General features: G+C 44.2%; 1 protein-coding gene and 1 long non-coding RNA gene across 2 annotated transcripts; both read right to left on the reverse strand.

The window, feature by feature from the left end:
* Positions 1-44,506: 44,506 nt before the first annotated feature.
* LOC147962123 (uncharacterized) lies at positions 44,507-45,479 on the reverse strand. Its single transcript, XM_087535468.1, has one exon. It carries the CDS (start codon positions 45,477-45,479, stop codon positions 44,532-44,534), a length of 948 nt encoding a protein of 315 aa, XP_087391594.1. The 3' UTR covers positions 44,507-44,531.
* A 3,028-nt stretch (positions 45,480-48,507) lies between these two features.
* LOC147962124 (uncharacterized) lies at positions 48,508-49,143 on the reverse strand. The gene is made up of 2 exons (XR_015612140.1): positions 49,023-49,143; positions 48,508-48,954 (listed from the first exon to the last, which is right to left on the reverse strand). It is a non-coding gene; the product is annotated as an uncharacterized LOC147962124 (long non-coding RNA).
* Positions 49,144-72,089: the final 22,946 nt, after the last annotated feature.

A 72,089-nucleotide genomic window follows, 5' to 3' on the forward strand; every position in this document is an offset into this window, starting at 1 on the left:
AGCAAACTTCAAGCTTGTCGGTTATTCGGACTCGGATTGGGCGGGAGACAAAGTGGATAGGAAGTCCACTTCCGGAGGGTGCCAGTTTCTTGGTTGCTCTTTGGTAAGTTGGTATTCCAAGAAGCAAAGTTGTGTATCTCTTTCGTCCACGGAAGCGGAGTATGTGGCTGTCGGTAGTTTTTGTGCACAACTTTTATGGATGAGGCAAACTTTAAAGGATTACGGTGTCACTTGTGACAAAGTGCCTCTTTGGTGTGACAATGGAAGTGCCATCAAGATTTCTCTCAACCCGGTGCAACACTTCAAGACAAAGCATATTGAGATTAGGTATCACTTCATCCGGGATCACATTAGGCGAGGGGATATCGAGCTTAACTATGTCAACACTCATGATAACCTTGCAGATATTTTCACGAAGCCTTTGGATGAAGCAAAAATTCGCGAGTTCAGGAATGAGGTAAATATCATTGATTCGAGCAATGTGACTTGAACCCTTGCACACCCCACCTCACTCAACTTGTTGTCTAGTTTAGGTGTAGGCATGGACATAGGGGGAGTGTTGTTCTCTCAATGAACTTTCCCTCCCCCCATAATGCATAAACTAACCAAACTCTTTCACATTAACCATTTTTTATGGTACTTGTGCTGCAAAGATGAGTGTTGGTCATGGGCCCAAGGTTAAAATCTTCGCGGCGCCATACCTCTGAACTCAAACAGAGGTGGCCTCGGCCACCGCCCTCTCTTGGAGAGGTGTGTGTCTTCTTTCTTTTTGTCGGTTTTGTGTGTGTGTTCTCGTTTTTTTCCTCGGTTTCTTCTCTTGTGCTTAGCCCAGTTTGGTCGGCCCATTTTGCGACAGAGCGGTACTACTGTTGTGTGAGCGGTACTACCGCTGACAAGCGTCAAGCGATACTATCGCCCACCCTAGCGGTACTACCGCTGCGGGGCGGGCGACTAGGGAGGGGGGGGGGTTATGTCGGGACAGGGGGAGTTGTTTCTCCCCCATACCCATTCGCCTCCACTCGCTTGTCTTCCTCGTCGCTCCAGCGACCTCTCGCCGCAGGAGGGGCCCGGCCGGCCACTGCTTTCGGGCCGTCTCTCTCCATTTCCTCCGATGGAGTCGATCCCCATCACGTCCTCTTGCCATGGATGCTGGTATTGCCCCCGTTCCTGTTCTCTCTTTACCATCTAGTTTTTAGGGGCAATAGGCATTGTGCTTCTCATCTTTTGGCTAAGGCGAGGCTTGGGTAGGATGGAGATGGCTTCTAGGCCCTGTGGATTGAAGTTTGGTAGGTTTATTTTTGAATTTGGCATCTCCGGTAGTGCCGGATCCGTCCACGGCAGTGGGGAACCGCCGTTCCCCATCTGGCACAGTACTACCGCCCTCCTCGAGCGGTACTACCGTGCAAGCGGTACTGCCGCTTATGGGTCGCGGTACTACCGTTCCCCATCTGGCGCGGTACTACCGCCCTCTTCGAGCGGTACAACCGCGCAAGCTAGATGCCTCATTCCATCTTTTCTTACCAAGCTTTGATCTGTGTTGTGTTCTTTGGTGGCTTATGCTCTTTCTTTCGTGTGTTTCTTCTGGTCGTGTGTTTTCACTGGTAGAAAAAGGGCTTTTAGTCCCGGTTCGTAAGGGCCTTTAGTCCCGGTTCTGGAACCGGGACTAAAGTGTCGGTACTAATACCTCCCCCCTTTAGTCCCGGTTCAATCCAGAACCGGGACTAAAGGCCCTCCACGTGGCCGGTCCACCTTTAGTCCCGGTTGGTAACACCAACCGGTACTAAAGGAAATTTCCTGATTTTTTTTGAAATTTTTTTTTGAAATTTTTTTATTTTCAAATTTCTGAATTATTTTAACCTCTAATCTCTAATCACCCCTCATCACTGCTCAATTTAATCTCTAATCACCCCTCATCATTCCAAATCATCTCACTTCTCGAACGGTCACCCATCCTCTCACTACTCCAGCCTGAGCACGCTTAACTTCCGGGTTCTATTCTCCCTCGTTTCCAAGTCTGCATTTGTTGTTTTCCTGACAATAGTAAGATGTCAATCCTATTAACCCTCAGGAATTTAGCTTGAGCATGAAGTCACATATTTCACTGTTTGAGTTTAAAACTATTGTTCTAAAAAACAATAATTTTTTAGTAACACTAATATTTTTGAATAAGTAGTTTGACCATAGTTTGACCACAGTTTGACCATAGTTTGACCAGATTTGACCAAAATTCAAAAAAGGTGAAATAATTATTTAATAACACTAATATTCTTGAATAATTATTTAGTAACACTAATACTTCTTGAATAAGTATTTAAAAAAACTGAAATTTAAAAAAACTGAAATTTGAGCATAACTTTTTTTCCTTTTGGAATTTGAGGATTCTAGAAATTTGCAAACAGGCCGTAGGCGGTCTCCATCGGATGTAACTTTTCGAGTAGATGATTTTTCATATAAAAAACTTTTTCATCCGAGTTCGTATGCAAAAGTTATGCCCATTTTACAAATTCCAGAGAGATTTTGTAAATAAAGTCGAAATTCATATTTGTAAATTTTCCCAACAACTAGACCACATATCACATGTGAAACTTATTTTCTTTTATTTTTTTGACATTTCCATCATTTTCTTTTATTTTTTTTTAAACTGAAAAGGCGGTCCACAGGGGGGGGGTAGAGTTTGAAAATGGGACCTTTAGTACCGGTTCGTGGTACGAACCGGGACTAAAGGTCTCATCCCCATTAGTCCCGGTTCCTGCCTCAAACCGGGACTAAAGGTCTAATCTTTAGTCCCGGTTTGTGGCACGAACTGGGACCAATGGTTGTGGGCCAGGAGCGAGGCCCATTGGTCCCGGTTCATCCCACCAACCGGGACCAAAAGGTCCAGATGAACCGGGACTAATGCCTTAGCCGCACGAACCGGGACCAATGCTCACATTAGTCCCGGTTCTAGACTGAACCGGGACTAATGGGCTAAGCCGGCCTGGACCATAGCCCTGTTTTCTACTAGTGTTTGGTTCCAGGTGATGATCATCCTGAGCAGCAGGTCCGCCGTGTCAACCCCGGTCGTGCAACTTCAAAGCGCTACCGCACTTCTGAGTCTGCAGGTGGTTCCTCTAGTGCTCACCCGCCGCCAGCAGGCACAACCTCAAGTGCTCCACCGCCACCTCAGCACTCGAAGAGATCTGCAAACAAGCCAAAGGGAAAGACTGTGACTGAGATGACTGCCAAGGAATTTTGGGCCAAGCGTCGCCGCAACCCCTATGAGGAATACCAAGATCCCACTTTGGTTAACCGCCCGTTCTGGAACCGCTTTCAGTTCTCCATCTTCTTTGATGTGATCAAGGCTAAGAAGAATCACTTTGTTGATGTCCGTTCCATCGACACCGATCCAATGGAAAAGGACCCTGAGTACTTTGGTGAAGCCCTTCAGATGTGCACTCAGTTGAACATTCTCAGAATCATGCAGTTCAACAAGGACTTTGATGCCGACATCATATGCCAATTCTATGCCACTGTCCATCTTGGAACTGATGCAGAAAGGACCTTGACTTGGATGACGAATGGCAAGTTGCTCGCTGTCAAGTGGAAGGCCTTCATGGAGTTACTTGGGGTGGAAGATCACGGGCTTGAGCATCCAGTCGGCTTCCGTCCTCATTGCAATGTCACCTCCACTCATAAGCAAGCTCTCTGGCCCTACTGCTCTCAGAAGGTTAACCCCAAGACAAAGAAGGTAACCTATGAGATGTCTACCTATCTGGACATCCTTCACCGTGTCTTCCCCGAGACTCTTTTCCCGCGCATTGGGAATCTAGATATGGTCCACTCCTATCTTGTGGACATGCTTCTCTTCTGCCAGCATGAGAAGGAAGAAACTACTGGAGAGACCCTGGACATTTCTCATGTTATGTGGTCTGAGCTTCTGTCTGCCATCTCTGAGCGCAAGTGCCCGATCTATGGTCCTTTCATCATGCTGCTCATTGAGAAGGTTTGGGCACATCACTATCCCAGGGCTGTGCTGGAAACTGGAGAGTTGATTTCTCATGATATCAAACGTCTGCGGAAGAAGGACAACTGGGGAACCCAGGCCCCTCGTTCTGATGCTCCACCTTCTGAGGCTGACATGGAGTCCGAGGACGATGCTGAGGCCGACAAGGATGAGGACTATGATCCCTCCGGTGTGGAGCCCTCATGGGCTAAGAGGATTAAGCGCAAGATGAAGAAGGTTTTCTGCATGGAGTCTCATGGCCAGTACATGTCTCATGTCTCTGAGAAGAAGGCCCGCAGACGTCACAAGGAGCTCATGCGCCAGTTGGGTGCCACTGTTAACAGCGGATCTGAGGAGAGGATCACTGACGAGGAGGAGTGGGTTCAGCAGCATTGCCCGTGGACCGACTCAGACGCCGAGCAGTTTCCGATCGACAACGGAGGTGCACACGATCACGCTGAGATGTGATGTTCGAGATCCTCAGCTTGCCATCACCTGGAGCCGTAGTAACGCTCTTCGCCCTTTTGGTGTCTCACTGCCAAAGGGGGAGAGAGTTTAGGGATTTGTGTTGTTGTCGTGTTGCGAGTGTGTCTTTGTGGTTTGTGGTGTCTTGTGTTTTCTCGTCGTTTCGCTTGGTTTGGTTTGGTGCCAGTGAGAACTAAGTTCTAAACATATGGTGTGAGACATATGCTACCCTATCTTTACCTTTATTATCTATGTCTATTCAGTACTGTAGTATCTTATGAGTTGCATGCTTATCATGTTTTATACCCTGCTCTCATGTATCCTGTGCTTAGAACTTTTAGACTATAAAATATAGGTGGAGTGTTGATCCGAATGTGTGTGTCTTGCATTCCAAAGGCACTACTAACTAGGTGCACACATTCAGGGGGAGCCCGTCTATATTTTGTAGTTCTAAGTATCCTTACTTTTATGTCTTTTCCCTGTGCAAATCCCTGGTTGTCATCAATCCACCAAAAAGGGGGAGATTGTTAAGGCATATCTCTCTCGATGTAGTTTTGGTGATTGATGACAACATATTTGCGGACTAACCTTGTGCTTTGAGCATTTCAGAGATTCATCCTTTGGCTCGAGACGATTTCCTTCCCCTCGGAGTGTTTTTCAAGACGGTGTAGAACTTTCGTTTCTTATTGGTGGACTAGTTTCATAGGAGTCACCGTACTATCAAGAGGGGGTCCGCTTTGGTAAGGCTAGAGTGGAATCATCACGTACACTTTCGTTTCACACCCTATGGGCCTTCCCGCGTTGTTGGTGTTTTGATTCCCTAATGTTTGGGCAGTCTTTGGCCCCAGCGGTAGTACCGCGGTGCCCAGCGGTAGTGCCACTTGAGGGTCCTCAGCGACAGTATTGTTGCGGTACCGGGCCACTACCGCCTCGACTCGGGGGGGGGGGGCACTTCTCGTGTCGGGTTGAGCGGCACTTGCAGCGGTAGTACCGCCCTGCCACCGCGGCAGTACCGCGCTGGACCTGTCCGGCAATACCGCGCTGGGCCAGTCCCTCCTCTATCTTCATGCCCTCTCTGGCTGGGCGGTAGTACCGTAAGGGGGAGCGGTAGTACCGCTGGGTCCAGCGGTAGTACCGCTGCCCTCTGCGAGGCTGTTTAGTGGGGTAATGGTTGGATTGTTACCCCCACTATAAAAGGGGGTCCCCTTCTTCTTCATTGACCTACCTCTTCCCCCAAAAGCTCCATTAATGCTCCAAGCTCCATTTTTGCCCGATCTCTGTCCCTAGCCAATCATACTTGTTGATTTGCTCGGGAGTGGTTGAGAAGGCCCCAATCTACACTTCCACCAAGAGAAATTTGATTCCACCACCAATCCCTAGCGGATCTTGTTACTCTTGGGTGTTTGAGCACCCTAGACGGTTGAGGTCACCACGGAGCCATAGTCCAATGTGGTGAAGCTTCATGGTGTTGTTGGGAGCCTCTGATTGAGTTGTGGAGTTTGCCCCAACCTTGTTTCTAAAGGTCCGGTCGCCGCCTCCAAGGGCATCAATAGTGGAATCACGGCATCTCGCATTGTATGAGGGCATGAGGAGAATAGTGTGGCCCTAGTGGCTTCTTGGGGAGCATTGTGCCTCCACACCGCTCTAACGGAGACGTACTTCCCCCCAAAAGGAAGGAACTTCGGTAACACATCCTCGTCTTCACCGGGTCCACTCTTGGTTATCTCTTACCTTTACTTGTGCAAGCTTATTAGTATTACTTCTCTTGCTTGCTTGCTTGTTCGTTGTTGTTGCATCGTATAGGTTGCTCACCTAGTTGCACATCTAGACAACCTACTTTGATACAAAGTTTAATTTGGTAAAGAAAAGGAAAAAATTGTTAGTTGCCTATTCACCCCCCCCCCCTCCTCTAGTCAACCATATCGATCCTTTCACCGCTGACCCGCAAAACGCGTTTGCAGTTCGCGGAAAAATGGTTTTGCGGGTCGATTTTAGCTGCGGCCGAACAGAACCCGTATAATCAACCCGTAAAAAGGAATATTCTCTGAATATACTAAACAGGCCCACATCAAGCCCATTTTTTTCTTGGTCGTCTTCTTCCTCACACCAAATTGAAATCAACCATAGGCCAGGGCGGCCGCCGGCGGACAGGAGGCCGAGGAAGACGGGGGGGCGGAGGCCAGGGCGGCCGAGGCAGTGCGGGACGGCCGGACTCCTCCGTTCACCGTCGATGTAGATCAAACCAAACAGGCAAATGCGAAGCCGCCGTCGCCGTAGCTAGGTGAAGCTAGCTAGCTCAATGGTTGGGTTTTACCTTAATACTATGGTTGGGTTAAAGGGGACTTGATACTTTAATGCTATGGTTGGGTTTTACCTTAATGAATCTTTAGTAGTTGCAGATGCTTGCTAGAGTTCCAACCATAAGTGCATATGATCCAAGTAGAGAAAGTATGTTAGCTTATGCCTCTCCCTTAAATAAAATTGCAATAATGATTACCGGTCTAGTTATCGATTGCCTAGGGACAAATAACTTTCTTGTTGACAAAAGCTCTCTACTAAAACTAATTTAGTTGTGTCTTTATCTAAACAGCTCCTAGCTTTTATTTTCGTGTTCTTTACTTTCTTGCAAGCTTACCCAAAAACACCTACAAAGTACTTCTAGTTTCATACTTGTTCTAGGTAAAGCGAACGTCAAGCGTGCGTAGAGTTGTATCGGTGGTCGATAGAACTTGAGGGAATATTTGTTCTACCTTTAGCTCCTCGTTGGGTTCGACACTCTTACTTATCGAAAGAGGCTACAATTGATCCCCTATACTTGTGGGTTATCAAGACCTTTTTCTGGCGCCGTTGCCAGGGAGCAATAGCGTGGGGTGAATATTCTCGTGTGTGCTTGTTTACTTTATCACTAAGTAATTTTTATTTGATGTTCTTAGTTGTTTCCTATCTTTAGTTATGGGTAGGAAACGCAAAATACCAAAAAAATTAGTTGTACCTACTGAACCAATGGTTGAAGAACCAATCAAAATCTATCACACTGCTGAAGCTTATTACTTGGATCATCTTCGATCCCTATGTGCTCGTGTTGAAACCCCAACTAGCTTAGTTGAGGGCAAATCTTTAGATGAGCATGCTTATTATGTGCGACACCGTATATCTCAAAAAGAGAAACTTTTACAGCATCAAATTAATACTATGCAATGCTATGCTTGGAATTTATGCTATTATTATGATTTTACTTGTTGTTCTGAAAACCCTAAGAAACACCTTCCCTACCAATGTGAGTTTAGTGATAATGGAATCGTATCTTCGTATGCTAAAGGTGCTTATAGTTACTATGATGTTCAAAAAATTGAAGAATTTGTTGCTTTTAAGGGTGCTTTTGAAATTGCACCCGTTTTTCCAAAAAAGAGAATTTTTTAAAAAAGGTAAAAATCCATGAAATTTGTTGGCAACAATGCAAGCTTGTTAAAGCGTTACACTCTTCTAAAAATTTTGGGGACAAAATAACTCCCTTGGTATTGTTGGTGAATAGAACAAAAACACAACTACATTAGAATTACTATTCACTCTATATTGTCATGGAATTTTTTTTATGCTCAGATTTTTTGGGTTGTTTTCATGTCAAAAAATTTATACGAGTATGCTAGTATGTCAATTTTGTTGCCCAAAAAGTTTTGAAGAGTTTTGACTTTTTCATGAATGTCTAGAAAAATCAGGGATTTTATTATTAGGTGCATCAAAAACCAGGTGTGTCATGTTATTTCTACTCCCACTCCATTCCTTCATCTGTATTTTGATGTTTTTCATGCCGACATGTAGCAACAACCTTTAAGTACAAGCTAATTTTTTTTCACGTGCTTCATGTGGATATGCAACCATGTGTAGCATGGTCTTTTCGCTCCACACACTCCATTCCTTCGTGTGTAATTTAATGTTTTCATATCGATATGTATCAACTGCTTATATGTATAAAATTATTTTTTTCACATGCTTCATGTATGCACATATCTTGATCGGGAAGTAGTCCAGCTACGGAGTAGAACATGCATTAGTATTAGGGAATACAAAAAACAAATAATATGACTGGTTTCAAAAAGGGTCCTTGGCAAGCCTTCCCAAGGTCATGCCATGGCAGATGTTGTCCTCGAGTAGACTAGTGGCCCAAGCTTTGCTGAGTCTGCTAAGTTGAACTCCATCGGGAATCATAGATTGGAAGGCCCCATAGGAGGGGAACGAATAGAACATGAGGTAGGTGCATTTTTTTAAGGTGATTTCCAAAACGACAAAAAATCATGAAACTTTTGGCAACAAATTTGTTAAACGGTTACATTCCTATAAAAATTCCGGGGACGAAATGACTTTTGTGGTATTGTTGATGAAGAAAATCAGCACTATATTGGAGATACTATTCACTCTGTATTGTCCTGGACAATTATTGTATGCTCAGGCTTGTCAGTGTAGTTTTTCTTTGTCGAAATTTGTATACGATTATGACAACATGTCAAGTTTGTTCCCAAATATTTGAAGATTTTGACCCTTTCCTGAATTGTAAAAAAACAAAGAATTTTTTCATCAGGTGCATCTACAAGCAGGTGTATCAGGGTATATCCCAGCGCGCACTCCATTCCTTCGTGTGTATTTTGATGTTTTTCATACCGACATATATCAACAACTTCTATGAACAAGCTCAATTTTTCACGTGCTTCATATCTACACATATCTTGATAAGACACGGAGTCAAGCACCAAAGTAGATCAAGCATTAGTATTAGTGAATACAAAAACTAAAAACATGACATGTTTAAAAGAAGTCCTTCTCAAGCCTTTTAACGGGCTTGCCCATGGCAGATGCTTCCCTTGGGCAGACTAGTGAGACAAGTTTGCTCAGTCTGCTACGGGGAACTCCAAATACAGATCATAAAATGGATGGCCCCAAAGAAGGGGAACGGATGGGGCAGGTGCAACCATTTTTCAAAAAAAAAAAAAGTAATAGTTCCAAAAATGGTCAAAAAATCATGAAATTTGTTGGTGAGGAAATGACTTTTGTGGTGTTGTTTATGAAAAAGGTGAGCACTATATTATACTTCCTCCGTAAACTAATATAAGAGCGTTTAGATCACTACTTTGGTGATCTAAATGCTCTTATATTAGTTTACAGAGGGAGTAGGTACTATTCACTCTATATTGTCCTATACAATTTCTTTGTATTCTCAAAAAAATTATGGTGTTTTTTATTTGTCAAAATTGTTATATGAGTACGCCAGTGGGTTGAGTTTGTTGCCAAAAAGTATAGAAGATCTTTTACTTTTTTCTGAATCTGTCAAAAAAAATCATAGATTTTTCTGATCAGGTGCAGATACAGCTAGTTGTATTAATTCGGGTATTTTCCCTTCTTCCACTCCATTCTTAGACTCGTGACAAAAGCCTGCGCATAATTAGCAGTCAATCCGTTCTTTTCTGTTGCGGCTGTACTGTTACACGAGACGAGTCTATTCGTTCTTTTTTGTTTTGATGATGGCCAGTCGTAGTTGCATCATGCTTGAATCATTCCTGAGGAAACTGCACCACACACGACAATGCACATAGGAATGCCGGACACGGACACTGGTTAGTTTAATTTAACGAGTAAAATTAGTGCAGCGTTGAGGGACAGGGACGGAGCGTAGCGTAGCGTAGCACGGCGCAGGCTGCCGCTCAGTTGTGACGTGGTGGACGGTCAAAATCAGGGAACCAGAGAGGCGGGGCGAGCCGACCAAGATGCAGAGGCGTGCTGCCGCTCAAAACAGGATGGCAGCGCCTCCACCGTTGCGGGAGCCAGGCGAATCCTTGCCGAAACCGGAAAGGGAATTGGCTCGGTCGACCAAGATGCATCAGGTACCACGGGCAGCACAGCACAGTGGTCACTCACATCCTGCATGCATGGCGCACAAGGGCATCCACTGCATGCATGGAATCTCGAGACGTGGCCGGTGGGCAGAGGGACCACGTACGCCCAGGCCCAGCATGCGGTGCTACTCCTACTCCGATACGGAGGAGATATATGGCCCGCGAAAAGGGAAAGAGAACATGCGCCCTGATTCCGGCTTTGCCGTACGTAGAAGTACGTTAGTTAAGTCCTAAGATAAGACGACGGAGACAGTTTACGTTCAGCCTTGTTAATCACTGTCAGTGCGGCCTCACGGACGGCACACGCATCAATCAGGTTGCAACAACGACGCACGGGACTCTGTCCACCCGATGCGATTGCAACAACTAGACAGTCCTTGTTAAGTAGAGTAGTTAGCAAACCGCGGCAAGATCGACTTGACGATCAAGAATTGAGACTTATGCACGTGGTGATTAACGTAACACAGCCCGAAGGAAGAGTAGAGGTGACCTCTACCAGTACAACGGAAAAGAGTGTCGTAGATACTCCTATGTCGTTTGGATCTACAACCAGCTTGCACCTTGCAGTATGGCATCCTCATTTGGATTCAATAGTTGGAGAATCGGCAGCGAAACTGAGCTGCTAATGGCGGATCTTTTGTTTGCTTGGCATGTCCGAGACAGTGCGTGCAGCAAATCAGTTCCTCGAATTAAAATCGCTTTCCGAGTGCCCTTTCGCTGCCTTTTGTGTGCGCTGGACGAGTCAAAGATAGGAAAGGCTCAAGTTGCAGCCATTGCAGCCTATGTAGCAGGTAGTACTGCGTACTGGATACTAGCCCACGCAAAAGATACCAAGGAGTACTGCCTAGTAGTAGTACGAAAAAGTTAAATGGAGCTGGGAATCAAGTTTTGATGGTGCAGTTTTTACTGGCAGTAAGTCGGTATAGCGGACGGTCGCACGGCGTCGCCCTATAAAAGAAAGTATACTTCTTCAAGTCTTGTCTTCTTGACCTGTAATTTTGTGTGTTAGTGTGCCACTTACAATTAGCTATTCGGCCAAGCTAGTTAACCATCAGCTTTGGTGGTAGTTTTATATTCCATGTAGAAAGCTTGTGACACGAAAACTTAGTGATTCAAGAACCGGGGTGACACAAAATTTGTAGAAAGAACAAACCATTTTGGATGAACAAAGATACCGCCACGAGTTGAACATAAACTTAGTCCCATGAACAAAATTGTTGTGTGATTACTCTGAGCGCACACAGCATCGTTCCGCTCTGCCGGTTCTGAAATGAAAAGTTGTTCTTGGCGGTGTCTCGTAGCACTACTGGCCCGCGGTCCTTGCGCAGTTAATGAGGTCACGTCCATGGCATACGCCACCCCTCTTTGCTTGCCAGCCTTGTCTGCGCGAGTGCAGCAGAGGTGCAGTCCGTCCATGAGAGCCCGGTATTGCGCCGATGGCTGGACCAAAGACGAAACCACTGTGTTGGCCTGGTGTTCCCAACGTCTTTCCCCGCATCAAGTTGGGCTTCATTTCCTACGCTCTAGTCGCTTCTGCTGTTTGCTGTGCTGCTGCTCCAGCAGGGGGAGGGTGAGAGAGACCCAGCAAAGTTAAGACGCCGGGTTCCCACGGTACCAAGGACCTGGAGATATAATTGCCATCATTTGCCCTATCATTTAAATCTATCTATTTTATCTATCTGTCTATTACATATTAAAAGGAAAATACGGATGAAAAATAGAGGAATTTGCTAGAAAATCCCACGTTCAATTCCACTAAACGTACCAGGCCCACAAGTAAAAACAGCACGCCCACGTCTCTTCCACGTTCCTAAGAAAACTTTCCTCACAGGTACAAAATTCCCTTGATCAATCAAAAGGTGCGGGCACTAGCTGCTTGCAGATTAGGAAGAACTTAGCGATTCTTTCTCAGGTGATCAATCAAATCAAATCGAGAGTGCGAGGGTTGAAGATAGCTTGGACGAGGCGTATTCTTTCACAGGTGATCAGTCAAAACGTATCAAGGTCACAGAGTTTGACGATGGCCTGGACCTTGACTCCTTGAGGTGTGTACCGGTGGAGTCGCTGGTCCACTGGCCCACAAAGCTCCAGTGTTGTCTCGCCGCCAGCGACCATCCGCTGCCAACTCACTCCTCCGGGATATGCAGATGAAAGCATGTGTATTTCCTGGCTTGATCTACATGAGGAAGAAGATTAGAGGGAGAGGGTGTGCACAAGTAAGCATTCAGACGCTGGTGTTTTAGTTTGTTTCTTTAAGAAATATAAACCAATATTTTTTAGTTAAACAATTTATTAATTACCAAAATCAATAGATCTTAATGTGTTTTAGAATGCATCTACCCTTACTTCATATAAGCATCTAAAAATGAATAACATGCAATTATGTTGTCGCTCATGCACAAAGAAATATGCTCAACCCATCTCTCAAAAGGAAAATTCGTGCAATCTAAACTCAGATAGCTTAACATGAAAATATATGTGCTATTACTAAACAACCTCTTTCACTGATTATGAAATCCATAGCATGTCATTGTCCATGTTAACATGCTAGCACACCCCTGCAAAGAAAAAGAAAAAAAGCCGTAATACCTCCCGACCTATACCACAGCCAGCTTGTGGGTATTTGGAGCATGCAATGCATACGTACAAACCAACACCAGCATATGTTTATAGTGAGCACCAGAGCTATGCCTGGATCTAATTTGGAGATGTTGGAGCCAGGCCCGTACCGGACACATGTGCAGAGTGTTCAACTGCACAGGGGCCCTAGATGAGCAGGGGCCCCAATTTTTTTATGTGATACTAGTACTAATCAAGGGATTTGACCAATATGGAGTACTCGTTGGAAACCTGCACCTTATTAACTCCCCATAAATCTCACGCCTCCTCCTATTCTCTTCCTTTTTCTTTTATCTTCCAGCGACGAGCGCAAGCGCAGAAGGCCAAATCTCCTTCCTCTTCCAATATTACAATCGCACCATGGCACTTCCCGTGGATTAATTCTTTTGCAGTTTCTCCTAATTAAATCTGTTGTTGCAATGAGTCGGTACTCCATCCTCAATCCACCATCAATTTTTTTGGTGTTTTCTTCTCGATCCATCATGTCTCCTCTGATTTTTCAAATTCCATTGCTTATTGCTGCCTGTTTACTACTTCGATGCACCCATTGTAGTTGGAGGCCAGACCCAATAGTTTGGCTGTCGATTCATCAACAGGAGCAAGCGGAACAGACCCTGAACGAGACTACCAGAGAGACAAACCTTGTCCCCGGTCACCCCATTGTCTTCTGTTCTAATAAATCCATGGTTGTTTCATCCCTTTTGTTTGCAATGCATGGTAAGTTTCTAGCGAATGAACCACTTGATCTCAAGAAGGTGCTGTTGATAAGTTTTTAGTGAAAGAATCAAATAATATTTTGTAGAAGATTGCTTATGAATAAATAATGAAAGACCATCATGTCGCAAGCTTGGTAAGCAACCCAAACTTGATGAAAACTCATGAAAGTCTATGTATTATCAAATAATGCTACAAGGATGACATGTTCGATAATTCTTTCTGGTAAATCTAGTTATCTAAAAAAATCACTACCAACATGATATATATCTTCTACTCCATAGCATTTTATTTTTGTAATTGACAATTGTTATATTAAGGGCCTAATTATTTATTTTGCACCGGGCCTCCATTTTCTCGGGTACGGCACTGGTTGGAGCATGCATGCATGCCCGATACATAAAATAGGATTTTACGTAATTGAGCGAAGAAGTAGGCACACAAAAAGAGGCATTTAAATAGAGAAATATATGTTAGGGTAGAGACGAATATGTGTTTGTTTAAAAGAAGCCATGCAAATGTGTTTATCTTGCTACGAGTCATCCACAGAGTCTTAGATTTCTATACCAAGTGCACACATTGTGAGGATTGGAAGTAAGTCACCTCTCCGACATTACTAGCCCCACAAAATGTAATTCATATACACTAATATTTTTAATAGAAATTATTTGAGTTTGATTCATCGCAATTGATTGCTTTCAAAGGTGTACAATTACATTTTCGAATTTCCTACACAATGATGTTCATATACGATTTATCTTTCTATTTATTAGAAATATTTATATGATAAACCGGATGATGGTTACGTCTATATAATTATCAAAATCTTAAAGGCTATATATTTTTAAAATATATGTTATCTTTTAGAATGCAATACTATAGAAAACAAAATAATTTAACATAATCCATGATGCCTAATCCCTTTGCAAGTATTGGTAGAATTAATCACTATATAAAAGTAATTCATAGACAGTTTGGAGGTCTCAGTTATCTACGCAAAGAGCAGCCATAAAAAAATACTCTAAAAATCCTCCATTGCTAATAAGGTCTTTAAAAATTAATATGAAATATTGATCATTCTGAAGCGCAATCATATTTGAAAATTTGTAGTTACAAATATACTATATACAATAATTTCATATGTAAATAAACAAACTATTAAAACAATGTGTGTGCATTTGTGTGGCCGGCTCAGGGTTCTATTCGAGACACCATACATAATTGATATTGTCAGCAATGTGCAAAGAAAAGTTTTGGATGATCCTGAAAAATGATGACTATGCACCAACGTGAGTTTCGACGAACAAGTACACAAATAGTTTATACATCACTAGAACCGAAGGCTCAAGCGCTTGATGGTCACTTATTTAATAAAATTTTCTTTAAAAGATAGATCCAATTGTATATGAAAACAACAACCATGAGAGAAGGCTAGACAGCAACATAACTGGATTACACTGTGCAGCCATGCCTAAAATGGCAAAGGCGACATATACGAGATCATGCATGTGACAATCGATCTAGCAGGCACAAAGGTTGTGGGTAGTTTCATTGGTGTACTAGCAACCAAGCTTTTAAATCTAGGCCGATACGACCGATATATAGGCCGACATATCACTTATGGGGCTCTACCGATATAAACATAACATATCATTTTGTAAATACCATTTTCAAACATATCATCCGATATGGACCGAAATATCGACCGATATCAAGCCCGATATGTCCACCGATATAGAACAATGCATAGATGACAACAATTATTTATTAGAATGCAGTGAAATAAGATTATGCATTTACAACTTCATTATATGTTATCAAAGTCATGCACAATGTTTCGTACAAATGCATATATATCTTATTGTTTTTAATCATAGAGTAAGGATTTTGTGAATCTTTCCTTAATAATTTCTTAATCAACAAGTTAATAAATTAGGAATCTAAAAGTGTCAGGTTAAACATTGACATTATTTTACTAAAAATAATTTTTTGAACAACAATAATGAAAAAAAACTAGACATGTTTTCTCCGATATATCTACATATCGTCCGATATATCACCCGATATCCGACATCCGATATGTCGAAGCCAAACTGATATGAAGCCGATATCCGATATTTTGAAGCTTGCTAGCAACTCAACGTCTGACTGTATAAACATATTATTCGAAGCAAACCAATGGCAATACATTTATCATATATAATAATTTTGCCATTCTTTCGTTTTATGCATTAGCACCATAATCAATGTTAACATACAAAAAGGCTCAATGTTACACCTTCAGACATGTATCGATGCCTAAAATATTGTTTATTAATTCTGCAATTAACTATAGGTAAAAATATATTTTATTAGACAAAAAAGGCTTAGCACTTTCGACAGGTTATGACATGTTGCCCTCGCATTTGCGAGGGCCAACTTGCTAGTTTTGTGTAAAATATAATCATCAGCCATGCCATTGTTTTGCTGCCTTAAAGATGAATAAGAACATTCCGTTTTTAATCTGCCATCAGTTGGTCATCCAACAGCGCAACCGCTATATAGTAGCACACCGCGGAAGGATGGGGTGCTAGCGCTGGTTGCTACGTCGTTCTTTATTTTTTTCCTGATTTCTCCTTTTCATTTTTTCTTTTAAAATTCGCGTTTTATTTCTGATTTTAGACTTTTTCTTCTCACCCTTTTTCTTTCTCTGTTTTTTCTATTTGTATCCCTGGTTTTTTGGGGTTTTCCCACTTAATATTAAATAGTATATTTAACACCTTTTCAAATACATGATCTTTTTAAAGGTGGGAGAAGTTTCTAAATTATAAAGACATTGTATCTTAAATGCGCGTACACTTTCAAAAATACATGAAGATTTTCTTAAAAGTATGAATATTTGTGAAATTGCATGGAACATTTTCTAAAATTACATGTTTTTTCATGAATAGTTTTATAAAATCACACAAACATTTAACGTTGCCAACACTTTTTAAAATTTCTATTAACATCTTTTCAAAATTCATGAACACTTTAGAAAAACATGTGAGAACTTTTTCTTCATTGCATGAGTGCCTTTCTATAACACATGAACTTATTTTAAAAAATAGTTTTTTTAAAATATATGAATATGTTCCAAAATATGGTAAAACATTTTAGTTTTTCACGAAAAGTTTTTTACAAACGTTTTTAAAATTGTTTGGACAAAAAACACGAACACATTCTTGAAATGATATTATCATTTTATAAAATACGTGAATAAACTATTAAATTATCTTAAAATTTAAAACAAAAACTTAAAATGCAACAATAACATAAAAATAAAAATAAATTCTGGCCGAACCTGCATAGACGTGGCATGCCACAACAACGCTCACTCGGTCACTCGGGGATGGTCGCTTCATGTGCCGGCACAGCCAGAGCGCGCGTGGGCGACACCGAGCTTCACTCCCCACATCAAGCTGTGTATAGCAACAACCGATGTTTTTCTCTGTAAAATGTATGTATTGCCCGTAGCGTCCTAATGGGCCGGCTCACCAGAAGAGTTTTCTTTCTGTGCTCGTCAAGTGGGATTAAGTTGGGTTTTCCGTTCTGTGTGTAGGCTGTTGCGTTCGCTGACTTTCCCGACCGAGACTCCCTAGTCACCGTCAAGGAGCAGAGGCTTTGCAAAGAGGGTGACCCCATTGGGCCAACCCATTTGCATTGGCAGTTCAATTTCAACTGCTAAAAAGGTAATGTAGAGAAACATCACTACCGGCTTGGACTGTAGCACCATGGTTTTCCTCGCTTTTATTTTGTAATTTTTGTAAAAATGTTAACATTTCTAAAATTGCGAAAAAATATCGAATTCCAAACATTTTCATTAATTTTGAACAAAATTTTAAAAACTAAACAAAATTTGATATATATATATATGAACAAATTTTAAAGGCATGAACGCATTTCTCAAAAAATGTGATTTTTTTAAAGTGCTAATAAATTTTGATTACTGAACATTTTTTTTGAAAATAGAACAAATTTAAAAAAATTGAATTTAACAATACATACTGAACATTTTCTTAGTATATGCTGAACATTATTCAAAGACACACCAAATATTTTTTTAAATATGCTGAACTTTTTTGTCAAAATGCAAGCAGAACAAATGTTTTATACACGATGAACATTTGTTTTATACAAAGTGAAAATTTTCCAATGTATGGTGAACATTGTTTTTCAATACGAAGAACTTTTTTTGAAAGGTGGGTTTTTTTGAAAATTTTGAAAAAAAATTAAATCATGAACAAACATTGTAATTTAGAAAAATAATTCAAAGTCTATTAAAATTTTGAAATTACTATTTTTGAAAAAAAATGATCTTATGAAAAAAAAAGAGAAACATACAATCGGATTCCCAGGCCGCCGGCGTGTCTATCGACTGCATGTAGGCCCGGATGTGGAGCGTCCAATGTCTCTAGTGGCCTATTACAGACCAGACCCGGAGCGCCTCCGACGGATGTCGCGTCCCCCTCCCCCGTTTGTCTCTCTTTCTCTCATTTTCTAATCTCGTTCTAATTCTATCGACTATATATGCATGCAGGCCGATGTGAAATCTCCTAGTCAAGTCGTCGGCGCCTCGTTCCTCATGACGCCCGTGTCAAAAGCCCGCCACTGGAACCTTCCTCCTCGAGAACTCCCGGCAAGATTCTCATCTCTATTCCTTCCCTTCCTGGGTTAATTTGTTGCCTCGCCTGAAGATCCCTTGTTGCTCCTCATTGTTCTCTCTCATGTATTGGCAGTCTGTTTGTTGGTTTTTGAGGAGGCTGATTGATATTACATATAATCTGTAAACGTATATAAATCATTGAGAATCAGTTGTAGGGAGCGAGGTGGGACGAAAAATCAAACATAGTAAACGCACGACCAGATAGAGTATGTGCACGTGCGTGATGGCTGGACGTACGGGCAGAAACTCTGCTGTTTTTGACATAGGATGTGAGCACGGGTTGAATACTAAAAAAATGCAAGGTCCTTCTTATAAAAATGAAATGTTTTCTAACATATTAAAAAGGACTGTGGGGGTTGAATACATAAAACAGCATGATCTTTTCTGCAAAATTGCTGACGACTTGCGGGCAGAAGCCATCGGTGCTTTATTATTAGGTACAGATTTATTTTTTCATGATTACTAGTGCTTGATTAATTTTGACCTCCTCATGTATTGGTTAGAACTAGGAGTAGGAAAAATTTATTTATCCACGGGGCGAAGTACAGTGTTGGTAATGTTTCTTTGTCCATTGGGCTAGGTTAGGAATAGAACAACACAAAGTTTGTTCCTGATCAGCTGTATTTGATATTTTTAAAAATAGTCATTAACTTTCTTTAGTTTATATAAATGGTTTCTTCATCCTCATCGTGTTTTTCCTGAAATAGAGTATGCTTTAGGCATATTAGTTCTTCTGTTTTATGCGCTGTTTGAAATTTACATAAATTTTGAGCAAGCTTGTGTAGATTGGATTGAGTCCCACTTCTAGTACTCTGATTCCCCATGATGTTTCCCAAACAAGGCATTGGTTAGCTTAGAGCTTTTATTTTCCTTTTCTTGTTTTGGATATCTTTTCATTAATGAAATATACCGTAGAACAATGTTTACTGTCTTTGCCTCAAAAAAGTTGAGCCCCATCACGATTTTCGGCCAAGGGCCTTGAATTTTTGGAAATGGCCCTGCAAACAGGAAACCACCAGGTCGGCTTCCCTGCTCCATTTCTTGAATAAAACATGATACATGGTTCATTACATGAACAACAAGTAAATCTATTAGGTCTCAACTAGAAATAAAAGTTACAAGATCTAATGGTGAAAACGGAAAACCACACCAAATGCAGTCGAGAACAAAAGAGGGCAATGTAAGCAATGGGTGGAGGGTTAGCTTTATCAATGCCATTTTAGTCGGGATGATCTCTTAGTGTGGTAACATGTGGTTGTGTCCACCGAAGACTCGCAAGTGCGAAGGCAGTTGGCCACGGGAAGAGATCAGCTTGCCTCGTCGATGGTCGTCGGTCGTTCGTCGCAGCTGGAAGGACTCCGCGTGTTCAAGGTTTGTGACAGATCCTTTTTCTTCAGTGTTTGTTAATTTTCTCTCCCCTCCATACAAGTATGTGTTCTATTCTTTGATTACATGAGTATTTTTTAGTTTCTCTTCTTTCTCATTTATGATTAATTGGGGTGTCTTAATTCCCATGTTTACATATACAAAAGCATAGAAAATTTGCTTGTCAAAAGAAAAAATAGGCAATTTTTTGGTTTGACATAACTAGATTGCCAAATTCTAGCTTGATATACAAAACACATACCATGTGAATATGACTTGTTTTTTCAGTTTTGTTTATCCGTTTATGTTTTAGCCTGTATTTTTATGTTTCAGGAGCACGATGGACCCAACCCTACAGTGATGGCTACACTGGGAGGTGGACTTGTGGTACATCTTGGTCCTAGGGTGAACGGCGAACCTATGTTATGTGTGTGTGTGTGGGGGGGGGGGGGGGGAGGGGGGGGGGGGAGGGGGGGGGGGCAGCGCCTCCTACTCCCAGCTTTGAAATAATTGTGAAGAACCTGGGGTGCCTTGGGCTCTTCGCGTACCTGCTCAAGAGGTACAAGGGTTCGGGTACGCACCGCCGGCATGAGGAGGCAGTCGTCAGAGAGGACGAGAGGCATGTGCGGAGCCCCGTTGTGGTCTATGACGGTGAGGCCTAGAGGCCATGCCTACAGGGTATACACCCCGGATCGCTCCCCGCTTATAGGTTGACGATTGCCTTCGTTTTCTTCGGTGTGCACAAAGTGGTCACCGCATCTGTTCACTGCACGATCCTCTACTACTACACCGAGTAAGTTTCTCTTTATTTTACCGTATGCATGCCTGTCCATTTGTTAAATAACAAATATGAATTTATGTCCTATGAATTGACCCTTAAATTGGTGGTAATAGAAACAAGAAATTTATAACGTACGGATGTGTGTGTGTAACTATGAATCTTATGGTGTGAAGCTATCTGGACTATGCATGATGATGGTGAGCAGATGACCCCTGGCTGACGAAAGTTTCATTCAGCAATAGCGTAGTGCCATACTAGGGGAGGATGGGATTGTTTTATTGGATTTTAATGTATTTGAAATTGATTCCAATTTAGGCCTCAAGTGGATCTAAATTATATTAGAACGGTTGACCTCAAATACATGCGCTGCGACACCCGTCCATACCTGCTGGAAAGAATGAAGATGTGGAGGAATTTAGATCATCAATCCGATTGAAGGTAGAAAGCGTGGACCCCACATCTCAATCTTCTAACCGGCTAGGCTACAAGCAGTGTAACTCTGCATATCCCTGTTAGCCATGTAACTTCAAGGGGTCAATGATCGAAGTAAGATCAATGGTCTTCCTTACCTGCCATTAACGCATATTAACAGAACAAACTGTCTGTCGACGGGACTGATATTTCGTTTTTGTCCGCTCAACAACTTTACATGTAGACACTAATCATCTACTAGCTCACCCAGAATTAGAACGATTGAGGTTTTGCTGAGAAGGTAGGATTAGACGGCTTCTAAGCAGGTAGGATTCACAAGCTCAAACCACTGACCTAAAACTATGCATTTGGAAACACTCCCACCCAATTTGTTTTTTCGGGGAAACATACGCCATATTTGGAAGTACTCCCAACTAATTTGGAGGTATCCCGATAACTTAAGAGTTAAGTACGAAGTACACGTACACAAATCTATATCGGTGGTGTTTTGTGCGTTAGTGCCGATTGAATACATGACAAACTACGTTGCTCGTTAACTTGCACGCTAGCACTAAGTACACATACAAAGATAGATCTAGAGCGCTCTATATGTGGTGCTTTTTACACTTAACGGTAATCAAATGCATGCCAAGTGCATTGCTTTTTCGCTTGTACTCTACAACTACGTACACGTATACAGATCTAGAGTGCTCCATAGATGGTGGTTTGTACGTCAAGACTGATCTACCAAGATAACTACAGACACAAAAACTAGCGGAGGTATTGAAGGTGTTGCTACAAGTCTAAGGTAAGGTTGCTGTCTCTAACGCTAGGTGATTTCTTCGGTGAGTGGAAAACGGTCGATCGTCGAAGGAAGAAGGGCCGGGCGGCAGTGAGGCAGTCGCCGGCGGCGGCGGCGGTGGCCGATCCACCGATCTCGATCCGAGCGGGACGTCAGAGGCGTTTGAATTCTATTTTGGGCCCTCCTGGGCCTGTGGCTGGGCAGGCCGGCTCTGTCATGGCTGGGTATGTGGCCCAGCATGAGAGCAGCGAGGCGCGGCGGTCTGGACCTGACGTTCCTGGGTATGAGGCCCAGGTAACGCCGATCGCGTCTGCGGGTGACTTATTTTTTTTTGCATCCAAACTCGAGAGCTTTATTCAACAAACGAACTCCTAGCATCATCAGCCAAAAGGCTAGTGAGCAGGAAAGGTGGTCTATCATCAGTCCAACTTTCGGTTACCGTCAATGTGCTAGCTCGCTTTGCACAAAGATGGGCCGGTACATTGGCTGACCTCATTACATGTTGAATACAAAAATGATCAAAAGAGGAAGCTAGCTCTCCAATTTCTACTAGTACCGGTGCCACAACAGACCGACTATTGTGGCGAGAATTCCAGAGGTTCACCACCTCTAGACAATCGGTTTCCATTACCACATGCGAGAAGCCACGGAGCTTGGCAAAGATGACTCCATCTCTCAATGCTAGTGTCTCACCGATGAAAGGATCCGTGACCCCAAGGTGGGGTTTTGACCATGCACCCAGCAAACTGGTGTTGGAGCGAGCAACTCCTCCCGCACCACACTTGTCCGAGTCCATACACATTGCCGCATCAGTGTTAACCTTTATGACTCCTGGATCAGGGGGTCTCCACCCATAGCCTGGCAGCACCAGCGCACACGACCGCGGTATCTCCAGGACAGCCAAGTCTTCCTTGATGCGCTGAATCGTAGTAACCGGATCGAGCCTGTCACCATCATGTGTAATTCTGTTCTTGGAATGCCATATTGCCCACATAACGGAGATCATCTGCGACCTCTGTACATCCGTGTACTTGTCATCACACAATATGTCTCGCGACCAAGTTCCTGGATGAAGACATGGCCGGGCTACACCCAGCTATGAATAAGCCTCCGCCCAGAACATCTTTGCGTGCGAGCAATGCACTAGAGCGTGCATTAAATCCTCATCCATAGCAAAACAAACTTTGCATCTGCCAAGTTGTTGTATATGCCTACGCCGTAAGGTGCATTCATCCGGAAGAATATGTCGAACAACTCTCCACCAGAATACCCGAACTTTAGGCAGCACATTGAGCTTCCAAAGACGCTTCCACATCTGTCCATCAGTCTGTGAAGTGCTAAGAACCGTCCCTTCCTCTAGAGCTAAACGCTCGTTGCGAGTCACGAGAGCACGGTACGCAGATTTGACAGAGTAGTTGCCATTCTTTTCATGAGCCCAAGCAATGAAATCCTCTCCACCCCCATGTCGAAGTGGTATATTGAGAATAGCATCAGCTTCCGGAGGGATAAAAACATTCCGAATCAGTTCCCGGCGCCAAGTCCAATTCTCGACATCAATCAACTCGCTCACAGTAGCCAGTGTAGTACCTCCCGGCATCACCGACGGACACAAAGAGTCAAGACCAGGGATCCACTTGTCTTCCCAAATGGATATACTCTGGCCATTACCAACTCGTCTCAACAGCCCAGTCTGCAACGCCTCCCGACCTGCAACGATTGCCCGCCAAACGGCCGATGAGGCTCGCGGCACCGAAGCCTGCAAAAACTCACCATCAGGGAAATAACGACCTTTCATGACACGTGCACACAATGAATCTGGATTAGTTATGAATCGCCATCCATGTTTCCCTAGAAGAGCCAAGTTGAAGAGTTGAAGGTCACGAAACCCCATTCCACCTGAAGCTTTTGGAGATGCAAGTTCATCCCAAGATACCCAGTGCAATGACCGTCTATCAAGAGATCCACTCCACCAAAACCTCGCCATGCAAGACGTCAAATTCTTACAAACCTTCTTAGTCAGACGGAAACAACTCATGCTAAACGTGGGAATAGCTTGAATGACAGATTTCAAAAGTGTCTCTCTCCCAGCACAAGCTAGCAAGCGTTCCGCCCAACCATACATCTTACTCCTTGCTCTCTCCCCCATGTGTTCAAAAGTTCCGCTGGTGATCCTCCCAACTACAGTAGGGAGACCCAAATATCTTTCTGTGAACGCTTCCACCAAAATCTGCAGAACTTGTTTAACCTCCACCCTCCTGGCTGATGGGGTATTGGGGGAGAAGAAAATTGCACTTTTTTCACGATTAACAGCCTGCCCAGAGCATGATGCATATATGAGCAGAATTTGGTTCAATCTATCTGCACTCTCTGTTGTTGCACTAATAAAGATAAGGCAATCATCAGCAAACAATAAATGATTTACCCATGGCGCTCGGAAGGAAACACGGATCCCTCTATCAACATGTACCCCTCCATAGAACTTGAGTAGAGATGTGAGTCCTTCAGCGCAGAGTAGAAACAGAAAGGGCGACACAGGGTCCCCTTGCCGAAAGCCCCTCGATGGGGTGAAATATGGTGGTAGCTCGCCGTTGACACGAACTGTGAACCTGACCGAAGAAACACATTTCATGATTAGACGAACAAAATTCAAACTGAAACCAAGTTTGACCATGATTGCTTCCAGATAATGCCATTCTACACGGTCGTAAGCTTTCATCATGTCCAACTTAACTGCGCACGAGTATTTTTTCCTTTCTTCCTCCTCCTCATCGCATGAACACTCTCGAATGCAACAAGCACATTGTCAGTTATCAAGCGACCGGGAATAAAAGCACTTTGCTCCTCTCCCACTACTGTGTCCATCCATTCTCTAAGCCGGTTTGTGATCATTTTGGCAGCAATCTTATAAGGCACCGGACACAACAAGATGGGACGATACTGCTTAATGGACTGGGGATGGCGTACCTTTGGTATTAACGTAATTGAAGTATCATTAAACCCCGGTGGAAGCTCCCCTCCATTTACAAAATCCAATATGGCTGGAACAAGATCACCCTGAATTAGTTCCCAATGCCTCTGGAAAAAACCTGCTGTAAATCCATCGACTCCCGGAGCTTTGGACGGCGCCATCTGAAACAGGGCTGCCCTTACCTCATCAGCCACATACGGCTTGTCCAGGGAAATGTTCATCTCCTCGGACACCCGTTCCGGGACATACTGCAGTAGTGTATCCATAGGATTATATCCTTGGGAAGTATACAACTCTTGATAAAACGACTGAACCTCGGCTTTGCCATCTTCCTCCGTTGCACAAACAAAACCGTCATCTCGCTGAAGATGTGAGATCCGATTCATTCTCGTCCGCTGAGCTGCTTGAGCCTGATAATACTTCGTATTTCTGTCGCCTTCGCGCAGCCAGGGAACTCGTGATCGCTGTCGCATCCACACTTCTTCCCGACGAAGTGCTTCGCGAAGCTTAATTACAGTAGCCTTCTCTTCATCAGACGGCCCCCTTCCGACCGCCTGTGCACGCAGCAGCTCTAGCTTTTTCTGAAGTTTTTTAACTGTTTTTGCCAAGCACCCAAACTCACGTGCCCCCCATGTACCCAGCTCCACTTGCATGCACTGCAAAGTGACTGAAATCGAAGCAAGTCCCTGTCCTGAATGATTTTTGCGCCACAAATCTGCAACAATTCTATCATAATCAGCATGGGATTGCCACACGTTCTCATACCGAAACTGGCGTGGACCTCTTCTCTCAACTGAAACTCGAGTCTCCACAAACACAAAGCAATGATCTGATTCTATAGCACTTATGTGACGTACACGAGCTAGCTCAAAACGCTGCAAGAAATCAGAATTAGCTACACCTCGATCAAGCCTAGCTTTTACATTAGCAGAACCCGCATGCCTGTTATCCCAAGTGTAAGGATTAAAAAGTTTTTTATATGAAAAATCATCTACTCGAAAAGTTACCCCGTTAAACATTTTCAAAATTCTCAAAAACCCAACAGAAAAAAAGTTACGGGGCTTTTAAGATCTAGAGTGGAAAAAATCGAAAAAATTACTAGTCAAATCTGGTCAAACAGTGGTCAAACTAATTATTCTAGAATATTAGTGTTACTAAATAATTATTTCAGTTATTTTGAATTTTGGTCAAATCTGGTCAAACTATGGTCAAACTAATTATTCAAGAAATATTAGTGTTACTAAAATAATTATTGTTTTCTAAAACAATAGTTTCAAACTCAAACAGTGAAATGTGTCACTTCATGCTCAAGCAAAATTCATGAAGGTTAATAGGATTGACATCTTACTATTGTCAGGAAAACAACAAGTGCAGACTTGGAAACGAGAGAGAATAGAACCTGGAAGTTAAGCGTGCTCAGGCTGGGGGAGTGGGAGGATGGGTGACCGTTCGGGAAATTAGATGATTTGGAATGATGAGGGGTGATTAGAGGATAAATTGAGCAATGATGAGGGGTGGTGATTACACACTAGAGGTTAAAATAACTCAGAAATTTGAAAAAAAAATATTAAAAAAATTTTCAAAAAAAATTTTCAAATTTTTTTTCGTAAAATTTTCTTTAGTCCCGGTTCGAAAACCGGGACTAAAGGGCCTTACCAACCGGGACAAAAGCCCCTTTTTCTACTAGTGTCCTGGGGTGGTCGGTCCAGCACCCGCGCTTGCCGCGGCGGGGCATGGACAAGGCTCTCGGCCGTTGTAGCCAGGGACGACGGTGGTGGCGCCTCGCAAGCACGCGCTGGCGCATGGGCAGCAGAACCGGGCTGCGCCGCCGCCCCACTATGTTGCAAGACCGCCACAGCAAAGGCCTGGGCCGTTACAGACGCATGATCCGCCGCCTCAACCTGAGCATGTGGGCGAGGGTGGTGCTGGACACGCTCGCTTCCCGGTTAACCATGATGGCAACGGTCCACCTCGGGGAAAGTGGGGTGACGATGGCTATGACGTCTATGGTGACGACCAACATCGGGGTTCCTCGTTGACGGGAGGCGGGCGTGGGTATGCTTGGCAGAGTGATGGCACTGCAGAAAGACCTTTTTACGGCCCCCCTGGAGGCTTTGTTGAGGGGGCATCTAGCCCAGATTACCGGCAGAGAGGCGGCTACAGAGGTCACCGTGGTGGTCGCGGTGGTCAGAGCCATTACCGCCAACCTCCACCGCCTGTTGTTGTGGAGTCGACGGCGTCCTCAGAGGTGGTTGTTTCTGGACAGACGCCGGAATTGTCCGGTCAGGTTATGGATGCAGTGACGGCGCTAGCTAACGCTGATGTACCTGTGGCTGATCCTGTGCTTACAGGTGCAGCCGGTGCCGCCGACAAGTCTGATGCGGATAGAGCTTCCAAGTGAGCTCGTAAAAAGGAAAAGATGTTGTGCTACCGGTGTGGGGGAGTGGGAGGATGGGTGACCGTTCGGGAAATTAGATGATTTGGAATGATGAGGGGTGATTAGAGGATAAATTGAGCAATGATGAGGGGTGGTGATTACACACTAGAGGTTAAAATAATTCAGAAATTTGAAAATAAAAAAAAATATTAAAAAAAATTTCAAAAAAAATTTTCAAATTTTTTTTCGTAAAATTTTCTTTAGTCTCGGTTCGAAAACCGGGACTAAAGGGCCTTACCAACCGGGACAAAAGCCCCTTTTTCTACTAGTGTCCTGGGGTGGTCGGTCCAGCACCCGCGCTTGCCGCGGCGGGGCATGGACAAGGCTCTCGGCCGTTGTAGCCAGGGACGACGGTGGTGGCGCCTCGCAAGCACGCGCTGGCGCATGGGCAGCAAAACCGGGCTGCGCCCGCCGCCCCACTATGTTGCAAGACCGCCACAGCAAAGGCCTGGGCCGTTACAGACGCATGATCCGCTGCCTCAACCTGAGCATGTGGGCGAGGGTGGTGCTGGACACGCTCGCTTCCCGGTTAACCATGATGGCAACGGTCCACCTCGGGGAAAGTGGGGTGACGATGGCTATGACGTCTATGGTGACGACCAACATCGGGGTTCCTCGTTGACGGGAGGCGGGCGTGGGTATGCTTGGCAGAGTGATGGCACTGCAGAAAGACCTTTTTACGGCCCCCCTGGAGGCTTTGTTGATGGGGCATCTAGCCCAGATTACCGGCAGAGAGGCGGCTACAGAGGTCACCGTGGTGGTCGCGGTGGTCAGAGCCATTACCGCCAACCTCCACCGCCTGTTGTTGTGGAGTCGACGGCGTCCTCAGAGGTGGTTGTTTCTGGACAGACGCCGGAATTGTCCGGTCAGGTTATGGATGCAGTGACGGCGCTAGCTAACGCTGATGTACCTGTGGCTGATCCTGTGCTTACAGGTGCAGCCGGTGCCGCCGACAAGTCTGATGCGGATAGAGCTTCCAAGTGGGCTCGTAAAAAGGAAAAGATGTTGTGCTACCGGTGTGGAGAGAGGGGCCACTTTATTGCTTAGTGCGTGACTGAGTTATGTAATACATGTCTCAAGCCAGCGCATGACACGGGGGAGTGCCCCATTCTACGTGATCAGATGCCGAGTATTACCATCTATGGAGTCTATTGTGCTGAGTTGATGTTCTTTGAGTCTCCTAGTGCGAGGGAGATACCAGAGGAACCACAGAGCACAACCACGGGGATTGTAAAGGTCACGGAGGGTGATGTGTCTGAGGCGCAGATTATGCACAGGCACAGTGAGTTAGCTCCAGGTGATTTTCAGTGGGAGCTCTCTCCTCTCGAGGCCAACACGTATAAGGTTGATTTCCCTACAACAGAGGACTTGGAGCGTCTTCTGAGATTTGGGTTGTGTAGAGTTCCTGGCACGGAGTGCATCCTCGAGTTCCATGAGTGGAAGAGAGTTGAGCCGCAGGGCAAGCCCCTCACTCAGGTCTGGTTGCGATTCTCAAGAGCTCCGTCCAAGCCGCTTCAGGATGCTCGGGTTGCTGCTAGCTTGGGGATTCTGGTCGGGAAAACCGAGAAGGTGGACATGGCCTTCACCCGAGCTAACGGGGTGGCCAGACTGTTGGTGAGTGTTCTCGATATCGAGTTCGTGACTCACGTGGTTAAGTGGACTTATAAGGGCCAGGTTTTTAACCTTGAGATCGAATGTGAGGATACAGATCTTTTTGCTGAGGCTTTGGCAGGGACGGATGTGGATATGCATGATAGGAATGATGGATCAGGTCACATGGAAGCGCGAGGGGATGATGTTGGGCATGAGTTGTCCAACGGCCTGAGTTCTACCTCGCAGACGCCCGGGACTAGGGCTGCTTCTTCGGCTACGATGCCGATGAGCACTCTGAGATTCGGTTCGTTCAAGCTAGCTTCTGGTCCTCCTAGGTTATGGAGCGATTGAGTGGATTCTGATGACGTGCTAGAGTGCACGCTCCCTCCCTTGGATTTTGCAGCGGCTGATGGTCCTGTCGATGGGAGCATGGAGACGTCAGCTTCTCTGATGACTTCGGTTGAGGGGGGAGGATCATGGGTAGGTGGCCCCTCGCTCCCCCTCTCTGTTGACGTCGGTCGAGGGGGGAGGATTGTGGGCAGGTGGCCCCTTGTTCCCCCTCTCATTCCGATGTCTTGCCACAGATGAGGACTGCGGTGGAGGTGTCTGTGTTGCCGATCGGCGACATGACCACTTTGAGTGGGGGGCCCGGGCAGGAGGCCTCGGCCCCCTCCTCTCTTGTGGTGGTAGGGCGAGGGACGCGGTAGGAGGCCTCTGCCCCCTCCTCTCCTGCGGTGGTAGGGCGAGGGACGCGACGGGAGGCCTCGACCCCCTCCTCTCCTGCGGTGGTAGGGCGAAGGACATGGCGGGAGGCCTCGGCCCCCTCCTCTCCTGCGGTTGTCGGGGCGGCCGCGCCTGCGGCGTCCGTGGATCCCGAGGGCCGGCTGTCGCCTGCTCAGTTGCAGGGGATGCTCCAGCCGACACCGACCACGGTGGCAGCATCACCCACCTGCTTGAAGGCAGAGTCGGGTGGATAGCGGGGGCAGGCGGCTCCCGCACTCACTTCTCCTCGCTTGCCTTGGGGCGGGCCGTCGATTGTACTGGCCGCGTCAGGTGGGGAGCATGGGCAGGTGGCCCAACGCTCTCTTCCCCCACGCTCGCCGGGGCCGGTGCCTGCGGCTCTTGGCGCCTCTCTAGGTGATGTAGCCTGGCCGCGCGTTGGGGGTGGGGATGGAGGCCTCATCCCTAACGGGGCTACTCGGGAGGAGGTCATCGCGTTTGGAGGCATCCCAGATCCTGTTTCTGAGGGGCGGCGGATGAGCTCCCGTCTCCAAGACCAGCCGGATGTTGGTGACATGCAGCTGAGGTGCGCCAAGCGGGCGGCCAAGCTTTGTGATATTGAGGTTACCACTGGTATGTCGGTCAACACTTCCAACTCCACTATGCATTTTTCTAATGATGAAATTATTTATAATGCAAATCAGTTAGGAGTTTCACTAGGCAGTAATGATAGTGAAATCTCTAATTCTGTTAATGATCTCCTGGATCTTGAAGCGGAACGCGCTTTAGATATGATTCGAAACTTAGCAGCTGTTAAACCTATGAACGATTCCGATATTGATGCGTTGGGAGTCAGGGTGTTAGACACTTTCTGTGTAGACATTGCCCCATCCCTTCCTGAGACTGAGGAGGATGACGACTCTCTACCTCTTGGGGATAGTGAACCCATCGAGGATCATAGTGTTAGGTCCACGGAACCTGGTTATGAGGACCGGGTGGAGGATCACAACAAGCTTAAGCGTAAGTGGAAGCGCAAGATTTATCCAGCTTCGGCTGTGCATAGAAGTGCTAGGATCCGTACAACCAAAAAATTTCATGATGAGTTATGAGAGGAATTTTTTGGAATAGCAGAGGTCTGAGAGACTTGGCTAAAAGAAGATTTCTAGCGGATGCTTCTATTGATCATAGGTTGGATTTTATTGCCCTGTCTGAAACAGGCAGGGGTAATTTCTCCCCGCAATTCCTAAATACGTTATCGGGAGGTGTCGAGTTTGATTGGCACTGCCTACCCCCGAGAGGAAGATCAGGCGGGATTCTACTTGGGGTTAGATGCGAGACAATGGAAGTGCATAGTGTTGTTATGGGAGATTTCGCTGTCAAGTCCCGGGTCTGATCATAGACCGATGGGTTTAATTGGGCATCGGTAGCGGTATATGGGGCCATACAGCCAGAACTCAAACAAGATTTTTTGGCGGATCTGGTTCGTATTTGCGGGTCTGAGAAGCTTCCAATCTTAGTTGGGGGTGACTTCAATATTCTTAGAAGGAGAGACGAAAAGAACAATGATAATTTTGACGGCAGGTGGTCGTTCATGTTTAATACCATTATTGAAAGCTTGGATCTGAGAGAGATAGAGCTTTCTGGTAGAAAATTCACATGGGCTAATACCTTGCCAACCCCTATGTTTGAGAAGCTAGATCGTGTCCTCGCAAGTGTTGACTGGGAACAAAAGTTTCCTCTGGTAACAGTCCAGGCGTTATCGCGCGGAATCTCGGACCACACCCCTTTACTGGTTGATTCTGGTGAGGCAACACATGTGGGGAATAAAAATACTTTCTCTTTCGAATTAGCGTGGTTTGAGAGAGAAGGTTTCTTTGACCTAATAGCCAGGGAATGGGCTAAAGAGGTAGGAGGGAGGACTTCTATTGAGAGATGGCGGAATAAGATAAGACATTTGAGAAGTTTCTTGCGTGGGTGGACGAAGCATCTTAGTAGGATTTGTAAGGTTGAAAAGGAAAGACTCCTTACTCTTATTCAGGCCTTAGATGTAAAAGCCGAGTCCACAATCCTAGAATCCACGGAACTTCATGCTAAAGTAGATGCGGAGATGAGATTGAAAGAACTCCTATGATAAGAGGAATTGAAGTGGGCATTGCGGGGTAAGGTTCGCAAAGTTGTCCAAGGGGACGCCAACACTTAATTCTTTCATATGATAGCTAACGGAAAGCATAGAAAGAAAAGAATCTTTCAGCTTGAGCAAGATGAGGGGACGATCTTAGGGCAGGTAAACCTCAAATTATACATTAGCAACTACTATAAGCAGCTTTTTGGGCTGCCAGAGGATAATTTTGTGTCCCTGGATGAGTCGACGATTGAGGATGTCCCTCAACTTGCTACGGATGAGAACGATATTTTGACTGCACCATTCTCGGAGAAAGAGGTGTTTGAAGCTATTTCTCAGATGAAGAATAATAAAGCTTCGGGGCCGGATGGATTTCCAGCGGAGTTTTATAAAAAATGCTGGCATATTATTAAGGGGGATTTGCTACCGACGTTCCATGATTTATTCTCTGGACAACTTCAGTTTTTTCATCTGAATTTTGGAACTATTACTTTGCTTCCTAAGAAAATAGAGGTCGTGCGAATTGAGCAGTTCAGGCCGATCTGCTGCTACCTCTTGAGCACTGCGTTGGTTTTCCTTTGAAGAGGAAAGGGTTATGCAGTAAAGCAGCGTAAGTATTTCCCTCAGTTTTCGAGAACCAAGGTATCAATCCAGTAGGAGACCACGCACGAGTCCCTCGCACCTACACAAACAAATAAATCCTCGCAACCAACGCCATAAGGGGTTGTCAATCCCTACACGGTCAATTACGAGAGTGAGATCTGATAGATATGATAAGATAATATTTTTTGGTATTTTTATGATAAAGATGTAAAGTAAAGAAAGCAAAATAAAGACTGCAATAGAAATAACTAAGTGTTGAAAGATTAATATGATGGAAAATAGACCCGGGGGCCATAGGTTTCACTAGTGGCTTCTCTCGAGAGCATAAATATTACGGTGGGTGAACAAATTATTGTTGAGCAATTGATAGAATTGAGCATAGTTATGAGAATATCTAGGTATGATCATGTATATAGGCATCACGTCCGAGATAAGTAGACCGACTCCTGCCTGCCTCTACTACTATTACTCCACACATCAACCGCTATCCAGCATGCATCTAGAGTATTAAGTTCATAAGAACAGAGTAACGCCTTAAGTAAGATGACATGATGTAGAGGGATAAACTCATGCAATATGATATAAACCCCATCTTGTTATCCTCGATGGCAACAATACAATACGTGCCTTGCTGCCCCTACTGTCATTGGGAAAGGACACCGCAAGATTGAACCCAAAGCTAAGCACTTCTCCCATTGCAAGAAAGATCAATCTAGTAGGCCAAACCAAACTGATAATTCGAAAAGACTTGCAAAGATAACCAATCATACATAAAAGAATTCAGAGGAGATTCAAATATTGTTCATAGATAAACTTGATCATAAACCCACAATTCATCGGTCTCAACAAACACACCGCAAAAGAAGATTACATCGAATAGATCTCCACAAGAGAGGGGGAGAACATTGTATTGAGATCCAAAAAGAGAGAAGAAGTCATCTAGCTAATAACTATGGACCCGTAGGTCCGAAGTAAACTACCCACACATCATCGGAGAGGCTATGGTGTTGATGTAGAAGCCCTCCGTGATCGATGCCCCCTCCGGCGGAGCTCCGGAAAAGGCCCCAAGATGGGATGTCACGGGTACAGAAGGTTGCGGCGATGGAATTAGGTCTTTGGCTCCGTATCTAGTAGTTTGGGGGTACGTAGGTACATATAGGAGGAAGAAGTACGTCGGTGGAGCAACGTGGGGCCCACGAGGGTGGAGGGCGCGCCCAGGGGGGTAGGCGCGCCCCCTAGCTCGTGCCCTCCTGGTTGCTTTCTTGATGTAGGGTCCAAGTCCTCTGGATCACTTTCGTTCCGAAAATCACGTTCCCGAAGGTTTCATTCCGTTTGGACTCCGTTTGATATTCTTTTTTGTGAAACTCTGAAATAGGCAAAAACAGCAATTCTGGGCTAGGCCTCTGGTTAATAGGTTAGTCCCAAAAATAATATAAAAGTGTATAATAAATCCCATTAATGTCCAAAACAGAATATAATATAGCATGGAACAATAAAAAATTATAGATACGTTGGAGACGTATCAAGCATCCCCAAGCTTAATTCCTGCTCGTCCTCGAGTAGGTAAATGATAAAAACAGAATTTTTGATGTGGAGTGCTATTTAGCATAATTTCAATACAATTCTTGTTATTGTGTCATTGAATGTTCAGATTTGATATGATTCAAGATAAAAGTTAATGTTGACATAACAAACAATAATACTTCAAGCATACTAACAAAGCAATTATGTCTTATCAAAATAACATAGTCAAAGCAAGTTATCCCTACAAAATCATATAGTCTGGCTATGCTCCATCTTCCCCACACAAAATATTCATATCATGTACAACCCCGGTTTTAGCCAAGCAATTGGTTCATACTTCTAACGTGCTTCAGCCTTTTCAATTAAGCAATACATGAGCGTAAGCCATGGATATAACACTATGGTGGAATAAGGTATAATGGTAGGGGTTATGTGGGAAGACAAAAAAGGAGAAAGTCTCACATCAGTGAGGCTAATCAACGGGCTATGGAGATGCCCATCAATTGATGTTAATGCGAGTAGTAGGGATTGTCATGCAACGGATGCACTAGAGCTATAAGTGTATGAAAGCTCAAAAAGAAACTAAGTGGGTGTGCATCCAACTTGCTTGCTCATGAAGACCTCGGGCATTTGAGGAAGCCCATCATTGGAATATACAAGCCAAGTTCTATAATGAAATTTCCCACTAGTATATGAAAGTGACAAAATGAGAGACTCTCTATTATGAAGATCACGGTGCTACTTTGAAGCACAAGTGTGGTAAAAGGATAGTTACATTGTCTCTTCTCTCTTTTTCTCTCATTTTTTAATTTTTTTATTTGGGCCTTTTCTCTCTTTTTTATGACCTCTTTTTTTTATTTAGTCCGGAGTCTCATCCCAACTTGTGGGGGAATCATAGTCTCCATCATCCTTTCCTCACTTGGGACAATGCTCTAATAATGATGATCATCACACTTTTATTTACTTACAACTCAATACTTAGAACAAAATATGACTCTATATGAATGCCTCCGGCGGTGTACCGAGATATGCAATGAATCAAGAGCGACATGTATGAAAGAATTATGAACGGTGGCTTTGCCGCAAATACAATGTCAACTACATGATCATGCAAAGCAATATGACAATGATGGAGCATTTCATGATAAACGAAACGGTGGGAAGTTGCATGGCAATATATCTCGGAATGGCTATGGAAATGCCATGATAGGTAGGTATGGTGGCTGTTTTAAGGAAGATATAAGGAGGTTTATGTGTGATAGAGCGTATCATATCACAGGGTTTGGATGCACTGGCGAAGTTTGCACCAACTCTCAAGGTGAGAAAGGGCAATGCACGGTACCGAAGAAGCTAGAAAATTGTGGAAAGGTAAGTGTGCGTATAATCCATGGACTCACATTAGTCATAAATAACTCATATACTTATTGCAAAAATTTATTAGCCCTCGAAGCAAAGTACTACTACGCATGCTCCTAGGGGAAGGGTTGGTAGGAGTTAACCATCGCGCGATCCCGACCGCCACACAAAAGAAGACAATCAACAAATACCTCATGCTCTGACTTTGTTACATAACAGTTTACCATACGTGCATGCTACGGGAATCACAAACTCCAACACATGTATTTTCCAATTCCGCAATTACTCAACTAGCACAATTATGATATTACCACCTTTATATCTCAAAACAATTATCAAGCATCAAATTTCTCATGATATTAATTAAAGCAAATTGCCACGCTATTTTAAGATCCTCAAAATAATATAAGTGAAGCATGTGAGATCAATAGTTTCTATAAAACAAATCCACCACCATGCTCTAAAAGATATAAGTGAAGCACTAGAGCAAAACTATATAGCTCAAAAGATATAAGTGAAGCACATAGAGTATTCTAATAAATTCCGAATCAAGTGTGACTCTCTCAAAAGGTGTGTACAGCAAGGATGATTGTGGTAAACTAACAAATAAATACTCAAATAATACAAGATGCTCCAAGCAAAACACATATCATGTGGTGAATAAAAATATAGCTCCAAGTAAAGTTACCTATGGAAGTAGACGAAAGAGGGGATGCCTTCCGGGGCATCCCCAAGCTTTGGCTTTTAGGTGTCCTTAGATTATCTTGGGGTTCCATGGGCATCCCCAAGCTTAGGCTCTTGCCACTCCTTGTTCCTTAATCCATCAAATCTTTCACCCAAAACTTGAAAACTTCACAACACAAAACTCAGCAGAAAATCTCGTGAGCTCCGTTAGCGAAAGAAAACAAAAGACCACTTCAAGGTACTGTAATGAACTCATTCTTTATTTATATTGGTGTTAAACCTAATTTATTCCAACTTCTCTACGGTTTATAAACTATTTTACTAGCCATAGATTCATCAAAATAAGAAAACAACACAAGAAAAACAAAATCTGTCAAAAACAGAACAGTCTGTAGTAATCTGTAACTAACGCAAACTTCTGGAACTCCAAACAATCTACCAAAATAGGACGACCTAGAAAATTTGTTTATTGATCAGAAGCAATTGGAATCAATATTTTATCACGGTCTGGTGATTTTTAACAGTTATTTTCGTGAACAGAAAGTTTCTGGAATTTACAACAAGATCAAATAACTATCGTCCAAGAAGATCCTATAGGTTAAACTTGGCACAAACACTAATTAAAACATAAAAAGGCATCTAACCAGAGGCTAGATAAAATATTTATTCCTAAAGAGAAGCAAAAAGCAAAAAACTAAAAATAAAATTGGGTTGCCTCCCAACAAGCGCTATCGTTTAACGCCCTAGGCATAATAGCAAGGATAGATCTAGGTATTGCCATCTTTGGTTTTTATATTTTTAATGGAGTTATGCTCGAATCTGGGAGGTTCCTTATGTTTCCCTTCATACTCAGAGATTCTTAGATCTAGAGCATCCAACCATTTATTGCAAAGTGTGATCAAAGTATTCATACGATTGAGGTTCCCTCCAACATTTTGAAGGGGTTCAAGAGATTTTTGCAGTTCGCCTAATTTTTCTAAGATTTGGGTTCCCTCATGAGTGAGAGTTAATCCCTTTGGTGGGGGAAGTACTCCTACTATCCCCTCTATAATTACATAAGCAAAACTAGGATCAATTTCAATAAAATTCCTCTTGGCGGCAAAATTAAGGAGTTGTATATGGGATAAGGTTAGCCCAACATAAAAATTGCGAAGTAAGACCTTGAAATCTCCTTCTATAGTGCAGCCGCAATAAGATTCTATCAATCTATACCAAGCATCTTTTAAATTTTCTCTTTGCTTTTGTTTGAAGTGGAGGACATCAAAATCGGGGGACAGAGGAGTAGATAAAGGACTAGCCATAACGACAAGCAAGCGAAAAAGAGGCGAACGGAAAAGAGAGGGCGAATAAAACGGCAAGGGTGAAGTGGGGGAGAGGAAAATGAGAGGCAAATGGCACATAATGTAATGCGAGGGATAAGGGTTTGTGATGGGTACTTGGTATGTTGACTTTTGTGTAGACTCCCCGGCAACGGCGCCAGAAATCCTTCTTGCTACCTCTTAAGCACTGCGTTGGTTTTTCCTTGAAGAGGAAAGGGTGATGCAGTAAAGCAGCGTAAGTATTTCCCTCAGTTTTTGAGAACCAAGGTATCAATCCAGTAGGAGACCACACACGAGTCCCTCGCACCTACACAAACAAATAAATTCTCGCAACCAACGCGATAAGGGGTTGTCAATCCCTACACGGTCACGTACGAGAGTGAGATCTGATAGATATGCTAAGATAATATTATTGGTATTTTTATGATAAAGATGCAAAGCAAAGAAAGCAAAATAAAGACGGCAATAGAAATAACTAAGTGTTGGAAGATTAATATGATGGAAAATTGACCCGGGGGCCATATGTTTCACTAGTGGCTTCTCTCGAGAGCATAAATATTACGGTGGGTGAACAAATTACCGTTGAGCAGTTGATAGAATTGAGCATTATGAGAATATCTAGGTATGATCATGTATATAGGCATCACGTCCGAGAAAAGTAGACCGACTCCTACCTGCCTCTACTACTATTACTCCACACATCGACCGCTATCCAGCATGCATCTAGAATATTAAGTTCATAAGAACAGAGTAACGCCTTAAGTAAGATGACATGATGTAGAGGGATAAACTCATGCAATATGATATAAACCCCATCTTGTTATCCTCGATGGCAACAATACAATACGTGCCTTGCTGCCCCTACTGTCATTGGGAAAGGACACCGCAAGATTGAACCCAAAGCTAAGCACTTCTCCTATTGAAAGAAAGATCAATCTAGTAGGCCAAACCAAACTGATAATTCGAAGAGACTTGCAAAGATAACCAATCATCCATAAAAGAATTCAGAGGAGATTCAAATATTGTTCATAAATAAACTTGATCATAAACCCACAATTCATCAGTCTCAACAAACACACCGCTAAAGAAGATTACATCAAATAGATCTCAACAAGAGAGGGGGAGAACATTGTATTGAGATCCAAAAAGAGAGGAGAAGCCATCTAGCTAATAACTATGGACCCGAAGGTCTGAAGTAAACTACTCACACATCATAGGAGAGGCTATGGTGTTGATGTAGAAGCCCTCCGTGATCGATGCCCCCTCCGGCGGAGCTCCGGAAAAGGCCCCAAGATGGGATCTCACGGGTACAGAAGGTTGCGGCGGTGGAATTAGGTTTTTGGCTCGTATCTGGTAGTTTGGGGGTACGTAGGTATATATAGGAGGAAGAAGTACATCGATGGAGTAACATGGGGCCCACGAGGGTGGAGGGCGCGCCCCCTACCTCGTGCCCTCCTGGTTGCTTTCTAGACGTAGGTTCGAAGTCCTCTGGATCACGTTCGTTCCGAAAATCACGTTCCCGAATGTTTCATTCCGTTTAGACTCCGTTTGATATTCTTTTTCTGCGAAACTCTAAAATAGGCAAAAACAACAATTCTGGGCTGGGCCTCCGGTTAATAGGTTAGTCCCAAAAATAATATAAAAGTTTATAATAAAGCCCATTAATGTCCAAAACAGAATATAATATAGCATGGAACAATAAAAAAATTATAGATACGTTGGAGACGTATCATCGCCCTTCTTAACATAAGTTTCAAAATCTTCACCAAGGTTGGGACAAATAGACTCATGCAGATTACACACTCTATGGTGCAGCCGTCCCAAACTGCTTTTATGCCGGACAGAAACATCCTAGAAGGGGTTGTGGTCCTTCATGAAACACTTCATGAAATTCACACGAAAAAACTAGACGGGGTTGTTTTCAAAGTGGATTTCGAAAAGGCGTTCGACAAAGTCAAATGGCCATTTCTTCAACAGTCTTTGCGTATGAAAGGCTTTGATTTCACGCAAAAAGGGAGTGTTGGAATTAGAGTAAATGATGACATAGGTCACTATTTCCAAACACATAAAGGACTTAGACAAGGAGATCCGATTTGAATATTGTAGTCGACATGTTGACGATTCTAATAGGAAGGGCTAAGGATGCTGGTCAAGTAGGCAGTCTGGTACCTCATCTAGTTGATGGAGGTGTATCTGTCCTACAGTACACCGATGATACTATCATTTTTATGGAGCATGACTTGGCAAAAGCGAGAAACATGAAGCTGGTGCTATGCTTATTTGAACAATTGACCGGATTAAAGGTTAATTTCCACAAGAGCGAATTGTTCTGTTTTGGAAGAGCCAATGAGGGACAAGAGGCATATAAGCAATTGTTCGGATGTGAATTGGGGGCTTTACCTTTCACTTATTTGGGTATACCAATTCACCATCGTAAGCTAACAAACAGAGAATGGAAGAGCATTGAGGATCGTTTTGAGAAGAAACTGGGATGCTGGAAGGGCAAACTAATGTCATATGGAGGCCGTTTAATTCTCATTAATTCGGTTCTCACAAGCATGCCCATGTTTCTTTTGTCTTTTTTCGAGGTACCAGTTGGAGTTCTGAAAAGACTTGATTTCTATCGGTCCCGCTTCTTCTGGCAAAGTGATGATCTGAAGAGGAAGTATAGACTCACTAAATGGGACATTATTTGTCGACCAAAGAACCAAGGGGGTCTAGGTATCGAAAATCTTGAGGTGAAGAACAAATGTCTTCTCATCAAATGGCTGTATAACCTATCTAGTGAGACCGGGGTCACATGGGCACAGATTCTGCGTAATAAGTACCTTCATTCCAAAACATTATCCCAGGTGACAGTGAGGCCGATGGATTCGCCTTTCTGGAAAGGACTGATGAGAGTTAAAATCAGTCTTTTTTTATCGGACAAAGTTTGTTATTGGGAACGGTACTTCTATGAGATTCTGGGAGCATACATGGCTAGGGGATACACCCCTCGCGCTTCAATATCCTTCTCTCCATAGCATTGTTCAACGGAGAGACGCAACCGTTGAGACAGTATGTCAGTCCACGCCTCTCAATATTCACTTCAGGAGAGCGCTAGCCGGAAATCGTTGGGAAGCTTGCTCCATCTTGTGAGAAGATTGAAGGATGTTCAACTAACTCAATGACCCGATCAGTTGTGTTGGAAGCTAACTAGGAATGGAGAGTTTACAGTCAAATCCATGTATTTGGATGTTATTAATTCTAGCTCTATTCCTAATTCGAAACATGTTTGGCATGTCAAAGTACCCTTGAGAGTTAAAATGTTTATGTGGTTTATACACAAACAAGTCATTTTAACTAAGGATAACTTGATAAAACACAACTAGAATTGATCCACTAGATGTAGCTTTTGTGATCGGGATGAATCCATCAAACACCTCTTTCTTGATTGCCCCTTGGCAAAAATTCTTTGGCAGTCCGTGCACATACCCTTTAATAGTACTCCTCGAATAATATCAACACGTTATTTGGGACGTGGCTTGATGGGGTTGAGCCCCAAACATCGAGACACATTCACGTAGGAGTATGTGCTTTATTATGGGCTATCTGGAATTGCAGAAATGATTTGGTTTTTAACAGAACAACAAATACTCATTTTTTGCAGGTTATCTTCCGAGACACTGCGTTGATCCGTATGTGGTCGCTACTCACTCCGATGAAGGCCAGGGAGCGTTTGGTTACTGGATCTATCCGATGGGAGATGGTAGCACGGGTTATTTTCAACGGTTTGGATGACGGTCATGTAATGGGATAGGTAATTAGTTTTCCTATCTTTCTCTTGCTAGCGGGTTGTGGCTTTATTTTTGTTATTTAGCTCTTTGTGAGCATAGTTTGTACTTTGTTGAGACTTTAAGACTACCGTCAAAATGATTTGCTTGGTAATAAAGGTGGCCGTATGCATCGTTCTCATGCAGAGGCCGGGGATACCCCCTTTTCGAAAAAATTTGAAGGTGTTGCTAGATCATATACGGCTTTTATTTCTGCTTGGTGCAAGACATGCCCAGGTATTACAGATCCTCTTGTCGCGGAGGCAATAGCTGTACGTGAAGGTGTGATAGTGGCAACACTCCATGGATTTGTGCGTGTGGAGATTGAGACAGACAGTTTAGAGGTGATGAACCTCTGGAAATCGCGCCGGACTTTGCGCTCTGTGTTAGCGCCGTTACTCTTAGATATTGAAGAGCTAGCTGCTAGTTTTTTTTATATTCATCATGTAAAGAGACATGCAAACATCCCCACCCACCTTTGTGTTCAACATGCATGCACATTGGAGGTGACTGAGTGTTGGATGGACTCTCCCCCGGTGTTGCTGGTCACCAGTCTCTTTTGGCTGACAGGGCCGGCGCCTTATCGTTTGAATAAAGCTCTTCTTTACCCTGTAAAAAAAAGATACAAAAACTAGGCAGGAGATTGGGACGGTACAAGTTATCATTGACAAGCTGGTGCAGCAGTTTATTGGGGAAGAGGAGATATCAAATCCACTGCAAGCAGAGGCAGGGGAAGCACTTGCCATGTTGGCAATTGAGAGCCCTGACAACTGCTCTGCTATGTTGGACAAAACAGATTATGAGCTTATTGGGGTTCTCGCCAAGAAGCTTCAGTGTGGTACTCACGTGTGCGCAGCAGCAAGTCTACTCCAGAGCCTCTGCAAAAACTCAAGGCAATTAGTTCTGAGCCATCAAGGTTCAAACACTCACCTGCCGTCTACCTTAACAATAGTGAGTACTCTGAATTTGCTAGTACTTTTGAGTTCTCCGTATGTTACGCCATGTGTTCTGTCTCTTAAATTTCGTAATCGCCTATTGTCTACGTTGATAGGGGTGAGTCCTTTGAATTTCTAGTACTTTTTAGTTGCTTTTAAGTTACACCACATGTTTTTCCTTTTAATTTCCAAATATTTTTGTGCATGTGCTGTCATTCTGATTTTCTTATGATCATTATTTTCTTACAAATAAGTTGTTCCTTCTGTAGTTCTATTACACTCAAATGGTCAATTAAAATGAAGCCGATACCAAAATGATAACTAGCAGGCACTTAATAATTAATAAAGTGGCTGCATGCATCGCCCAGATGCAGAGGTCGGGGGTCCTCCTTCTTTTCTAAAAAAAAAAGCAGGCACTTGATGATTAGAACAAGAGCGGTGGACTGCTAGTTAAGCAAACTATTATTTCCATTTTTGAAGTTTCAATTTGGCCTATTCCTAGCGGCCAATTAGTGTGCAGATCACTTGAATTTGAATTACTACCAACCTATACAAACGTATGTTGTTTATACACTAATTAAAATGCTTCATTGCCGTGGTATTAATAACTAACCCTGAAGTAAATCCTACCTGAGATTTGTAGTGCACCGTATTTGCAGGTCATGGGAAGCATAAAGGATGCAGAGGGCAAGCAGGTGGTTTCAAAAATCGGCCTAGTTTCAAAAATCTGTAGTGTCATGTTTGAACTCATTGCTCCTGTTTCGGATTCGTTTGCAGATGATGAGGCTTTTGTTAAGAAACTTGTCGGTGAACTCAACGCCCGCAAGAAACCAAGTCCTCATGAATTTCCAGAAATGAGAAGCCTGCTGGTTGAGCTCACAGTATCCATCGTGGAATTCTACCCTCGCTACGCACCCATCTTCAAGGAGCACATGATGATGGAAGCGCTGTCCAAGGTGGAACGTTACACGCGGGAGGTTTCAGAGGAGGCCAGAGCTCTGTGCGCCATTGTCGCCACAACAAAGAGGCTGATTGATATGCAAGCTAGAGAAGATCTTCCCGCCAGGCTTCTTTAGTCCGATGACACATCTCATTTTGCATCTAGCGAACGAGCTATTGTTGGGGAGGGGGGGGGGGGGGGGCTGTGCAGAATCGTTGGCAGTACAGCCCTGGGAGATAGAACAAGCATCTGAGACAGATATGTGGAAACAAAGCTAAGCTTGAAGCTTCCATAGCTGAGGCAGTTATCCTAGAGGAGGTGGCAGACCTCAGGACAGCCAACTATCCAGTTGTAGAGCTCTCACACAACATGCATGCCACCCAGTAATGCAATCGCTTCAGCCTCTTCCACGTCCTTGCATGCCAGCAGAGAACAACAGGTCAACACCCACCCAGTAATGCAATCGCTTCAGCTTCTTCCACATCCTTGCATGCCAGCAGAGAACAACAGGTCAACTCCAACGCACAACCCTAAACGGGCGTCCGTTTTCTTCAGATTCTGCCCATTTGAGTTGATCAAAGGGCGGCGTCCGGCCTCTTCTGTATTTGCATGGACAGTGTGCCCAACCGGCTGACACATTTTATTCGCCCGACGGCAAATGTACTCAACTTTTTCCATGCATATGTCTAACTAAAAAGAAACATTTTATGTAGTTTAGAACCAAATAAATCACATAGTACCACATTGTATGGAGATAGCTAGCATTGTTGATTCTGAATGTAATCATCATGGCTGATTAATGAAAAGTTCCTTTCCCGCAAAAAAAAGGTTGTTGCTTCCTCAATTCAAGTTAGGTCTGGTGAATGTCTTCCACTCCATGCGGAACCTGAAGTGGGAAAAATGCGAGATTGAGAAAATATTGGTGGATTTCAAAATATGTTCCTAAATTATAAAAAAAATATTCATAAATTCAAAAGTGTTCGCAGATTCAAAAAAAATGTTCACAAAATTCAGAAAGTGTTCCCCAATTTCAAAAAATATTTCACGAATTAAAAATGAAACAAATTGAAAAGAAAAATAAAATGGAGGGAAAAGCTGGAAAAAGAAACCAATTTTTTTTTCTATAAAAATAGGTAGAGTGAAGATTCTAAAGCCTTCCAAAAATCGGCCGTAAAAATAGAGTAAAAATGTTTTGGGGTTAGATATGTCCGTATCTAGACAACTATAAAACAAGTAATTTGGGACCAAGGGAGTACTATATATATGTATGATGCTAGATATGTCTGTATCTAGACAACTCTAAAACAAGTAATTCTCTGTTCACAAGGATGTGGCCAAGGACAATGTGCTCCAGGACGTTAAAGCTGAAGGACAACCGTTAGCCAGATTTCAATCCAATGGCTTGGGCAAAATCTACAGAAACAAACAGAGAATTGCCCCAACAGAGAATTGTAGGTGCAAGACGAACTATTCACAATCCTTTTTTTTTTGCAAGGCCTATTTTGGATCCCAAGAGTTCGAATTTAAGTTGAGCAAGCAAAATAGAGACTGGCTAGCACTTTACGTCGACTTAGCTTCGGCAATATATAGCTAATTTTACGCCGGCCTACTGTAACCTGAACTAACTATGCTTGCATCGAGAAAGCAACAACCTTCATGACAGATTTCATGTACATGACAAGACATGAGAAAAAGGCTGCTTATAAGAATATATACGATAACAATTGGGTGTAACTGGTTTTATACAACATGGCAGCTGACTAATAACTGTTCAGTAAATTACAAATGAGTTTTGCGTGGGCCAAACTAGCTAGCCATGCATGGCGCTAAGCAGAGGAGTGAGCACTGATTCGCTGCTGCACATTGGGACGGCGAACGGAGTCTCCTCCGGCATGACAACGGTGAGACAGCACCGAACAAGGAGGCTGTCGTCCTGCATGGGCGACGTTCTTCTAATTTGCTCTAGATCGTAGAAGAAGTCATCGTTGTCACGGTCGAACGTGTGCGTCATCTTGTGGGAATGGTGGTTCACCACCCCTTTGAGGTCGAAGCTGAACTCTACCGTCATCGGCATCTCGCCCTTGCCCATGCGGCCGCGGCCGAGGCACAAGAAGGACCGTCCGTGGTATTTGGGACAGAATTTGAGGTACCATCTGCTCCCCCCTATGGCGAAGTGCCTGGAGTATATGCCCTCCCCTTCGGCTCGAAGTGCCGCGCTGAGCTCGGAGAAGCTACGGACGGTGAGCGTGTAGGACCCATCCATGGCGACCTGCGGCGGCTCCTGAACCGCGTTGGGTTTGAACAAGATTCCGAGCAGGCGCGGCCGCTTTGTCGCCTGCTGCTTCTTCTCCAGAGTGCACCGGATGGTTAATGTGTCGCTGGCACACACGCACGAAGACGCCTCCAGCTCGCACCTGCGCACGTACATGGTCAGCCTGTAGAAACGGTCCTCTTCTTGGTCGCTGTCTTTGTGGAAGACGGTGTGCTGGCCGGTCGCGTCCAAGATTTCGAGGGAGACGTGGGTGCCGGCGAACGATCTGAGGTGACGATCCAACATGACGCCCACCGAGACGATCAAGACGTTGGCTAGGCCGTCCTTGTCGAAACACATGGGCAAAATTTCGACGTTGCAGACGAGGCCGTCGAAGAAGACTTTGCCCACATTCAGCACGCGACGTGACCGCACCAGCTTGGAGTACCACAAGACCGGCAAGTCGTCGGACGTCATACGCGCCGATCGGCTCACGGTGGCACCCATTGTTGACGTGCTGCCAATTATGCTGTGAGGCGATCGGGTATGCCCGCGCACGCGCTTGTATATATACTAGCTGAGTGCCCGTGCGTTGCCACGGAACATAAATTTAAACATCGCTCACCATTGTTATTCCCCTCCAACATTGATCCAACCTTGCTAGTTGCTCGCTGTTATCTACTAACCCACTTGAAGCCTTGACAACCCATCCTGCTTAAAGCATTCACCCCACGAAATAGTATAATACCTTCTTCCCTATACAATGTACTCCCTCCGTTCCAAAATAAGTGTCGGTTTAAATTTGAACTAAAACTCGACATTTATTTTGAACGGAAAGAGTACTACTAAACCAAGTACATGTGACTCAAACTTGAATTCCAGATATACATACTTATCATCACGAGTTAAAAAAAAGTATCCCTATGTTCTTAATCAAATCTCGTATAGCTTGAGGGATATTGGTCACCAAGAGAAAAATGTCCGCACAGTGCCACAAAACAATAAATTTAGGCGTAGAGATCTTGAGTCAGAAAAAAAAATCAAGAATTTATGTGTCGTATGTTGCTTATTACTATAGTGTGACAAATATTAAACCACCAAACCAATGTACATAGTGAAGTTTCTGAAGCTTGACATATTATAATCAAATCAATTATCTCAACTGCAGTAATGCAACATATATCTTTGCCATGATGCTTCCTTGATAGTCTTGTTCAAAAACAAATTTCTCTCTAAAATCTACCAAAGTAGCTTGATAGACAAGCAAGTAGCAAGTAAGCAAATATTAAAAAAAAAATACACATATCCACATCAAAGCAAGCATCACTGCCTCCACATAACTAAATAAGAATCCTATCAAGCAGGTGCATCTGATATATCCATCTTCAATCTATGTTTTCTTCCAACTAAATAGCTCCAAGTAAACCACTATAATTGTAATCCCAGAAGCTTTACTATTGATAAAAGCATATGAAACAGCAAGTGCAAATGACAGATGAGTTATGGCTCCACGCTAACTATAGACATGTACTCTGTTGTAAAAAAAGAACTACTACAAAGATGTACTCTACATAATAGTATTCAAGGCGAATCCTTGTCCATGCCGAAAGGAAAAAAATAGAAGAGACTTAGCAGTCTCGAATACATAGTTAGATGCCCGTGCGTTGCCACGGGAATAACAAAAAGACATGAACCTAAATGTGTCATGTGTATTTTTTTTACCATGTCATTGTACATGTTTATTGTCTTCCTCTGCCATGCTCTTCCGGTTTATTTTAGACATAAGGGTGAGAAAGAAAAGAGAATGACAGAGAAAGAATGGGTTAAAATAAACTGAATGTCATTGTATTTCTTTTTCCCTCTCACCATGTCATTGTACATGTTTATTGTCTTCCTCTCATTTTCTCTATTGTTTCCGCCTGCCATGCTAGGAATTTTTTATGTGATCTCTGTGTTGGATTGTACGTGAAGCTTGAGTCCACGAGGTTTCAAACAGAAGGAACACATTGCAGGTTTTGGGGCCAGCCTTTTTCTTGGTACCCATCTGACGAGCCTTGCATTCTGTTTCCTGCTGGTTCTCATTCCTGTAGCTGGCTAGAAAGTATATATCAGAGGGTGCGCTCAAGTATCAACATTCTTTGCTAGGTGGCAATGATACCATTTGGTAAGATAAGAGCATGATAGCTCAAAAATGTTGCACGAAGGTACATTGTCATTCTTGCTGTTAATGGCATCATGTGCCCGGCCGGATTCATCAGCGAGCTCAGGGTGGTCGATGTAGCCACTGCATCATACATCCTATCTAATCCATGGATGGTTGTGTGCATAAATGAAGTTCTCGGCGGCCAACCTTCTCAAGTTACTAAAATTCCTATCTGCATCAACAGAGATAGTGTAAAAATTAAGGAGAAAAGGTTTATTTCAAAAAAAAGTTTTGCTTGTTTACTTGTAAACTAAAATTAATATTTACTTGCGAACAAGTTTAAATTTTTGATCAAAAAAATCATTTGCAATTGCAATTTCCATTCTTGGAAATACAACAATAAATTATCATTCACTTTAAAGATTGCTAAAAGCCGATGTGTTGCTACATAGAAGAATCATATTACCTGAGATTCTTAAAATGCGAAGCTCTGAAATGCTTGGTCTGCCACCCCAGAATTGAACAGAGAGCATTAACTGCTAGCACTAATTGACCTTAACGATGGCAATTAAGGACTACAAAATAATAAACACAAAGTGATGAGAAATACAAAGCCCACCAAACTTAGCCCCTTTTCCATGTGAAAAATTCATGTCAAGCAGAAAACTACAGCATATGAAACAACACACGAATCTAGTATTCCTCAGAATACTGTACTGAAAATTGTTGTCTAAATATTGATCACTGCGTGTTTCAAACCTTTGCCTACAATGCTATTATGAAACACATTATATATGTGATTTTTTATACAGAGATAACTGTATTTAATAGGGCCATGACAAGAGGATAACAACCGGCATTTGTTCTTACCAGCACAAGAAAAAAAGTCAAAAGGCAAGGCAAGCTTTTAACCTCGCTGGGTTAGCGATTGAGTAGGGTAGTCAGAATACAATATATAGAAAAGTGCACTGATGTTAAGTTTTCATCGTCGCTTCTAAGGTAGTTTAAAAGTTCAAAAATAAAAGGAAACGTATATACTGACTGTACTACACAGAGTGATGGTCCACAGATTGCAAACGGAAAGGAAATATATACTGAGAAGTTCCTGCACAAATAAAAGGAAAAGTTTGCAGGAAATAGCAAACATGTGAGAGGAGTTTATCCACTTATGTTGTGGTGCATAAATTATTATCCAATCAAAATTACTTCGGTGCCCAGTTTTTGTGGTACCAAGTAGTTCTCTTTAAGCATGCAACCAAAAGTATCTCATCCTTTCATAGCTGTACTATAACATTAAAGGATCATGATTTAGTGGCTTGACCGCTTGATTTGTTAAATGCTAAATTTTCATCCTAAAATTAAATTCTTTCATCTGACAAGAAAACAACAGAATTTGATAAGCAATACACTTCATCTCTTGGTCTTACATTAAGATCAACAAAGACTGGAGCAGTCGCAGTTGCATAGTTTCAGGGGAAATGGCAAAACAGTTGAACATGAGTTAACATTACATATATATCCAGTTCTCCTCACGGGCTTATCTTTATAAGCAGCTAGCAACCTTCTTGTTTACCAGGCCTGAAAAATCAGACCAACCACCAAACCAATCTATCAGTGGCACAAGAGACATCCATAATTCATCTCGATCAGGAGAGGGCAAACAACTACCAAGCAAATTAGCAGAGTACTTGTGAGAGTAGACACTGTAAAATGTCGTTTGGCTTCCTTGCTGAACTTAATCTTGGCATTGCTGTTCCCAAACTGCTTGATTAGGATTATTTTTTCGTCTCCACAAGCTCTTAGACCAGATTATCCGAAATCATCGCCATTTACCCTAACCTAAAAAAATCATATCAACCAATGAATTTGAAGTCTGGAAGAAAAAGGAAACACGGTGTATATCTCACCATAACCGAGAGCTTCTCCATAACGGCGGCATATCAGGCTCTTTCTGGTGGCCGCCCTGAACTGCACGTCAGACGACGACGGCGGCGTTTGGAGTTATGATGACCGTGATGGACTACAGACCATCTTGGGTGACATGAGGAGAAGGTGCGCCCGCGGCCAGAGGCAAACAAGGAAGTCGACGGCCGTGCCTCAGCATCGCCGACCCACGATGCGTCGGAACCACGACCTCATCTTCCACTGTCGGCGATTAGGCTAGCACCCCCGCTGTCTGCTCCTCCCTCTCTCTCCCACCTCTCTCTTTCTCTCTCCCTCTCTTCCACGACGGGCGCAAGGGACGGGAGACACGCCTCACCTAGATCCGCGCGCGGCAGCGGATGGAGAGGAGGCGGGGTGACGAGCACAGCCGGCGGCGGCAACTTTTCATGGAGAGAGATGGGATCGGGAGCGACTTGGGGAGAGAGGAGAAACGGAGGCGTGTGTGTGCATGTGTAGCAACAATTTTCTCTCTCTCTGTTCGGTCGTGGATGGGGCCACGTTGTACCGATCATCCGCGGGGTGGGCTGCTTTTCTTACGCGCGCGTGGAAGGAAGATCCGATCGTACATGGAAAACAGCAGGTCGAACCATCACGACGTTCGATTCTGCTTTAATAGTAGAGATGTAGGCCGGCCGGGGAGGGAATTCGAGATCGAGTCGGGAGTGGATCATATCCGTAAACCGGATTCTGGTTCGTATGGAGTCCTAGAGCAAGTTGGCATGATCACGTCCTTGTGATGGGAACCCGATCTTGCATGTTTTATGTATATACATACATTTTGCGACGCCTGTGTAGATTTTTGTCATGCATATTTCGTGTATCGGAGTGATGGAAAGATGGTGAGTATAGAGTATAGACACGTATTTTGTAAAGACACGTATGTATAGAGTATAGAGTATAGAGTATAGAGTATAGAGTATAGGTACGGGGCTGCATGCATGCGCGCCCGGGTTAACAGCTCCCCATCTTTGCATGCCCAACCAACATACGTGTCTATACTCTATACCAAATATTTGAATACAATACGAAATATGCACAGGCCGCATCACCCCCACCATTTCCCCCCAAATCGTCTCACTCCCTCCCTCCTTGCCGCATCGTCTCCCCCTCGTCTCCATCACCCCGCCACCGCACGTACTTGCTCAACCCCACCGCCTCCTTCTCTCAGGCTTTGATGGAGCAAGGTCGTGGCGCTGCCGCCGCTGCGCACGGAGTTCTGGTCGAGACCGCGAACACCGCGACAGATGCCGTCCAAGAAGTGGCCGCCATCGGCGGTGCGGGAGATGCTGCACCCGCGGTCGCCGGATATGTCGCTGCGGCGGCAGAACTGGTGGAGCAGGGGGTGGTGGGCTCGGACTCCGTCATGCCGGACTTGGTGGTGACGGCGTCTGGCGGCGCACTGGATGTAGGTGCGGAGGCGAGCGACAAGCAGGTGGTGGATGTGGTAATGCTTCTTGTTCCCCTCCTTTCATAGTTGTAGTTGATAAGCAGAAGATTTAGTAGATAGGTTTTTTTTAGAGTAGATTTGTGATTGAATGCGGCACCCCCTTCTACTTGTTAGGTTTTTTGATTGAATGGAGAACCCCATTTGAGAGTTAGGGTTTTTTGTATTTGATTCATGCTTGAATGCTAGAGAGATCATAATGAGAGTTAGGTTTTTTATATTAGAATCTGGATTGCCGCATGTGCTCAGATTTTGTTCTGTGATGTATATGTTGTTAAATTTGTTCTGCATATTCCCTTAGTGGGCCACGACAGGGGCTGAGTAGCCACCCAGTGTATCTATTAAAGTTGATATTGTACAAATTAGGTTAAAATCTTAGTTCCTTCATTTAAAGTCTATTAATTAATTTTTGAAATGAACACAATATGTTTAACTAGTGCACAATTTGAAAATAGTTAGGAGCTTCACTTCATTATCCATAAACTAAAATTGTAGGTAGGTTTATTTATGATCTGTAGGATTCCTGTACTTATAAAGTGAACCATTAGTAGGTTTGCTAGACATGCAACTATGCCAGATGACCAACTCATATTAAATTGTTGTTGCATAACTCCATGCATGAATGTCATATGAAATAGTTTCACACCTAGCACCAAAAATTGCACAAAGCTTTCCTTTCCTGAAGCTCATGGCATTACAATATACCATCCAATATAAGGTTCAAAGGATAGGGCAGCTGATGCACCACTATCTACATTACATGAGCCAGATGAACTAAATGCAATAACATCTTGCGAACCACAATGACTCACTTATGTTGTTGCAGGGTACATCAAAGACACCATCTCCTAGAATATACTATCTCCATTGTCAGTCCTGAGCACTCACAAGATTAGTGTTGGTGCCCAGTCAGGCATTATAGTTTGAAGGACCACAGTCAGCATGACCTAAAATTTTAGTTTCACCAAGCTAGAATTGTAGAATGTGTTGTGGAATTGTCATGGCAGATGTCCTAGTGGAAGGACTTAGTCGTGGAGCCATCGCAACTAGGTTTGCTTGAAGGGGTTAAAACGGGACAAAGGACACAAAGGATTCATACTGGTTCGGCCCCTTGCGGGGAGGGTAAAAGCCTACTCCAGTTTGAGGTGATATTGCTTATGTCTCGATTACCAGGGAGCGAATACGCTTGACCTAATTCTCAATCTGTTATTTCTTGCCCTAAACCGCCGCCGGGTCGTCCCTTTATATACATAGGTTGACGCCCAATGGTTCACAGAGTCCCGGCCGGCTCATAAACAATGTGTCCGGTCCGGTGACTACTAACACCTGCCTTAGATTACAAGTCTTACTCATATGGCGATTTACACCTATGGGCCTTAAGCCGCCTTTGGGCTTGAGGCCCTTAACAGCTTCCTCCATGAACCGCCATCCTCAAGATCTTCATGGGACTTTTACTTTATGATTCTCCGTAGGTATAATCCGGAGCCTCCTGGGCGGGTTACACCCAATACTTATATCCCCAACATTAGGCCCCATGTTGATTTGAACTTGTTCATGTCAATCCTTCATACATACAAAAATTCCCCTTCCTTTGTTTTCCTGTGAGATATTGTAACCCGCCATGACGTCATCTCCTGAAATTATAATAACCCGCCATGACGTCACCTGTCATAACAATTAAAAAATTACGCAACATATCTTAACGGATCTTTATCCTTTAATAATTGTCCCGAATATCGAGGCGTCCGAGTCGCTGGATAATCATTCCTTGACCTCCTCGATTCTCGTGCCTGCCTGTTCACTATTCGCTTACAAATAGGGCCAAGGGTCCCTTTCTTTTTCCTCCCTTGCCACTTTATCCCTTTCTTCTTCCTCGCGTCGCTCCAGCGCCCGAGCTCTACCGCCGTCCTCGACCTCAACTTACTGCCTCAACCTCGTCCGCTGCATTGACCTGTTCTGTCTAGAGTTTGGTCCCGCGCCTTCGTCATTTGATAGCGCAGGTAAGTTTTCCTCCTTCCCTTTCCTCTGGATCTCATTCGGGTTTCCTAAAAACTCGTCGGAGATCATCCTTGTTCTTCACTGCAACCTGTGTCTTTGATTCAGGCTTAGCGCTCCTTCTGCACGGCGACAATTGTGATACTTGCCTTGGTATTTAGCCCATCTCCTTTGCATAAGAAAACCGATCTGAACACATGAACTGCTTGAGCACCGAAATTTAGGTCGAAAATGTTTTCCATTATCTGAAACGCTGCAGATCCGAAATCATAGCAACGATCTGTGAATCCTGTTTGTTTCAACACTTAGTAAAATTTGCTCTTGATAGGTCTCGAATACCATTGTTGTCATGGCGGTTTGCCTCGCTAGTTTTTAATTAGTCATATACCATTAGGTCCCGTTAAGCCGTCAATGAGATCATAGGCTATTTGTAATCATCTCCGGGTTAAAAAATTTATTTGAACTGGCCACCCTTCTTTCCTTTTTAGGCCTCATCATTCACAATGCCACCGAAGACAACCACCACATGTAACTGGGTTGATTCCATAGTCACTGAAAGTACACTCAAGGACTTTGTCACAGTCGGCTTTTTACCAAAAAGGAACATCATGCCTTGGCTTGCCCCCAATCCGGATGAGAGAAAACCTAAGCCGAACGACGGTGAAGTCATTGTCTTTACTGATCATATGAACCGGGACTTTTGACCACCCGGGTCTAAGTTCTTCCGAGACATTCTACACTTCTTTCAATTGCATCCTCAAGACATTGAGCCCAATTCCGTGTCTAATATCTGCAACTTCCAGGTCTTCTGTGAAGTATATCTTCAAGAGGAGCCCAATGTTGAACTCTTTAGGGAATTTTTCTATGTGAACTGGCAGAATGAGTTCACCAACGTCCCCAGTTTAGAACTTGACGGAATTTCAATTCAACGGAGAAGAGACTCCATCTTTCCCTATGCCACCCTTCCAAGTCATCCCAAAGACTGGAACCAGACATGGTTTTACTGTAAAGATACTTCTCCAGCCGACGAGAATCCACTGCCGGGTTATCGTGTTCAGCGGCTTGACCCAAAACATCATCTTCCCGAGAAGCTTACTGCTGTTGAGCGTAGAAAACTCGCTCCCGCTATCTCCAAAACCAGGGCTCTGTTGGGAAATGGATTGGCTGGTATTGACCTAGTTTGGTGCTGGGTTTCCTGGAGGATCATACCTTTGAGACGCCGCTCCGGCTTAATGTGTAATTACACTGGTGATGTAATGTAGCGATTCGACCTCAGATGATCAAATCTCTATGTTCTGTGTCATCCCTGGATCGGTAATGCTGACACACACAGTACTTGAAGGATTTATAACAGAGTAGCAATCACACACTTATTACATCAATAGTCTCAAGAGAGAACTTATTGCAATAAATATGGCTTAAGGCCATCTAAAGATAACAGCGGAAGGCTTGGAAGATAAAGTGAGTCCATCAACTCCAACGGCATTGTTGAGTGCATGACAACGACCTCGCGCACCTTACTCTTCGTCTGAAAGTCTGCAACATGATATGTTGCAGCCCGGAACGGGTCAACACGTGGAATATGCTGGCAATATAAAACAGTAGAGCAATGAACAATATAAATGCTATCACTACATGCATATATGGCTGGCGGAGGCTCTATGGTTATAATGTTTTGCGAAAAGCCAATTTTTTCCTACAACAAATGGAATATATTTTGTTTTAACTATCATGGTCGTTGAAACATTGAGAATGGTACCCCTGTCTCAATCCCAATTAAAGTAATCATTAACAACCCAACAAATTAATTTAGAATGATGAGATCAAATCAATAATTCAGGTACCAGATACTCAAGATGTCCATAACCGGGGACATGGCTAACCGTGATTAGTTTATACACTCTGTAGAGGTTTGCGCACTTTTCCCCATAAGACTCGATCTCCTCCATTGGATTTCTCGCACTACATGGTGTTTGAGAAACGGATGACCGAGCCACAGTCTTTCAGAAGTTCTAACTCCTTACTCCGAGTGGAAAGTTACACCTACTTTCCCCTACATCTGCTAGCCCACCATTGAAAGAGGTCATGCAGCCTACTCAACTATGCTAGAGCCCATAATAGCTTGTGTCTGCAAACGGAAGTTTCTAGCATGAATAATCTTATGATCCCTTTGAGGCTAGGTGGCAGACCATAGGAGGATCATACAGTATAACCCCGGGATCTCCAAGGACAACACTGGTATAACCCCAGGTGCCCAAACCAACAATCCACCCATATGTGTATTAAAGTTGACACCTTAAGTTGAACCATTAATTAAAATATCTCACATCTGTCATGGATACTCTCAAACCCAATCCACGTCTACGAGCATAGCATAGCAATATGAGCATAACGTAGAAGTAACTCCCAAGGGTTTGATAATAAAACAGGTAATAGGTTCTACCTCATCATCTACTTCCCAACACCCACATATTAATCACATCCTAATCATGTAGTGTTTGAGGATTGGAAGTAATGCATAAAACTGGGTATGAAAAGAGTATGATCAATGTGCTACTTGCCTTGCTGACGATCTGCAAAACCTAGTGACTCGTAGTAGCACGCTTCGCACTCCGGGAATTCTATCACAAACAAACAATAGCATACATAAGCACTCAAGAAAATATGCACTAGTAAACTCAAATAAGAAGGTTGAATTTGAAAGCTCAACCGAAGAGGCTCGATCTGCGAAAAGAATCGATCGAATCGATGCTACGGAACTGAAACTACGATCAAAAGAACTTCAAATTCAAATCTACTTGAAACAAAATTTTAAATTGTCAAAACCTTGTTCAAGTGGATTAAACAGATAGAGGGGCTCGAGACAAAGATTTTGGCGTTGATTTCACTGGATTTGGACAAACGGTTTAGAAACGACGAGGGTTTGAAGATCAGGGGCTGATCTATGATAAAAGTAATCATGAATACGTCCCTGGCCAAAAAAATTAAATAAAAAGAAAATACTAACGAACGAACGTTCGCTTTCTGAACCTAACCGGCGAATAGCGTTCGTTAAAATGAATGAAAGGACGAACGTCCGCTAAATAAAATAAACTGTCGAAACGAACCGAACTGAATCTAAAAAACCGAACTAGGGTTTTAAACAAAACCGGGGCTGCTTTTACCTAAAAACCAAAAAAAGACCGGGCGGACGAGATCCGGTGAACGACGGCTCGATCCGGCGAACGGGGCGACTCCGGTTGGGCTGGCGACGACGCGGCTCGGCTGCGGGGCTGGCGAGGGTAGACGGCGGTGCGGGCGATGTGGGGCTCCATGGGGGCCCCGGGGTGGTATTTAAGAGGGGGGAAGGCGGCGGCGGCGTCCGACTTGGGAAGGTGGTCGGCGCGGAGGGCGGGGCTCGGACTCCCCTAGTCCGGCGATGGCACGCGACGGGGAGGGCGACGCGGCAGCTGGGCCTGCTGGGCCTCGGCCCAGTTCGGTCCGGCGGAGAATTTTTTTAAACTGATTCTGCCGAGAAAATCCTAAATAAATAAAATAAAAATCTAAAAATGCCAAAAACAATTTTCACCGTCTAAATGAAATATTTAGAATAAAGTGAACATTTTCTTGGCCTAAAATTCAATTTTGAAAAATGCATTTTTTTCTAATTCAAATAAAATAGCAATAAAATCCAAAATAAATTATTTATTTGATTTTAACATTTTTCCTCCAACATTTCATTTATTTTGGAGAAGTCATATTATCTCCTCTCATACATTTTTAATATGAAATATTTTTGGAGAAAAATAATTAAAACCAAAGTGATCCTGGTTTTGATATTTGAGATAATTCAAATATGAAAACGGTGAAATTCTCAACTCTCTGCGTGGGTCCTTGAGTTGCTTAGAATTTCGAGGATCGCAAAACAAAATGCAATAAAATATGATATGCATGAATGACCTAGGTATAACATTCCAAATTGAAAATTTGGGATGTTACAAACCTACCCCCCTAAGATGAATCTCGTCCTCAACATTCGGGTTGACTAGAAAATAGGTGCGGGTGGTCTTTCCGTAGATCTTTCTCACATTTCCAGGTGGCTTCATCTTCCGTATGGTGGCTCCACTGAACTTTGCAAAACTTGATAACCTTGCTGCGTGTAACTCGGCTGGCAAACTCGAGAATCTTGACTAGTTTCTCCTCATAGGTCAGGTCACTATCCAATTGAATTGCTTCCAGGGGCACTGTATCTCTCAAAGGAATATCGACCATCTCAGCATGGCACTTCTTCAACTGGGAAACGTGCAACACATCATGAACTCCTGACAGTCTTTCTGGTAACTCCAACTTTTAGGCCACCTCTCCCATACGTTCCAAAACTCGGTATGGTCCTACAAATCTCGTGGCTAACTTCCCCTTAAATCCAAAACATTTAACTCCACACAGAGGTGACACAGGAAGATATGCTCTATCTCTGATTTCATAGACTACCTCCTTGCATTTTGAGTCTGCATAACTCTTCTGTCTGGACTGAGCTACCTTCAATCTATCACGAATCAGCTTAACCTTCTCTTCGGATTCCTTGATCAAGTCAGGTCCAAACAACTAACGGTCTCCAACTTCTCCCACATCAACGGTGTTCTGCACCTCCTTCCAAACAAAGCTTCGAAAGGTGCCATCTTCAAACTGGCCTGATAGCTATTGTTGTATGAGAACTTCGTGTAAGGCAAATTGTCATCCCAACTAGATCCATAATCTAGCACACAAGCTCTCAACATGTCATCCAGAATCTGGTTGACTCTCTCGGTCTGTCCATCTGTCTGCGGATGAAAAGCTGTACTGAACTCTAGCCTGGTACCCAAAGTCTGGTGTAGCTGGTGCCAAAACTTTGAAGTAAACTGTGTTCCTCTATCTGATACGATGGTCCTCGGAACTCCGTGCAGACATACGATCCTGGTCATATATATCTTGGCCGACTTCGCACTTGTATAGGTGGTCTTCACTGGGATAAAGTGAGCCACTTTGGTTAAAGGATCCACTACTACCCAAATAAAATCATATCCCCATCGGGTCCTGGGTAATCCGGTGATGAAATCCATGCCAAGCTTGTCCCACTTCCATTCGGGTATCGGCATAGGCTGCAATAATCCGGCTGGCTTCTGATGTTCTGCCTTCACTCTCTAACATACATCACATATGGTTACATACTCGGCAATATCCTTCTTCATTCCAGTCCACCAGAAACGCTCCTTCAGATCCAAATACATCTTGGTGTTTCCGGGGTGTATCGAGTATGGCGAGTCGTGAGCTTCCTGTAGTATCAACTTCCTGATCTCTGCATTATTGGGCACATAAACACGGTCCTCAAACCACAAGGTGTCGTGCTCATCCTCACGAAAACCTTTGGCTTTTCCTTTGCTCATTCTCTCCTTTATCTCGGCAATTTATTTGTCATCCTTTTGAGCTTCTCGAATCTTTCCTAATAATGTTGACTGAACCTCCAATGCTGCTAAAAAACCTCTAGGAACTATCTCCAAACGAAGCTCCCTGGGATCTTCCACTAACTCCTTTGGCAATCCCCCACTTACGAGGGTATTGGCATAACTCTTCCGGCTCAAAGCGTCTACTACGACATTGGCTTTGCCTGGATGATAGTGCAACTTCATATCATAATCCTTTATGAGCTCCAACCATCTCCTGTGCCTGAGGTTCAGCTCCTTCTGAGTGAAAATGTACTTCAAACTCTTATGATCCGTGTACACATCACAATGGTTTCCAATAAGATAGTGTCTCCAGGTTTTGAGCGCATTCACTACGGCTTCTAACTCCAAATCATGCGTGGTATAATTCAACTCATGCGGTCGAAGCTATCGTGAGGCATATGAAACAACTCTTCCGTCCTGCATAAGCACTCCTCCACGTCCTAAGCGAGAAGCGTCGCAATACACTTGGAAATCCTTGCGTATATCCGGCAGAATCAACACTGGGGCTGTAACAAAACGTTTCTTCAACTCCTGGAAACTTGCCTCACATTCTTCTGTCCATTTAAACTTGGTGTCTTGATACGTCTTCGTCGTATCTATAATTTTTGATTGTTCCATGCCAATATTATTCAACTTTCATATACTTTTTGGCAACTTTTTATATTATTTTTGGGACTAACATATTGATCCAGTGCCCAGTGCCAGTTCCTGTCTGTTGCATGTTTTTGGTTTCGCAGAATATCCATATCAAACGAGTCCAAACGGGATAAAAATGGACAGAGCTTATTATTGGAAAATATTGAAAATTTGGAAGGAAAATCAATGTGAACCAGTGCCCGAGGTGGTCACGAGGCAGGGGGCACCCCCCTTAGGGTGCGCCCCTACCCTCGTGAGCCCACCGTAAGGCGGTTGATGCTATTCTTTTGCCACAAGAAAGCTAATATTCAGAAAAAAAATCACGGTGAAGGTTTCAAGCCAATCGGAGTTATGGATCTCCATATATATACGAAACAGTGAAACAGAGCCAGAGGAGAACGCAGAACCAGAGAGAAACAGAGAGATAGATCCAATCTCGGAGGGGCTCTCGCCCCTCCCACGCCATGGGAGACAAGGACCAGAGGGGAAACCCTTCTCCCATCTAGGGAGGAGGTCAAGGAAGAAGAAGGAGGGGGGCTCTCTCCCCCTCGCTTCCGGTGGCGCCGGAGTGCCACCGGGGGCCATCATCATCACCGCCATCTTCACCAACAACTTCACCACCATCATCATCAACTCTTCCCCCCTCTATGCAGCGGTGTAACCTCTCTCTTACCCGCTGTAATCTCTACTTAAACATGGTGCTCAACGCTATATATTATTTCCCAATGATGTATGGCTATCCTATGATGTTTGAGAGTAGATCTGTTTTGTCCTAATGGCTATTTGATGATCGTGATTGCTTTGAGTTGTATGTTTTATTATTGGTGCTGTCCTATGGTGCTCTCCGTGTCGCGCAAGTGTGAGGGATTCCCACTGTAGGGTTTGCAATATGTTTATGATTTGCTTATGGTGGGTGGCGTGAGTGAAAGAAGCACATACCCGAGTAAGTAGGTTGTTTACGTATGGGATAAAGGGGACTTGATACTTTAATGCTATGGTTGGGTTTTACCTTAATGAATCTTTAGTAGTTGAGGATGCTTGCTAGAGTTCCAATCATAAGTGCATATGATCCAAGTAGAGAAAGTATGTTAGCTTATGCCTCTCCCTTAAATAAAATTATAAGAATGATTACCGGTCTAGTTATCGATTGCCTAGGGACAAATAACTTTCTCGTAACAACAAACTCTCTACTAAAACTAATTTAGTTGCGTCTTTACCTAAACAGCCCCTACTTTTTATTTACGTAATCTTTATTATCTTGCAAACCTATCTAAAACACCTACAAAGTACTTCTAGTTTCATACTTGTTCTAGGTACAGCGAACATCAAGCGTGCGTAGAGTTGTATCGGTGGTCGATAGAACTTGAGGGAATATTTGTTCTGCCTTTAGCTCCTCGTTGGGTTCGACACTCTTACTTATCGAAAGAGGCTACAATTGATCCCCTATACTTGTGGGTTATCAAGACCTTTTTCTGGCGCCGTTGCGGGGGAGCAATAGCGTGGGTGAATATTCTCGTGTGTGCTTGTTTGCTTTACCACTAAGTAATTTTTATTTGCTGTTCTTAGTTGTTTTCTATCTTTAGTTATGGGTAGGAAACGCAAAATACCAAAAAATTAGTTGTACCTACTGAACCAATGGTTGAAGAACCACTCAAAATCTATCACACTGCTGAAGCTTATTACTTGGATCATCTTTGATCCCTATGTGCTCGTGCTGAAACCCCAACTAGCCTAGTTGAGGGCAAATCTTTAGATGAGCATGCTTGTTATGTGCGACACCGTATATCTCAAAAAGGGAAACTTTTACAGCATCAAATTAATACTATGCAATGCTATGCTTGGAATTTATGCTATTATTATGATTTTACTTGTTGTTCTGAGAACCCTAAGAAACACCTTACCTACCAATGTGAGTTTATTGATAATGGAATCTTATCTTCATATGCTAAGGGTGTTTATAATTACTATGATGTTCAACAAATTGAAGAATTTGTTGCTTTTAAGGTTGCTTTTGAAATTGCTTCTTTGATTGAAAAGTATGATGCTACTCTTTACAAATCTGAAAATTTTGCCATACATGAATATTGTTATGAGAATTATGCTTCTAATACCTATGTTAAACAATATATTGAGGAATACTCCGCTATCCAAGAAGAGATTAATATTTTGTAGGAGTCTATGGAAGAAGAAATTGATGAAACTGTGAGCTCATTGGATGAAAAAGATGAGGAGGAGAGTGAAGAACAAAAGGAGGAAGAGCGGATTGATCACCCGTGCCCACCTTCTAATGAGAGTAACTCTTCAACTCATACATTGTTTAATTCCCCTTCGTGCTTACCGAAGGATGATTGCTATGATGACTGTTATGATCCCTATGATTCTTTTGAAATATCCCTTTTTGATGATGCTTGCTATGCTTGTGGCCAAGATGCCAATATAAATGATGCTTATGGAGATGAACTTGCTATAGTTCCTTATGTTAAACATGAAATTGTTGCTATTGCACCCACGCATGATAGTCCTATTATCTTTTTGAATTCTCCCAACTACACTATATCGGAGAAGTTTGCTCTTATTAAGGATTATATTGATGGGTTGCCTTTTACTAATACACATGATGATTTTGATGAGTATAATATGCATGTGCTTGCTGCTCCTACTTGCAATTATTATGAGAGAGGAACTATATCTCCACCTCTCTATGTTTCCAACACGATAAAATTGCAACAAACTGTTTATACTATGCATTGGCCTTTACTTTATGTGCATGATTTGTTCTTTTATGACATGCCGATGCATAGGAAGAGACTTAGACTTCGTCATTACATTATATATGTTACTTTGTGCTCACTACTAAACTACAAATCATTGTTAATTAAAATTGGCTTTGATATAGCTTGGGATCCGGGTGGATCCATTACTTGAGCACTATATGCCTAGCTTAATGGCTTTAAAGAAAGCGCTACCAGGGAGACAACCCGGAAGTTTTAGAGAGTCACTTATCTCTGTTGTGTGCTTTTATAAAGTTTAGAAATAAAAATAATGTGCCAAGGTTTGCCTTTAGGAAGTTTACATTTGCTTGATGGTTTGTATGGTGCAGGACAGAAACTTTGGCTGTAGTGCATGATTTTACATTTTTTGCTGGAACGTCAAATGGTTCTGATTCTTTTTGCACTGTCTTCCTATACAAATTTCTTATTTTTCCTAATTGTTGAAGAATTTTTCAAGTACCAGAAGTATGATGAATGTTCAGATTATTACAGACTGTTCTGTTTTAGACAGATTCTGTTTTTGATGCATAGTTTGCTTGTTTTGATGAAACTATCAATTTATATCAGTGGATTAAGCCATGAAAAAGTTATATTACAGTAGACACAATGCAAACACAAAATATGAATTGGTTTGCAACAGTACCTAGAGTAGTGATTTGCTTTATTATACTAACGGATCTTATCGAGTTTTCTGTTGAAGTTTTTTGTGGATGAAGTGTTCGATGATCGAGAAGGTTTCGATGTGATAAGAAGGAAGAGAGGCAAGAGCTCAAGCTTGGGGATGCCCGAGGCACCCCAAGTAAATATTCAAGGAGACTCAAGCGTCTAAGCTTGGGTATGCTGGGGAGGCATCCCCTCTTTCTTCAACAAGTATCGATATGTTTTCGGATTCGTTTCGTTCATGCGATATGTGCAAGTCTTGGAGCGTCTTTTGCATTTAGGTTTTTATTTTTTTATGCACCATGCTGGTATGAGATGGTCCTTGGTTGATTTATAGAATGCTCTTTGCACTTCACTTATATCTTTTGAGTATGGCTTTATAGAATGCTTCATGTGCTTCACTTATATCATTCGAAGTTTGGATTGCCTGTTTCTCTTCACTTAGACAACCGCCATTTGTAGAATGCTCTTTTGATTCACTTATATTTGTTAGAGCACGGGCACATCTTTTGTAGAAAGAATTAAACTCTCTTGCTTCACTTATATCTATTTAGAGAGATGACAGGAACTGGTCATTCACATGGTTAGTCATAAAATCCTACATAAAACTTGTAGATCACTGAATATGATATGTTTGATTCCTTGCAATAGTTTTGCGATATAAAGATGGTGATATTAGAGTAATGCTAGTTGAGTAATTGTGAAATTGAGAAATACTTTTGTTGAGGTTTGCAAGTCCCGTAGCATGCACGTATGGTGAACCGTTATGTAACGAAGTCGGAGCATGAGGTGTTTATTGATTGTCTTCCTTATGAGTGGCGGTCGGGGACGAGCGATGGTCTTTTCCTACCAATCTATCCCCCTAGGAGCATGCTGTAGTACATTGTTTTGATGACTGATAGATTTTTGCAATAAGTATGTGAGTTCTTTATGACTAATGTTGAGTCCATGGATTATACACACGCTCACCCTTCCATCATTGCTAGCCTCTTCGGTACCGTTGTCAGGACCGGATTTTCGGGTATTAATTTCCCAAAAGCGGCCCTTGTGCTCACCATGTTGGAAATATGCCCTAGAGGCAATAATAAATTGGTTATTATTATATTTCCTTGTTCATCATAATCGTTTATTATCCATGCTAGAATTGTATTGATAGGAAACTCAGATACATGTGTGGATACATAGACAACACCATGTCCCTAGTAAGCCTCTAGTTGACTAGCTCGTTGATCAATAGATGGTTACGGTTTCCTGACCATGGACATTGGATGTCGTTGATAACGGGATCACATCATTAGGAGAATGATGTGATGGCAAGACCCAATCCCAAGCCTAGCACAAAGATCATGTAGTTCGTATGCTAAAGCTTTTCTAATGTCAAGTATCATTTCCTTAGACCATGAGATTGTGCAACTCCCGGATACCGTAGGAGTGCTTTGGGTGTGCCAAACGTCACAACGTAACTGGGTGGCTATAAAGGTACACCACAGGTATCTCCGAAAGTGTCTGTTGGGTTGGCACGAATCGAGACTGGGATTTGTCACTCCGTGTAAACGGAGAGGTATCTCTGGGCCCACTCAGTAGGACATCATCATAATGTGCACAATGTGACCGAGGAGTTGATCACGGGATGATGTGTGACGGAACGAGTAAAGAGACTTGCCGGTAACGAGATTGAACAAGGTATCGGGATACCGACGATCGAATCTTGGGCAAGTATCATACCGATGGACAAAGGGAATTGTATACGGGATTGATTGAATCCTTGACATCGTGGTTCATCCGATGAGATCATCGTGGAACATGTGGGAGCCAACATGGGTATCCAGATCCCGCTGTTGGTTATTGACCGGAGAGTTGTCTTGGCCATGTCTGCATGACTCCCGAACCCGCAGGGTCTACACACTTAAGGTTCAATGACGCCAGGGTTATAGGGAATAGATATACATGGTTACCGAATGTTGTTCGGAGTCCCGGATGAGATCCCGGATGTTACGAGGAGTTCCGGAATGGTCCGGAGGTAAGGAATTATATATGGGAAGTCCTGTTTTGGTCGCCGGAAAAGTTTCGGGTTTTATCGGTAATGTACCGGGACCACCGGGAGGGTCCCGGTGGTCCACCAAGTGGGGCCACAAGCCCCGGAGGGCTGCATGGGCCAAGTGTGGGAGGGGACCAGCCCCAGGTGGGCTGGTGCGCCCCCCACAAGGGCCCAAGGTGGCTAGGGTTTGGGGAGGGGGCGCCTCCAGCTAGCTTGGGGGGCAAGTTTCCCCCTCTCTCCCCCTTGGCCGCCACCCTAGATGGGTTTGGGGCTGCCGCATCCCTTGGGGTGGAAACCCTAAAGGGGTTGCACCCCCTCCCTCTCCCCTATATATACTTGAGGACTTTGGGGCTGCCAACACATGAGTTTTGACCTCTCCATGGCGCAGCCCTGCCTCTCTCCCTCCTCCTCTCCCGCGGTGCTTGGCGAAGCCCTGCAGGATTGCCACGCTCCTCCACCACCACCACGCCGTCGTGCTGCTGCTAGATGGAGTCTTCCCCAACCTCTCCTTCTCCCCTTGCTGGATCAAGGCGTAGGAGACGTCACCGGGCTGTACGTGTGTTGAACGCGGAGGTGCCGTCCGTTCGGCACTAGGATCATCGGTGATTTGGATCACGACGAGTACGACTCCATCAACCCTGTTCACTTGAACGCTTCCGCTTAGCGATCTACAAGGGTATGTAGATGCACTCTCCTTCCCCTCGTTGCTAGATTACTCCATAGATTGATCTTGGTGATGCGTAGAAAATTTTGAATTTCTGCTACGTTCCCCAACAGTGGCATCATGAGCTAGGTCTATGCGTAGTTTCTATGCACGAGTAGAACACAAAGCAGTTGTGGGCGTCGATATTGTCAATTTACTTGCCGTTACTAGTCTTATCTTGATTCGGCGGCATCGTGGGATGAAGCGGCCCGGACCGACCTTACACGTACGCTTACGTGAGACTGGTTCCGCCGACTGACATGCACTAGTTGCATAAGGTGGCTAGCGGGTGTCTGTCTCTCCCACTTTACTCGGATCGGATTCGATGAAAAGGGTCCTTATGAAGGGTAAATAGAAATTGGCATATCACGTTGTGGTTTTGGCGTAGGTAAGAAACGTTCTTGCTAGAAACCTATAGCAGCCACGTAAAAAAACTTGCAACAACAATTAGAGGATGTCTAACTTGTTTTTGCAGCATATGCCTTGTGATGTGATATGGCCAAAAGGATGTGATGAATGATATATGTGATGTATGAGATTGATCATGTTCTTGTAATAGGAATCACGACTTGCATGTCGATGAGTATGACAACCGGCAGGAGCCATATGAGTTGTCTTAATTTATTTATGACCTGCGTGTCAACTTAAACGTCATGTAATTACTTTACTTTATTGCTAAAGTGTTAGCCATAGTAGTAGACGTAATAGATGACGAGACAACTTCAAGAAGACACGATGATGGATATCATGATGATGGAGATCATGGTGTCATGCCGGTGACAACGATGATCATGGAGCCCCGAAGATGGAGATCAAAAGGAGCAAAATGATATTGGCCATATCATGTCACTATTTGATTGCATGTGATGTTTATCATGTTTTACATCTTATTTGCTTAGAACGACGGTAGATTAAATAAGATGATCCCTCACTAAAATTTCAAGAAAAGTGTTCCCCTAACTGTGCACCGTTGCGAAGGTTCGTCGTTTCGAAGCACCACGTGATGATCGGGTGTGATAGATTCTAACGTTCGAATACAACAGGTGTAAGCCAGATTTACACACGCAATACACTTAGGTTGACTTGATGAGCCTAGCACGTACAGACATGGCCTCGGAACATGGAAGACCGAAAGGTCGAGCATGAGTCGTATAGAAGATACGATCGACATGAAGATGTTCACCGATGTTGACTAGTCCGTATCACGTGATGATCGGACACGGCCTAGTTGACTCGGATCATGTTTCACTTAGATGACTAGAGGGATGTCTATCTGAGTGGGAGTTCATTAAATAATTTGATTAGATGAACTCAATTATCATGAACATAGTCTAAATTGTCTTTGCAAATATGTTGTAGATAAATAGTTCACGTTGTAGCTCCCTGTTTGAATACGTTCCTAGAGAAAGATTAAGTTGAAAGATATTGTAAGCAATGATGCGGACTAGGTCCGTAGTCCGAGGAGTGTCCTCACTGCTACACAGAAGGCTTACGTCTTTGATGCACCGCTCGATGTGCAAACCCCTACAACGTCGTCTGTGGATGTTGTGAACACCTGACAGACACATCCTGATGACTACTTGATAGTTTAGTGCACCATACTTTACGGCTTGGAATCGTGATTCCAATGACGTTTTGAACGCCATAGAACATATGAGATGTTCCAAGAGCTGAAATTGGGATTTCAGGCTCATGCCCGTGTTGAGAGGGGTGAGACCTCTGAGAAGTTCGTTTGCCAACAAGATGGAGGAGAATAGCTCAGCTAGTGAGCATGTGCTCAGAATGTCTGGGTTCTACAATCACTTAAATGAAGTGGGAGTTAAACTTCCAGATAAGATAGTGATTGATAGAGTTCTCTAGCCACTATCACTAAGCTACTAGATCTTCGTGATAAACTATGGCATGCAAGGGATGGAGTTGATCCCGGAGCTGTTCGCGGTGCTTAAGACCGCAAAAGGTAGAAATCAAGCAGGAGCATCAAGTGTTGATGGTTTAACAAGACCACTGGTTTCAAGAAGGGCAAGGGCTAGAAAGGAAACTTCATATGGATGGCAAACCAGGTGCCGCTCCAGTGAAGGAACCCAAGGTTGAACCCAAACCCGAGACTAAGTGCTTCTATTGTAAGGGGAACGGTTACTGGTAGCGGAATTACCCCAAATGCATGGTAGATAAGAAGGCTGGCAACTTCAACAAAGTATATACGTGTTATTAATGTGTACCTCACTAGTACTCCTAGTAGCACCTGGGTATTGGATACCGGTTCTGTTGGGGATATAACTATTTGTGTAAGCCGCCCAGGAGGGGCCGGGTTACGCAAAGAAGGACTCATCAGAAGAAGCCCAAGACCAAGCATGAAGATGGCGGTTCAATAAAGGGTCTAAAAGCCCACAGGAGACTTAAGGCCCATAGTGGTAAACCGCCATGATGGCATGACTTGTATCATAAGGTAGAATTAACTAGTCACTAAGCCGGACACTGTTTATGAGCTGGCAGGGACTCTGTAGGCCGCAGGGCGTCAACCCATGTATATAAGGGGACGACCCGCTGGCGGCTTAGGGCAAGAAACAAGAGATCGAGAATCGGGCATAGCGTATCTCGCTCCCTGGTCATCGAAACCTCAAGCAATTCCAACCAAACTAGACGTAGGCCTTCCTTCACCGTAAGGGGCTGAAGTAGTATAAACATCGCGTGTCCTTTGTCCCGATTAACCCCTTTAAGATTCCTAGTTGCGATGGCTCCACGATCAAGTCCTTGCAAGAGGACATCTATTGTGACAATTCCACGACAGTTGGCGCCCACCGTGGGGCCAGCGCACGGTGGATTCGAGTTCTTGAAGGGCAGCTTCGAAGGGCTCAAGGGATACGCAGTCGGCCGGATGACCAAGAGTCGTCGCGGCAAGATCTACATCGACGACGAAGGCTGGGGCCCCGACGCCGGTTCAATTGAGTACGGTTACCGGGTCCCCTTTGGCGGAATTCATGTCTTCATCGGCTGAATTGGTGAGCCGGGCCCTGAGCCAGACAACTACACCGACCTCATCGAGACGGCTCAGCGTGCGAAACCCGCCCGAGCTCAATCCATGGAGGTGAACTTCCTGAAGGATCTGAAGGGGATGGTGAGCCGGCCGTCCTCTTTGACGGTGATTCATCCGCCGGCTCAACAGATTCGCTGTATCAAGTTCAAGATGGCGTGCTTGGGGGCTGTTCCGATGGCAGCACTATTCTTGACCTCTCAGAGTCGCCAAACCGGGCAGGAGTCTTCATGGCTGGTACTCAACCCGGTCAAAATTCTACGGCTTCAGCGGCTATAACGTCCGGGTTAGGAGCAGCCGGGGCAGGAGGCCCCGTGCGCTCACCGGCTCAGGTACTGATGGATCTCATGGATAAGCTTACGGCTCTGTTAACTGTTACAGTCATCCCTGCGAACCAATCTGAGCATGAGGCTGAGGTGGCTCAGGTTCGCGACGAGATCGCCCGGGTCAAAGAAACCTTCGCAGTTGAGGACACTAGATTAGCAGCAGAGCGGGCGGCTTTGGACGTACGGGTACAACAACTTCAGGCAAAAGCCTTGCAGCTCACGTTGAGCCTGAACGCATCTAATGAGGTAATGAGGAGGGGACATCAGAAAACTCAGTCCCGTTTACCTCAGAATTATGATCCTCGGAATCTCTTTGCTACACCCGGGGCCGGCCCAAGTAACCCGCCAGGTGCGAATCAGCTTATTACATCCGGAGCGGGAGGTCCAGTCCGGCCTCAGGGGATGACACCGCCTCACGGCAATATGGCACCGCCCAATTATGTACCAATACCGCAGGGTCACTTCTCAAACCCCATGGAGAACTTAATCGCAGCATCAGCACGTTTGGCGGCCCTCCCGGCGGATGGGGATGATCCGACAGCAGTGGAGACCCGGAAGATCAGAGAACTTGTCCAAACAGCCCTGGCTCACCAAGAAACCTACTCCTACAGCCGGGGTAGGATTCACTCGACTCCTCCGCCCTGGTTAGCTCCGCCTCATCAAAATCAGAGCCCGAGTTACAGTAGACACATGGAGTCAGAGGCCTTGTCAAGTAATGCTCAGCGCCGAAACCAGCCCGGCGGGTATAACCCGGTTCAGGATCGGATGCGTCAGGAGGACGAGCGGGCAGCTCAGCTAGCAGCCCAACAGAACTCACCGGCTTACCCGACGACTTCCGTTGAAGCGGGGGTTGCTACTAGAACCGGAGGAGTTCCTTGTCTGGTACCGGCTCTACGTAATGTATATCTGCCCAAGGATTTCAAGGGGCCTCGGAAGGTGCCGAATTACACGGCCGATTTACAGCCTGGGGCATGGATTGAAAGTTATGAGATGGCTATGGAGCTGCTAGAGGTTAGTGATGAGGCGATGGCTAAATATTTCACCATGATGCTGGACAGAATGGCCCGTTCTTGGTTAAAGGGTTTGCCACCCAACTCCATTAGTTCATGGGTGGAGCTAAAAGCCCGTTTCATCCAGAACTTCAAAGATACTTGCAAGTAGTCTATGTCAATTGTGTATCTGACAAATTGTAAGCAGGAAGAAGGTGAATCTACGACTCATTGGGTGCGCCGGGTCAAAGATATAATACATTCGTCTGACAAGATGGACGCCGGCTCAGCAGTTCTCATGCTGGAGAAAAATTCCCGCTTTGAGCCTCTGAGACAGAAGCTGGGGCGCCTTAAGCATGATTGCAACGATATGGGGACGCTGATGGCGGCTTTAGTCAAGTATGCCGATTCTGATAGTACGAAGGATCCCACGTCTGATGAGGAAAAGACAGGGAAGGGAAAGAAGAATGGTAATGGAAAGGGTCAGCAGCATAACCCGGCGAGTCAAGGAGGCAATAAGCGTAAGGCGGACAGTAACCTGGAATTTGTGGCCAATGCACAGGGTAACAATCAGAAGCGCAAAGGAAAGCCATCCCGGTTTGGTGGGTCAGGTCCGTCTCTCGAGCAACTACTCAATGAACCCTTCCCGAAACACGACACCCGGGAGCGACCAGCGACTCATTTATGGAAGGATTGCGCAATCATGAAAGCTTTCAAGAATTATAACACATTTGATGGCAATCAAGGCCTAGGCGGCGGTTCAGGAGCCGGCGGCCTTCATGGCCTGGGCGGTGGTTCAGGATCCAGTTTTCAGGGAAACCAGGGTAGTTATAATCAACAGCAGTCTGGTCAAGGAGGTCAGCAGCAGCAGTCGGGTTATCAGAGCCACCCAAAACAGTTAAGTAGTGGGCAGTATCACGTGTTCACCACAAGTTTGTGCAAACGTGATCAGAAAGTTCATAAGAGGTCTGTGAATTCTGTTGAACCGGCAGTCCCTCGTTACTTGAGGTGGTAGGAACAGCCTATTGTCTGGAGCAGGGAGGATCACCCTGCCCGGGTTGATAATCCGGGTCAACTGGCCCTAGTGGTGGCGCCGCAAGTTGGTGGTTATAAGTTTACTAAAGTGCTCATGGATGGAGGCAGCAACATCAACATCCTCTATTACGAGACCTTTCGGCGCATGGGCTTGACTGACAAGAATTTAAAGACGTCGAACACCGTCTTCCATGGAGTGGTCCCCGGTAAGTCGGCGTATCCTGTGGGGAAGATTGAGCTAGAGGTGGCCTTCGGAGACGAGCATGATTCTAGGGCGGAAAAGTTAACTTTTGAGGTGGTCAAAATCAAGAGTCCATATCACGCTTTGTTCGGACGGCCGGCCTATGACAAATTCATGGCACGGCCGTGTTATGTGTATCTACAGCTCAAGATGCCGGGTTACAAAGGGTACCATCACTGTGCATGGAAGCCGAAAGGTGGCCCTGGAGTGTGAAGAGGGCGATGCGGCTTATGCCGAGTCTGTCTGTGCAGCAGAGGAGCTCAAATTTTATCAAGATAACGTTGACCCGGCAGATATGACTTCTCTCAAGAAGCCGACTACGGAGCATGACCCGGCCATGAAGTTTAAATCGGCTGCAGAGACTAAGCTTGTTGATTTCACTCCGGGCGATTCATCTAAGCAATTCAGCATCAGTGCCAACTTGGATCCTAAATAGGAAAGCGCGCTCATCGAGTTCATCCGTGAGAACCGGGACATCTTTGCATGGAAACCTTCTAACATGCCGGGTGTACCGAGAGAACTTGCTGAGCACACTCTTAATATTGATCCGAAGTATAAGCCGGTCAGGCAATTTCTGCGGTGATTCAATGAAGAGCGACGAAAAGCTATAGGAGAAGAGGTCGCCCGGCTCTTGGCAGATGGGTTTATTGTTGAAGTTTTTCACCCGGAATAGTTGGCTAACCCGGTGCTCATACTCAAGAAAAACGGCACCTGGCAGATGTGTGTGGATTACACGGACCTAAATAAGGCTTATCCGGCTGATCCTTTTTCTCTCCCCTGTATTGATCAAATCATTGATGGTACGGCAGGTTGTGCATGTTTGAGTTTTTTGGATGCTTATTCTGGCTATCATCAGATCAAGATGGCAGTTAAGGACCAGGAGAAAACGGCCTTCATCACCCCGTTCGGAGCCTTCTGCTATGTGTCTATGCCATTTGGGCTCAAGAGTGCCCAGGCAACTTATCAACGGTGTGTACAGAATTGTCTTCACGATCAGATTGGGCGCAATGTTCATGCTTATGTGGATGACATAGTAGTGAAATCCATAGAGGCGGAAACCTTGATATCTGATCTTAGAGAAACCTTTGACAATCTCCGGGTTTACAAAATGATGCTTAACCCGGAGAAGTGTGTATTTGGTGTGCCTGCAGGCAAGCTTTTGGGATTCTTGGTCTCAAACAGGGGCATCGAGGCTAATCTGGAGAAGATTAAGGTAATCACTTCTTTGGCTAAACCGGCATGTATTAATGATGTTCAGTGATTGGCGGGTCGTGTTGCCGCTTTGAGCCGGTTCATAAGTCGGTTAGGTGAGAAGGCCCTACCGCTGTACCAATTAATGAAGAAGGCAGACACCTTTGTCTGGAGTGAGGCCGCTAATGCTGCTTTTGAGGATTTGAAGAGGCAGTTATCTGAGCCGCCCGTTCTTGCGGCTCCCATTGACAAAGGGCCTTTGCTGTTATATGTGGCTGCTAATTCATGAGCCGTCAGTGTGGCGATTGTGGTAGAGCGCAAGGAGGCTGGTAAGGAGCACCCGGTTCAACGGCCGGTTTATTATGTCAGTGAGGTACTCATCGAGTCAAAGCAAAGATATCCTCATTGGCAGAAACTTGTGTACGGGGTGTTCATGGCAAGCCGGAAGCTGAAGCAATACTTCCAAGGTCACCCTATCACTGTGGTAAGTTCTGCCCCCTTGGGAGAC

The sequence above is a fragment of the Triticum urartu genome, chromosome 7A (genome assembly GCF_056163025.1).
Source record: "Triticum urartu cultivar PI428250 chromosome 7A, HENAU_Tu73, whole genome shotgun sequence".
Classification (NCBI taxonomy): Eukaryota; Viridiplantae; Streptophyta; class Magnoliopsida; order Poales; family Poaceae; genus Triticum; species Triticum urartu.

Coding starts and splice junctions, on each gene's coding strand:
- LOC147962123 (XM_087535468.1), bottom strand. CDS start 45,479: ATGGGTGCCACCGTGAGCCGATCGGCGCGTATGACGTCCGACGACTTG.